At 35.4% G+C, this 51,367-nt stretch overlaps 3 protein-coding genes across 3 annotated transcripts; all 3 read left to right on the top strand.

Annotated features, from left to right (window-relative positions):
- Positions 1 to 21,143: 21,143 nt before the first annotated feature.
- On the top strand, positions 21,144 to 27,364 carry LOC141620964 (putative L-gulonolactone oxidase 1). Its single transcript, XM_074437700.1, has 5 exons — positions 21,144 to 21,411; positions 22,164 to 22,586; positions 25,795 to 26,050; positions 26,384 to 26,485; positions 26,628 to 27,364. Exons 1-5 carry the CDS (start codon positions 21,163 to 21,165, stop codon positions 27,362 to 27,364), a joined length of 1,767 nt encoding a protein of 588 aa, XP_074293801.1. The 5' UTR covers positions 21,144 to 21,162.
- A 9,643-nt stretch (positions 27,365 to 37,007) lies between these two features.
- Positions 37,008 to 43,602, top strand: LOC141620963 (putative L-gulonolactone oxidase 1). The gene is made up of 5 exons (XM_074437699.1): positions 37,008 to 37,256; positions 37,579 to 38,001; positions 40,753 to 41,008; positions 41,116 to 41,217; positions 42,838 to 43,602. Exons 1-5 carry the CDS (start codon positions 37,008 to 37,010, stop codon positions 43,530 to 43,532), a joined length of 1,725 nt encoding a protein of 574 aa, XP_074293800.1. The 3' UTR covers positions 43,533 to 43,602.
- A 1,421-nt stretch (positions 43,603 to 45,023) lies between these two features.
- Positions 45,024 to 48,851, top strand: LOC141622479 (putative L-gulonolactone oxidase 1). The gene is made up of 4 exons (XM_074438520.1): positions 45,024 to 45,424; positions 46,457 to 46,712; positions 47,350 to 47,451; positions 47,990 to 48,851. The coding sequence occupies exons 1-4, from the start codon at positions 45,122 to 45,124 to the stop codon at positions 48,682 to 48,684; spliced, it is 1,356 nt and encodes a 451-aa protein (XP_074294621.1). The 5' UTR covers positions 45,024 to 45,121; the 3' UTR covers positions 48,685 to 48,851.
- Positions 48,852 to 51,367: the final 2,516 nt, after the last annotated feature.

Here is a 51,367-nt window from a genome sequence, read left to right as displayed (position 1 = left end):
ACTCTCATTTGGGCCGGGTTATTGTTTGTAAGAATATGGAGAAAATAGTAGTTTTAATTGTTTATGAATCGCCCGTTTAGATGTGTCGTATTATTTTTATATTTGTTTTCGTTTATAAAGTTAATATGCGATTTACTTACATTTTGTTTTTAACTCAATGATCATATCCCCTATTAGTAGTGAAGTAGGTAATATTAGAGTATATTTTTTAATAATAATCGGTTTTCATTATTTGTAATAATAAAAAAAGGCTCGCACAAAAATAATTTAATCTAAAAGTCCTTTAAATAGTACACTTTTTTTTTGGTGCGTATCACTAACATTATAACGTACATTAGAACTTATTATAAGTACAACTCATTTATATAAATATCTTAAATCTCCACTATACAAGTCAAGCTCACAAATATCCCGCTTTAGCTCTCTAATGCCGTGCTTTAGCACGGGATCTCAACTAGTTTTTAGATAATATCTACATAGTTATTTTTATTGTTTATAGTTTATATGTCAAATGGAGAGATAGTGAAATACAAGATGGAACACGAAAATGGAACCGATAACCGGACTATGGTCTATGGGTCACGACTCACGAGAATACTGTATATAATTACGGGAAGACTTGACAAATTATTGATGCAAAAGCGTTGACTTGAGAGTATTGCGCTCCGTAATTATTGGATCTTATCTGCTTATGGATTATGATAAAAATGAGTAATACTGAAGCTAATTTGTAAAGAATCTTTTGTAAATTTAATACTTGTGTGATTAACTGGAGCACTATGCTCTTATTTTAGTGACATGAAGGCCTTGTTCCCTTCAAGCCACCAACTGCGGTATCTATCTCCAATGTATCACCGTCGTAAGCTAATAATACCCACTCTCTTTCTATAAATTAGGGAAACGATGAACAAGAAAAATCAAATTTTCAATAAGACCGAAATCAAATCACTATTCAGACCGATATATTTTGTAAATTGCGGAGCAAACTTTATAAGATGACATTTACTTTTCTACCCTTTCGTTTACTATCCAAATTCCAAACTGTTTTTAATTTTTTCTATTATTTGATTGTTTTAACTATAGTGGATTATTCTGTTTTGTCTGCCTTATCGAATTATGTCCTATCGGTATTCAAAATACCGGTAAGTGTGGCCAATAAGATTAACTCTTTATTGTCACATTTTTGGTGGGCTGGAACGAGATCTAGGTCTTCTATCCATTGGTGTAGTAAGAATTTTACTAGTTTGCCAAAGTCGGAAGGTGGTCTGGGTATACGGAATACTAAATGTATGAATCAGGCCTTATTGGGTAAATTGGCATGGAAAGTTCTTTACTCCAGAGATTCCTTGATAAGTCGTGTGTTTTATACGAAGCTGATACGTCACAACAATCTGGTTTTGCCGGAAGCTTTGAAAGCTTGCTCTTCTCAGTCATGGGGTTGTAAAAGTTTATTTTATGGACTGGAGCTAGTTCTGCCTGATGTAGGTTGGAAACCTGGAATTTGCTCCACGCTTAATATTTGGAGTACTAATTGGGTTAGTGGCTCGAGACCGGCTAATATTACTAGCTTGGGTTTCCCCCCGCCGAGTTCAATGTTGGGTATGACTGTTAAGGATCTTATGACCCCCTCCTTCCTCTGGAATATTGAGCTGATTAATGTTCTGTTTGACTCCGAGTGGGCCAATAAAATCTGTGCGATGCCTATCTGTGAGGCTACTCCTAATGATCGCATTTTTTGGAAGCATACGCCTTTAGGAATCTATTCAGTCAAAAGCGGGTATGCTTTGTGCCTCTCTTCTCACCTTAGTAAACATAACTCCCCAAAAGACGTAATTCGAATTAATCAAATTGTTAGGATTTTTTGTAAAAGGAAGTTATGGCAACTTCCTGGCCCTCAAGTATGGAAGATCCTTATTTGGCGCATTATTACGGATTCTCTTTCGGTTGGAGCTGAGTTTGCAAAACGTAATATTAATTTGGAGTGTGTGTGTCCTTGGTGTGGTGAATCCGGTTCTATCGAGACCTTAGAACATCTCTTCCGCGACTGTTTTTTGGTAAAGCGTTTGTGGGCTAGTTCGCAACTTGGTATTTCAACAGAATTCTCTACGACAGTTCGACTTAGAGATTGGATTATTAATTGGATCAACTACTTTCATTCGAAAGACAATTCGACCACTTCCATTATCCTTTTCCTCTCTTCTATTTGGAGTCTATGGCGTCTTCGGAATGAAGTCATTTTTTCGGGCAGGTCATTCTCGGTTGATTACTTCTTTAATGTTCAGGCAAACGCAGCTAGTGTGGCTATGAAGGCTGTATCATTCGTTTCCTCTAAAGCTTCCTTCATGGGGCTTAGTGTTTATGACCCAAAGGACACCTTAAGGAGTGATATTCGTAATCATTTTCCTTTCTTTTTGGTGGGGGAAAAAGGCACTTGCTCACCCTATAGAGATAAAGTGGACGCTAGTTGGGTGGACTCTCTTCGGACTGCTGTTGGATGGGTCGTCTACTCACCGGAGGGGGAGTGTGTTGGTTCTTTTGCTCGAAGTTTTAAAGCAGAATCCGCTATTCAAGCCGAAGCGTTTGGTATTAGAGAACTTCTACGATGGGCTGTGGGTCGAAATTACCTCCATTTTGATGTTTCGTCTGATTGTCTTCAGGCTCTTCTTCAACTGGCTCGGGTGGAGACACCTCACCATTTGACTAAGGGGATATTACAGGATATTGATTCCTTTCTTACGTCCTTTCACTGTATTTGCTTTAGTTTTTTACCTCGTCGTCTTAATAAGGTAGCCCATTACCTAGCTAAAGCTGAAATGGGTTTGTAAGGTTTTATATTTACAGCTGAAAAAAAAAAAAAAAAAAAAAAAAAAAAAAAAAAAAAACTATAGTGGATTAGTGGTATTTTAATTGCGTTCCACCCTGTGATGCCCTAGCAGCCTAGCATTATCCCCTTCCTAAGCCAGCTGATTTTTAATAAAGAGGGCTGATTTATATCGACGACGTTTTAGTAAATATCGACGACGTTTTTCATAAAAAAGACGATAACTACCCTTCCACTCATCCAACCCTTTCTCTCTCTAAAAAATTTCCTCTCAACTTCAACTAAATTAAAAAAAAAAAACAACAACAACAATTAACAACACGACGGATCTCGAATCACCGGTACTTAAACAATTTAATCGCTTCATTAGTTGGTTAATTTTTTTTTTTGCGCACCGTTAAATCCATTCGATAATTGATTTACATCACGTATTGACTTAGTAATAACAAACATTGCAATTTTTCTGCGTAAATCTGAAATTTGTACCCCTAAAATTGAACCATGGACCAAACTTTGAGATCTAACGTTCAGCCATGGACCAAACTTTGGAAACCAACGTTTGCCGTGGTCCAAACGTTGGCCGTGGTCCAAACGTTGGAATCCCACGTTTGGCACGGATTTTTTTTTTTTTTTTTTTTTTTTTTTTTGAAAAAAAAAAAAAAAAAAAAAAAAAAAAAAAAAAAAAAAAAATATCTCCATGGCCAAACGTGAGATTCCAACGTTTGGACCACGGCCAACCTTGGTTTCCCACGTTTGGACCACGGCCAACATTGGTTTCCCACGTTTGGACCATGGCAAACGTTGGTTTTCAACGTTTGGTTCATGGTCGATTGTTGAATCTCAACATTTAGTCCATGAGCTAGTTCATTTTTTTTTAAAAAAAAACGTGTTTAATACGTTTATTTGCCGATTTTTTAAATTTATTTAAATTTTCTAGTCGATGTGCGTTAATTTCTAACATCTTTTAATTGGTTTAATGCGATGAGAGAACGAAATGTAGTTGGTTTTTAGTAGAATTTGAGAGAAAATTTTTTAGAAAGAGAAAATAGTGTAATTATGCAAAGGGCATTATCGTCTTTTGAAATGAAAACGTCGACGATATTTAATAAAACGTCGACGATATTTACAAATCGGGTTAATAAAGGATGACAAACTTATAGATACACTAGATAAACCTAGAAAGAGTAGATAATTTAATAAAATAAACCATTTTAAAATCCCAAAACCGATTTATATTTGATTGCTGGTAATGAGAATGATATAATAATTATGACTTGGTACTTGAATTAAGTCAAATAACATCAAAATTACCAACCTAATAAAACGAAACTTGTATACATAAATTTGTTATGAACAAATAATCCATAAAGTTTTATTTTTTGTACAAAAAAAGTTACTCCCTCCGTCCCGGTCATTTGTTGTCCTTTTGTTTTGGCACAAAGACCAAGAAAAGAGGAGAGAATCAATTACTAAATGACATGTGGATCAAATTGAATATGTATGACCAAATTGTTCATCAAATGCATTCTCAAAATAGAAAAGACAACAAATGAGTGAGACACCCTAAAATGGAAAATGACAAGAAATGACCGGGACGGAGAGAGTATAACTTATACTCCCTCCATACCAATCGAAAGGTAACATTGACCAAAATGGCACTATTCATTGTCGTAGGGAATCTTCGATATTATTCTTAATCTATAAGACAAAATATAGTCATGTGAGATCTTGTTGGATTTATCGTCGTGAATGCTACAAGAATATCAATTTTTTATAATTTTTAATAATGTGTAACTAAAGATATTCACGTTGCAAAACGTGTCTCGGCAAGTGTGAAAAAGTCACTGTTACCTTTGGATTGGTATGGAGGGAGTACATGAAGAAAAATACGATTAAAATATCGTCTCAAAGATCACCCGAAGCCAAATATTAACTGTGGTGTAGAAATACTTGGATAATAAGGAAATACGAGTACTCACTAAGACAGAATTAACGTAATTTAAAGGAGCTCAATTTCTCTCCATTTCCTAAAAAGAAATGGAGAGACAAGTTCCTATTAATGGTCCGGATCGCATCTTGGTAATATTTAACGGTTCCCAATTTATACATAAAAGTAAAGGAAAAATGGGATTGAAAGGAGTAATTAATATTATTAAAATAGATTGTAAGAGGAAAGGAGAGAAAGAAAATGGAGAGATCGAACATTGAGAAACATAGGTATGGGAATTAGTGCTAATATTAGCGTGGGCATCTTCATTGACTGACAGTGAGTGTAGTATGAACGTGGTTATAACTTCTAAGAAACATTGAGATCCAGAGATTCTTTTTTTATATTTTTTTTATGTCGGATGAAAGGCGAGTATAATATACTCCATTACGCTAAGTCGCTAAAACCCATGACTATTATCACTTATCACTAAATTTCAGTCTTAACCATTACATTAAAAACCTCTTTGATACAGGTAGGATACTAGTAGGAACACTAGGAAGTGGACATTACAGAAGGGAAGGTTGTTGTCAGTGGTGGAGCGGGGGGCTAGTATGGGCCATCGCCCCTCCCAGCGGACAAGATTTTCGTAGTTTAGTTAAATTTTCCGAAATTTTTTCAAGTATACCTTATAAAATTATCCGTTCGCCTTTCTAAAAATTTTCGTCTCCCTAAATTCAAATTCTGGCTCTATTACTGACTGCGGTTTTTGGTCTTACCATGGCAAGGCAGATGGTATTCTTGCCGTAATCTGAAGTATGATTCCTTTAAAGCTTATTTCGTTATTAATAGATCGTTTGGCTCCCTCGAATTGCATGGGAAATGATGTCTCGGAAATCCTTGAACTTTGTGCGACGTTTGACTTCGTTTCATTAGCCTTGTTAAAGCCGAGTGTTAACTGTTAACTAAGAGCAAGTGCTATGGTGATTTTAGTCTCGACTTTGTCAATAAGAACTTTTAAAATAAAGTTCTCCCCATTGTGAATAGCATTGGGTTTGTCAACGGAAGAACTAGGTTTTTATTTAAGAACCAAGTTCTTTGATAATTTAGGAAAAAAAACGTTTGGTTTGCGCGTTGGTATGGGTTTGGAACCAGGAATCATATTCGGGTAGCAGGGGCGGATCTAGGGGGGCCCGGGTGGGCACGTGCCCACCATGAAAGTTCGAGAATATATATTTTTTATGTGCAGATGATTATCAGATAACTATGGTAGCACAGTTAGTAGAAGACTTGAGCTTATAGGGAGGTGTCCAGGGTTCGATTCCCCCATCTCCATAGTCTTAGTCTACTCATTGCAAGTCAAAAATATGTTTCCACCAAGATTCGAACCCAAGACCTTCAATGTAGGCATGACAATATTTGAACCACTAAACCACTAGGTGTTCAATGATTAATATACAAGTAAAATGTGTTTTATCTTAAATGAGGCATCCTATAAATTACATTTTGTAAAAGAGTAAATAATTAAGAATTTTTTGTGATGTATAAAGAAAATTTAGCTCATTACTTTTTTATATTTTATAGAAAAAATAAATTATAATATGTATAAAGTGCCTTATACGAAGTAAAATGGAAGACAATTTGTTAAAAAATAATTTTGTGCCCCCCTTGTCCAAAAATCCTGGAACCGCCCCTGCCGGGTAGTATGGGTTTGGAACTTGATTCCTCATACCTTATGTTTGTTTCAGTTTTGGGTGGAATAAGGATGAACTTCATCAAAGTTTAAAAAATCTAAAATATATCAATAAAAATAATTATTTTTTATATTGAAAAATCATGAAAATAAAGATTTGATAAAATAAATATAAAAAAAATTCATTTGAAATATTCCATATAATTTTTTTTTCATGGTTTTTGGTTTTATTATTTGATACCAATGGATATCAATCTCTACTCACCTCTCTCCTTAGTTATGAGAAACTCATACCTCATTGAGTTGAGGTATGGTTATGAAACCCCTATTTTGCCAAACAAACACCTAGTATGTGTTTGACTCATTCCAAAATCCAAACGCATACCTCATACATTTATGAGCTGAAACAAACACCCAATAGTTTAATGTAGATATAAGATAATTAGAATTGGGTCCCAATTAAGAACCAACAAAAAGTTTTTTCATTGTGTTCAAAAGTTCTTAAACTTTAGTAATTGAAAAAAAAAATGACTTGGCATAGGAAGAACTTTATTTAAAGTTCTTCCATTACATTTGCTCTAATGAGGCAACCTAGTGTATGACTAGTAAACTCGTTACGGTTTCGATACACAATAACACAATGCAATGAGGCTGCCTATAAATGTTGAGTCCTAATGTGATTGCAGATGTTGTTTCTGTAATACCACGGATTTATGATCTGTTGGGTACTCTGGCTTACTCTGTCGAGTAAATTAGTTTTGCGTTCTGGAGAATGTTCTGCCTGATGGATACTCGATCGAGTGAGGACAACTCGATCGAGTACCTCAGTTACTCGATCGAGTAAGTTGGTTTATAGCAACGCGTGAAAAGGTTATATAAACATTTTCGTCAATTTCTTTTACCATTTTACTTATTCTAAACCTTTTATAAGAGAAAACAAACAACGTAAGATCCTTCTCTCATATTGCTATCAAATCCAAGGGTTAGAGTCGTCAGATTTCAAAGTTATTCTTCTCTCATATTGCTATCTCACCGCCTTAAAACAAAACTACAATTACAGGAAATCATCGAAAACAAATGCTCTCAGGGTGGATTAGATAGGAGCCCAACAACTTTACCAGCATACATAATGTTGCTATTATCACGCTTTAATTCATACTTATCTTTTAATTACAGCCATCAGTTCGGGGTAGCAAAAGGTCATCTTTCTCATTTATTTTTCCGGGTTTGGGGTAGCGGTCGCTACTCCTTGCAACCGCCTAGATTCGCCCCTATGCATGGATAAGTACGTTTAGCAATTAAATAAGCTTATACCGTCTCACACACACAAAAAAAAATATAGATTTAATAGAAAAATAAATATGACGTTGTAAATAATACGGTTCATTACATATCTTCCAAGTCAGTATCTACATAATAACAATGTATCCCTCCAGTCAATTTATTTTCCTTTGGCTTTGGCAGAAAGACCAAGGAAAGTAGATAGGGCTGTAATACTATGGTTTTCTATATCTATGGGTACTCTATCGAGTGGGACTTACTCTGTCGAGTAAGTATGTTTTTTATACGAAACAATAGTCTGCCTAATGGGTACTCGATCGAGTACGTGTGACACTCGATCGAGTAAGTCACTTGCTCGATCGAGTAAGTGTTTTTACGGGTTATTTGCCGGATTTTGATAGCAACGCGAGAAGGTTATAAAAACATATTTCGTCATTTCTTTTTCACTCCTACGTCATTATAAGTTTCACAAAAGAGAAAACAAGGTTACGTAGCTCTCCTCTCTCACATTGCTATCAAATCCTAAGGGCTAGAGTCGTCGGATCGTTCAGTTCTTTACGCCGTTGAGACCGTCGCATTGTGGGTAAGATCCTAGTATAGTTTTTATATCGTTTCATTGATTTTAGTTGAAATCTTAATTGGGTAATTTGGGGGTTTTGGGGAGTATTGTTGATGTTAGATTGTGATTGTATGTATGTATGTTATAGGAGGAGGTTTCGTTGAGGAGAGATTTTGATTAGCTACTAAGATCGTCTGTGGTGTTTGCATTCCAGGTAGTGTCTCCCTACTCAGTATTGGTTACATAAGTGTTGTTGGTAATTGTTGTTGTTGTTGTTGTTGTTGTTGTTGTTGTTGTTGTTGTTGTTGTTGTTGTTGTTGTTGTATATCAGATTGGCATTGGATTCTGATTTGGTGATTGTTGGTGGTGTAATGTGATTATCGTTGTATAACTGTCTGTGATCTTCGGGGTGCGTCCCTGGCTGAGTGGAGTCACTTGCGGGAGTGGCTTCATGCCCTTGATTCGCCTTCTGTGGAACCCACCACAGTAAGAAGGGATGTGCACATTAATGAACATGGGTTTATCGCTCGATGGAGATGAGCGGGGTTTAGGTGGGAACGGCTGCGGTCCCCCACTGGCGGCGAGGAGTACTTGTTGCGATGGGTACTCTGGCAGGGCTATACACTTTAGTGTGTAGTCAGATATGTGGAGATAGGGTGGAGTTGTGGAGATTGAGATGTGTGGACGCGGGCCCACGGGGGCGAAATGCGAGGAAGCTTTTCTTGTGAATTTGTGGAGTCGCCACCAATTTATTGTGGAAAATTGGAAACCGTTCGAATACCTCGTGTCATGTCAAGACACAAAGTAGTGACATGAACATCAAGAACTCGTTACCCTTAGCATTCTATGTTTAGAATGACTCTCGTGGATGTCAATGAACACGGATGTTCACAGAGATCTGGAGTCACTAAAGAAATCCTGTTTCGGGCGACTACGTTTGGCGACTGAAATCAGTCGCTAAAAGGAAAATGGCGACTGAAATCAGTCGCCAGAGCACTGTAGCAACCCTTAGTCGCCAATTGGAAATCGGGCGACTGAAGTCAGTCGCTAAAATTGGCGACTGACAAAGTAGTCGCCAAATAGCCAAATTGGCGAATGCAAGTAGTCGCCAATTTGGCGACTGGTAGGCAAAGTAGTCGCCAATTTGACGACTGAAATCAGTTGCCATTCTTGATTTTCAGTCGCCAATTTGGCGACTACCTTGACTTTCAGTCGCCAAATTGGCGACTACTTTCAGTCGCCTTTGGCACTGGCAGGTCAGGAGCTTTTGTTTTGGGTACTCTGTTTTGGCGACTGAAATTAGTCGCCAAAATTACATTTCAGTCGCCAATTCCACTGTAATTTTGGTATGAAAATTCGGTTTTTCATACTACCCTATCCTTTTCATTGCTCGTACCTGCATTTCTATTACTACAGCACCAACTTGAGCAAACCAAACTCACAACACAACACAAATGGAACACCAATAACCAAATCTCATATATAAAATGAGAATAAACCAATAACCAAATCAGTCGCCAGGTCCAATTATTTGGTGGAATTTGGTAGTCGCCAAATTAGCGACAGCTAGTAGTCGCCCAAATTTTTTTTCAGTCGCCAATTTGGCGACTATTTTTTTCTGTCGCCATTTTTAGTCGCCCGAAACAGGATTTCTTGTAGTGAGTAAGGGGTGAGGGTACGTATTAGGAAGCTCTTTTGATCGACCACCTAATCCCGCCCGCCTCGATAGCGGCCTCTACTAATGATTAAGGAAGTTATTCATACTTGATATGTTGTCGATTTATATGCATGCAATGCAACATTCATTAGATTAATCCTAGCATGTGAATTTAGACTAAGTCGGTAATCACGTAATTTAACATGCAATTGAGTCGAAGTAGGAATTTAAGATCGATTACATGTGAGAGCATACAAGCAATATGATAATAGAGAATAAAATACAATAAAAATACAATAAGGAAAATTACAATAAATACATTGGATTAATTGATTTATGTCGAAAATACATTTAAAACGGATAATTTTAGAAAAGAAAGAATAAATAAATTAACAAACAGATTAGATGATAATACGATTAATAGTTAATTAAAACGTAAACTAATAAACCAGGTCAAAGCAGAAACGGGAATTCAGAAACAGAAATCAAACGGGAACAGGCGCAGTAGAGTTGCGTCCTTTGGAAGAGGCGCAGCAGTTGCTGCGTCTGTTCCTGGGTTGAGTTCTGGCTGTGAAGCCGGAACTGCATCTCGTTAATATTCGTAGGTAAATTTAATGCTTGATTATGAATAATTGACTCGGATGGAAGTGATTAACAGATTATTTATATGTGATTGAGGTCATAAAAACGATAAAACACGGATAAAATTAATTAGAACGAATTATTTACAAGATTAATAAGGTTAATTAAGCAAACTAAACAAATTAATTATTAAACAGGTTATTAATGATGAATTAATGATGGTGACGATAAACAACAGGTGCAAATATGTCAATGATGAATTCCAGAGACTCAATATGGATGAATCGAATCTCTAAAACCCGAATTGATTTTAATGACGAAAACCCGTAAATATGAATTATAAGGGATTTAAGTCGGGATGTTAAAAGATGATAAATTATTAGTGATTTATTTACATGTTAGAATTATCATATTCAGATTATTGTGTTAAAAGAAACATGAACAATTGAAGACGAAACAAAACAATAAGACGAACAAAAGACGAAAGAAGAAGAAAGGAAGCAGGAACTGCGGTAGCCTCAGGAAGAGGCGCAACAGGTGCTGCGTCCCTTCGAAGAGGCGCATCAGTTGCTGCGTCCTTTCTCGACGTTTGTCTCCTGATAATCCGAAAAAAGGGTTTGAAATAAGGTTTTACAAATCAGTTTTAAGCGTATTTTCGACATAAATCTTACATTAGTGATTACAAAAATAAAGAACAATAATTAAAAGAAGGATTTACACCCCCAGACTTACATGTTTGACGAAACGAGATTGACTAAGTTAACGTTTAGTGATGCTCGACTCGAATGTACAACGAAAGTGCCCTCTTAGAGGAATTAAACAGATTGATTAAGTTGATTGATTGTGGAGTTGGTCAAATTGGTCGGTCATGCAAAACGAGGCTGGTACTCAGAAAGATCCGAGCTTACGTGGTCGAAAGTTCAAGCACGTAGACGCCAAAAAGAAAGAGTGTGGTCTTAGAATGCAAAGGGAGAAGAGAAGGGCGGACACTCGCGTGAGAAATATAAGGACCGAAGGTCTCTATTTATACTAATCACACGACGGAAATTAGGGTTTCGGAGAAACTTTAGAAGTGAATCTCGAAAAGATACGAAAAATACGCAGATAAGGACTGAGGAAGAGGCGCAGCAAGCACTGGGTCTCTTGGAAGAGGCGCAACACCTGCTGCGTCTTTTCCTCAGTGGTTTCCTCCTGCGGAAGAAAGATTTCCGTGTTTCTATTATGGAATAGCGGATTAATCTTATTTTCTTAATATTTTATATGATACTTTCGGGATATATTTTACCAAAGATTAAAAGATTGGAAGAATATGGAATAGAAATATCCGGAACATTCCAGAACATTCTGACTCGACATTTTAAATGGTTATTAGAAAATGAAGACGATTTTTGACCCGGACTCCAAATGTACTCTAATTACTGTCCAAACGACCGTATCGGCGCGCAGATGACGACTATGAGGTAGACACAAGTGTTTGAGCGATCACTTGACGATAAACTTACGAACTGTCACAAATCGTTCCGTGTACCAAACATGCGGCCCAATCATCACCAGGTGGTTTGCGGGAGGTGCAGAAATGAGGTATCTACAAGATGTACTGTTTGTGTTGTTTATAATATGATTTCACTGCAGCTGTTATTTTTATGTAATTAGTACTGACCCCGTTTAAATGTTTTAAAAACTGTGGTGATCCATTCGGGGATGGTGAGCAGTCATTGAGCAGGTATGAGACGATGCGCATGGGTTAGCTGGGATGAGTCACCACGTTGCTGTTTTAGAAGTCTTCCGCTGTGTCGAACACTTTTTAGTTGTTTAGTAGTTGACAGTTTTGAGAACCTTTGTATTTGCTTTTAACAGTTTTGGAGTTGGTTGTATCACTTTAAACTTTTTTGCTATTTAAGTACGTTTCGTTATTGTCCATTTGATTATCATTGCCTCGGGTAACCGAGATGATAGCATTCTCATACCTTAAGTGGTCCTGGTAAGGCACTTGGAGTATACGAGTGTTACAAGGGCTAATTATTAAATGACAAATGGATCAAATTGAATGTGAATAATCAAATTGCTAATCAAGTCCATTCTTAAAATAGAAAGGACAACGATTAAATAAGACAATCAAAAGTGAAATAGGACAACAAATGACCGGGACAAATGCAATATATATATATATATATATATATATATATATATGAACAAATGAACATGTCTACGTTTTAAACTCACTAGTTTAATATGAAAGATGATAGGGAAAACACATTGCACAGAATCCAAAAGGTCCCGGTGGAATGCATCACAATCATAAGAACATGTCCAAGCAAGGTCAAAGTCACCTTAATCTTAATTAAGGCAATAAATTAGCATGACCTAAGGGGTGACCAACAAGCCAAGGCAAGAAGAGGTCAATTTGCATGTGACCTCTTTTGCTCACCTTGACCTCTTTGGTGACTCAATATGTGTCCACATCTTATTGGTAGGTCAATTAATTTATTTATAATTTACTAGTAAAAGTAGTAATTGAAAAGGTAAGAGAGAGGTTTTAGTAGGGTAGAAAATGTGGGAAATGATTGGAAAGTGAAAAATGATTGAGTTGGTGACCTTCTATTACATGTGAGTAGACCTGGTAAAAGCAACCCGATCCGATTGATCTGACCCGAAAAGGTTGACCCGAGACCTGGAATTGAACCGACTCGAACATGATCCGAGCTTTCTTGACCCATAACTGACCCGACCCGAAATTGACCAGATCCAAAACCACCCAACCTGAAAATGACCCGACAAAACATAACTCTAATTAAACCGAAAACACTTGAAATAACTTTTTTTTCTCTTACTCATTGACCCGACCCGAAATAACTCGACCCGCTTGACCCGGAACAAACTCGAAACAATCCCGAAATCCGAAATGACTCGACACGACCCTAATTAACCCGAAATCACTGAAAGAGCCGAACTGACTCGACCGGAACCGGCCCGACCCGAACCCGACCCGACCCGAACCCGACCCGATTGACCTGTTTGCCAGGTCTACATGGGAGGGGTAATAAGTGAGTCGAGATAATTAAAACGGGATTAACAGCTAAAATGTTGGTGACTCAGTTAGCTTGACCTTTCGCTTGGGAATGGTCTAATAACAAAAGTTCAGAAATTTCTATGTCACCCTCTACGGTTTCCTCTATCATCTTTCAAATTAAAGTATTTCATGAACGAATCAAGCATTTGAGTATAAAGTATAGACTGTCATTATGTAAGAGATAAACAAGACGCAGGCTTTCTCATCACAAGACATGTCAAATCTGGGGTACAATTAGCAGACTTAATGACCAAAGCGGCTCTTGGTGCTGATCAACACAAATTCTTAGCATCCAAGCTTGGTTTTTTTTTTTTTTTTTTTTTTTTTTTTTTGATTAGGTAAGAAAACTAGGTTGATCCTCTAAGGTAGGACCAACCTATCTCATCCTTTCGAATGAGGGAGGTAAGTTGAAGCCACCGGCTATCAAACCACCTCGAAAGAGTTGGACATGAATGTCCAACTGAAGCCATGAAGTCAGCAACCTTGTTGGTTTCACGAAAGCAATGTTTAATTATCACTTCATCGAAAAAATGAAGGTCTAATTTCACATCCTTGATAATACTAGAAATTTCCCACGGAATTTGCCAAGTACCTCGAATCGAGTTAATAACACATAAGTTATCACCCTCCACAATTAACTTTGAGATTCCTAAGTATTTAGTTGCTAAAATACCTTCTTTTAAAGCAAGTGCTTCCGCAACAAGGATACTATTGGATCCGCACTTTTTTTGCTCCCAACAAAACGACTTTACCATTGTGATCTCTTATAGAATATCCTAAAGCAGCTTTATTACCTTATATTCTCGATCCGTCAAAATTTAGCTTTAGGAAACCGTTTGTAGGTTTTTCCCACCAAATCTTTTCCTTACTAGAATTGTTTCTAGCTGACTCTTCTACCTCGGGATTGTTGAGATCCTTAAATCTAGTCACATTCCATGTCTTAGTGCTTTTATTACATAAAGTAATAAGTTTGTTGATACTTAAATTAACATTATTAAAGATAATATCATTTCTATGGAACCATGCATTCCACCAAATAAAAATAATCTTTATAAAGTCATCTTTTGGAATTAAATCCTTGAGATAATTAAGTTTCGTTAGAAAACTTTGACTTGTAATAGTATCATAATTTGACAAAAACTCGTTGAAACTAATAATGTTTAGGTCTTGGATGACAGACCCAATCAAGGGACATTCGTAAATAAAATGATTTTTGTTTGATTTTCATCCCACCCACATCAAGCTTGAAGGGGGGATATTGGACAAGTTAACATAACTGAACTTGGCCCAACAAACTACCAAAGCCCAGTCAGCTCAATTAGTTGGTAGTTGTAGCTTAAGTCAGTTTGTCGAATTTTTTTTCAAAGTAGGGTTATGGAGCAAACTATTTCTCGCTTTGGTGTCCATTTCAAACTAATTCTCGCCAATGGGTCCACGTCATCAATTTTTTTTTTCTCAGTTTTGATTAAAATCGCTATTTAGGAAAGCGATTTGCCCTTTTTGAAACAAAATCGCTCTCAAAAACCGCGATTTGGGTCTTGTAATTTTCAAGAGAACAAACAGAAGCTATGTAAACTTGAACGAAAGAAATCAGAGGCAAATCGCTATCTCAAATAGCGATTTGGGTTAAATCGCTATAGGGCAAAGCGAATTGAATGTGTGCAAATAGACACGGTACTGGAAGTTTTTTTCCAAATTTTTTTAACCCAAATCGCCTTCCACATTAGCGATTTCCCTCATGACTGCAAATAAACACAGCGATTTGGCTGAAAACTACATTAAATCGCTTTTTCAATTTGCGATTTCATGGTACATCTAAACATCCCACATACTAATTCCTGTAAAATTCGGCTGAACAACTATAAAATTTAGCTTCATTCCTCCTCCTACAAATGCAAGGCAACAAAGCTCAATATCCAAATGTCATAAAACGATTTCAACAACACAAAAAGCACAAAGTTTGCCATTGAAATACATTAAAAAAAAAGTCTATCACAACATCACAAGTGTTTAATTCTTAAATCCATAATAATATTCATACAAACACACTAGCCTCTATGGGAACGGCCTCTTTTTGCCTTTTTTTGTGAAGTAGATCCTTCCGGTTCTTCATCCTCTTGCACTTGGCTTACTCTTCCTCTCAAATGACGGAAATTATACCTGGGACCTTCATCTTCGTCTTCATTTTCTTCTTGTTCCTCCCGTTCTTCTTCCTCCTATTCATCTTCCTCCTCTTCTTCTTCCTCCTCTTCTTCTTCCTCTTGAGTCTCTTGGATAAGATGACCTTGTCTTGTTTTTTGAAGAGATTTAAGAGACATTTTTTGTATAGATTTTAACATTTGGAAATAACCTATTGGGATTTTATTCGGAAGTTGGTCTAGCATGGTGGAAGCCTTCTTATAGTTGATCACATGTCCTTGAGTCTGTCATAATATACACACACAAATTAATTACCTAATGAAATGAAAAATAATGAGCTTGTAAAATGAAGAAACAAAATAAAGGGTTAATTTACTTACTAGTAATGCATAGTCCGCCGCGGTAGGGTAGTAATCATGTAAGGCTTCATAGGTTCTTTCGGTTGCCGAACTAAGTGGGCTAATGATGCGACGGGTGTGATCACGATACCACTCCATGTAAGGGTCATTATAACCTATAACCCCATTGTATGGAGTACCGGCCGGCAACAAATGACGCTTGCGATTCGTCCACCATTCAATGCGGCGACGATGCATATAAGCATAGTTTTTCTCTTTCATTCGACGATTAATTTTATGCAAATGCGGATCCGTGTCTACTAGAGGTGGTACTTCCGGATGATAACCAAATTGGCGAACCACTCTATCCGGATAATGCCACTCAACAATTTCAAAGCAAATTAAAGGTGTTTTCACGATCCACTCATCGGTATCCTCGGTACATATGGCCGGAAGAAGAGCAAGGATACTAGGGGAATAGGGTTGCCACGTAAACATAGTCTCCGTCATGGTATCAAATGCATGTCTATACGTAACCAACCCTTGAAGATGGTCTGTAAACCTCCTGTCAACTTTTAACCATTTGCATCCTAAGGGGTCAACACCAACTACCATTTGAGACCCCAAAGGATATTCAACACCAACCTCTTCCGCAATGCGTGAACGGAGAATCTTAGGTCGACCAATGGAGATTCGCTCCCAAGACCACAATTGAAGAAGCATCAAACAACCTCCAATATTAAAGGCGGATTTTTTACTAGCCAAGCACAAGTTGCGGTAAAGACAAGCAAGAACACCACTACCCCAACTATAGTCATCCAATGTTGTTAGATCAAGCAAAAGTGGGAGAAAGACAAGTGAAACTTTGTTTCCAGTTTTATCAGGAAAAAGAGTAGTTCCAATCAAATACAATAAATATGCCCTAACAAACTGATGAATTGTCAACTCATTAGCATCATTTGGCTACACTTTGAAATTAGCAGCTAACCACTTTAATTTTAAGGTGGATCCTTTTATCCATTCGGAAGATGGTCTAAGCCCTAAATGATGTTCCACTAAATCACCCCAAGGTAAGTCTCCTCGACCCGTGATTGGCAAACCACCAACCTTAAGACCCAATAGCACATTCACACCAATTACAAGGGTTAGGTTTCGTTCCACATTTGTAAGTTATAGTGTGAGATCTTGACTCAATGGTTTTAGAAATTTTGTTTCTTTTGACATTGTATGAAATTACAACTTCGCGCAACACTTCTTTGTTTGCAAACTCTTGTCCTACATTAAACTCACCACCATTCACATAAGGGACATCCTTTGTTTTGTACCAACTATTTACATAATCTTCATCAATTGCATGAAGCTTAGTAAATTCGCTATTTGGAAGACCAAGTGAAATAAGGTCTACATCAATATCATCATCTTCACTAAACAACATAACATCCTCTTCTTGGACATTCCCTTCAATCTCATCCCCTTCAATATTACAATCTATACCCCCTTCATCAACATTATTAGTACCCAATGACACACTTGACCAATTGGGGTTCTCGACTTGGGTAATCATATTTGTAAATGAGAAAAGTGAAGATTGAAAGGAAGGTTGAGTAATTTCATTAGAGGGGGCAATAGGTACCAAATCTATGTACAAATCCATAGAGGCCGCTTTCGATTGACACACACTTGCCCACAAAGCTCTTAAACTTCGATCATTATTCAAACAACACAATTTATAACCTCTCACACTTGGAAATTTCATCCTAACATTTAGCTCAAATTTTGTGGGATCAACCTCTAATGCATCATGAATTTCACTCTTAAGCTCACTAAATTTTATTTTATTATTGACAATAATAAAGGTTTCACATCCCCCTTTGTAAGAAATACTCTCACCTTCTTCAACATCCCCATTCCACCAACAAGTTAAGGGATAATTATTTACCTCCATTGCTATGACCACACAAGTAAATTAAAAAAGATTAATAAACCAAAGTTACTAATTAACCAATTTCAAACTCTAATTATTAAACATACACAACCTATTACAAATTAGTAACTAAATCAACAATAAAGATTGCAAAAACAGAAATAATTAGTACCTTTAGATTAGATAAGATGAAGAGAACTTGCTTATTGATAATGTGTGTGAATTAAGATAGCAAATAAGCAAGATTTGGGAAGTAATTAGAATAGTCGAAATATAGGGTTTGCAATTTGGGGGTTTTTTTTTTACTGTGTCGAGTAAATGGGGGGAGTAAAAAGAAGACGATTTTTTTTTATATAGTCAATTTAAATCGCTAATTGGGCTGGCGATTTGATCAAATTTCACAACCAAATCGCTATTTGAGATAGCGATTTGCCTCTGATTTCTTTCATTCAAGTTTACATAGCTTCTGTTTGTTCTCTTGAAAATTACAAGACCCAAATCGAGGTTTTTGAAAGCGATTTTGTTTCAAAAAGGGCAAATCGCTTTCCTAAATAGCGATTTTAATCAAAACTGAGAAAAAAAAAATTGATGACGTGGACCCATTGGCGAGAATTAGTTTGAAATGGACACCAAAGCGAGAAATAGTTTGCTCCATAACCCTACTTTGAAAAAAAATTCCAGTTTGTCAGTTATTGTTAGAATATGAGGTGGTTATAAATACATGAACAACACACTCATTGTAATTAGATTACTTAGATTATATCATTCATATTATTTAATCAATCATCACTTTCCTCTCATCTTCTTTCTATTGTTCACTTTACAGAAGTTTAATATTCTACTCCCTCTGTTCTGGTCAATTATTATTCTTTAGTTTTGGTATAAAGATCAAGGAAATTGGAATGGGCCAATTGTTAAATGATAAGTGGAACAAATTAAATATGAATGATCAAATTGCCTATTAAGTTCATTCTTAAAATAGAAAGGATAACAATTGATTAAGACACCCCAAAATGGAAAATAATAACAAATAACCGAGACAGAGAGTACATAATTTTAATGTCAACAGATGGCTACTAACAGTGGCGATTATTATGGAGGGGGTGAAAGATGCACTAAAAATAAGTATGATTTTGTGTAAAAAGGAGACATATTATTAATATTGTTCTAATGGTTGTGTGTAGTTTTTTCTTGTTCAAGGTCACGTATTCAATACTTCAACTTAACATTTTTTAATCAATGTTTTTTTTACCATTTGTGTTAGGTATATTTTTCCCAATCACATAATAAGAAATTATTATGTTAAAAACAGATTGGTCATTATATAAACATAAATCTGCAACTTTCGTAATTTCGTTAATTTTTCGCACCCTCGTCCACTGAATCCTAGAATCGCCTCTATCTTCTAATTTAGCTGATAACGTTATAAACGGTGGTACTCATAATTAGGATTTAAACTCCGTTAACAACAAAATCGCCTTATAACTGTCTTTAATTAATCATACCAAAAAAAACATAATTTTCAATTGATAAGCCCCAACCATTAACTAAAAATGGAGAATGAGCCAATATGGCAAATCTACCTAGTATAAAAGTTAGGTTATTTCTAGCCTTCTCATTGGTTCAGGGTAAACAATTGCATTTTCTATAGGTGGGCCCTACCACAAACTTGCATTGGATTTATTTAATTTTTTCTCAATACAATTTTTTCTTTGTTGACAGATTAAAGTATCTCTTAAGGAAAAATATAAAACGTAAAAGAAGCTTAAAGACTAAAAAAACGTACATAGAGGCTAAAAAAAATGAAATGCTAATCTACACTTTATTATATTAAAATGTAGGTTATGTGAAATGTTGCGGGTTCAACATATGTACAATATCTTAATTAATATCTAATGTACGTAATTTATATTTCAAATTTAAAATGTTATATATGACTTGACAGAGAATGTAATCATTTTTCGTATACTTTTAGTTACAGCTAATGTTTTAAACATCATACTGTGCAAATTTACATGGGTTTAGATTATCATAATAACATAAAAATTAATTCATTTATCAAGCTATTCAACTCTCTATAATTTTATCCGCCTGTCTAAAATTTTCATAGTATAACCGTGCATTTTTTGCACGGGACTCAAACTAGTTGGCAATATAGACAACCCATCGATTACGATGTTCATACGACCGTCGGACGATTACAAGTTTACAACGTACACCCTGTTTTTATCATTATGCTCTCCATTATTCAAAAGTTACAAATATTTTCATTAATAAATTATTTATCAAACTTAACGTATTTGCATGAAATATTTGACTTCCGACCCATAATTGATTTTCCTACCTCATGTGATAGTGAGTCTTTTGTTTTTCTTGGTATTTTACTTATATTTTAAAACTAGCTATGACTTATGAGCTTACGAAAATAATTCTCTTGTCGAATCTGATACATTTTTTGGAAAGGAAATTAAAAATTATGATCATACACGTAGTGCGAGCTTATGATAATAATTGGATAATAATTATTGCATAATTAGTAAAGATTTAAGTCCTGTTCTTTTGGGTTGAACTGAACTGAAGTGAGTTGAATGATTACAAGTATTTTCATATTATCCGAGTATTCATAAAATTGAGACATTCAGTTATAAGTAATTTTTTTTTAAAGTTTTATCACTTTCGTACAAGTTCAGTTACTTAATTTAACTTATTAGGCACCATGTCATAATCGATATATCATTCTCGAGTTTACGTTCGGATATAAACCGGATCCATTATTTCGGAATTTATTGCATTAAGTTATTTACTCTTGCTAGGTCTACCTAATGTATATAAAAAATAAAAAACTTTCTAATACTCCCTCCGTCCCGGTCAATTGTTGTCCTTTTGTTTTGGCACAAAGACCAAGAAATGAGGAAAAGGCCAATAACTAAATGACAAGTGGAACAAATTGAATGAGAATGATCAAATTACTCATCAAGTTCATTCTTAAAATAGAAAGGACAACAAATGAGTGAGACACCCCAAAATGGAAAAGGACAACAAATGATCGGGACAGAGGGAGTACATGTTAGTCACCCTTTATAAATCAGCTGTCTTAGGGAAATGGGTATAGATTCCTTGAATTACAATTTGCTACAAAATATTGGTTGGATTCCTAGAAAACCTTACAAAATGTCGTCTCGGTTTTGGCTAAGTGTCATAACTACATATTTTGTATTATGGTGCCAACTAGTCTTTTGTTTCGTACCGGAAGATATTGTTAAATGTTCTAATGGAAATTCTGATTGTATCGTCACCAATGGCTATGGCTCATTCCCTGACCGGAGTTTGTGTCGGGCCGCCGACATTGTGTACCCTCTTAATCAAGATCAACTCATTTCTTACGTTAGGGATGCAACTGTGGCACAGAGAAAGATCAAGGTACTATTCAAAACACTAATTCATGGTTACTTTAGTTCAATTTAACCATATTTTGACCATATGCATGGAAATGAAATAAATAAATAAGGTATTGCAGATATATTAACAGAATTACCTGTAATCACATATTATTTACCTAATTTATTATGGAGTACTATGTGCAATTAAACCCTTTAATTAACTTATAAATGTAGCAAATAGGCCCCATAAATTTCTCTTGATGTGCAATTCGCCACATATATTATTTTTAATAATGAAATTAATGAAATTTACTAAAATAAATATATTTACTATTATTAAAAGTCAAAATTATTGATCAAATATTAATCCTAAAATTCCTAATTATTAGAAAACATGTTCAATTTTTTTTTTTTTTTTTTGGTGAAAAAATATTCATAATATGAGAATTTTTATTTTTTAGTCAAGTTACAATAAAAAGTTACATTTCCAAATTTTTTTTGATCTTAAATTGGGTTCACATTTTTTGTTGAATATGTAAATATTGTATTTAATTTTTAGTATATATATTTAAAATAATTTTTATAATAGAAAATAATGGTGTTAGTTAAAAAAAATGGTAGAAAAATTAACTTGGGCTGAATTGCACATTTTTAAAAACCTATGGGGATAATTTGCTATAAGTGAAACTTAGGGGGTTAAATTACACATAGTGTATAACCTATTATATATACTGCTGTTGTATGTTGTGTAACGATTATACATGAGAATAATCAAAATTTAATACTCCGTAGGTGGTAACTAAATACGGTCATAGCTTTCCCAAATTGGTATGCCCGGATGGTGAAGATGGGCTAGTAATAAGCACAAAAAATCTCAACAAAGTACTCAACTTCGACGTGGAACAACAAACAATGACGGTACAAAGCGGGATGGTACTAAAACAATTAATAGATGAGGCCGCAAAAGTGGGCCTAGCCCTACCTCACTCCCCTTATTGGGCCGGTGTTACCGTTGGTGGCATGATCTCAACAGCGTCCCATGGCAGCTCTTTACGCGGTCTTGGTAGTGCCGTGCATGATTATGTTGTTGGCCTTACAATTGTTAGCCCCGGTGGTCGCGACGATAATTTTGTTAAGGTTAGGAAGCTTGGTGTTGGTGATGAAGATCTTAAGGCTGCTAAGGTCTCCCTTGGTGTTCTTGGTGTCATTTCTAAGGTTGGATTTTTATTCTTTTTCATGCTCGTTAGTCATTTTTACATGAGAATAATCGATTTTTTTTATTATTTTTTATTTTGGCAATTGTGTAGTTAGTAGACGTGTCAAATTCTGACCCTACACGTAAACACGAGTCGGTCCGCTTTTTCAGGCTCAAGAATCGAAAATCTCAACGCGTAACTTGTTCGATCCGAACCCGTGATAACCTGTTAATTTAAGGTTGAAGCCCGACAAAACAAGTCGACCGGATGAGTCAAGGATAATCAAAAAATTTGTTAAAATATTAATACTAATAATCTATATTATATTTGATAATTAAAAAATTATTAGTTTTAATAGGAGTACTTTAAATTATAAACACAACTTAAAAAACAAATTTACATAACTTTTATAACCTTTAGTAAAATAACTAATAGAACAATTTAATTTCTATAATTGTTTTAAGTATAACTAATGTAAGTATATAATATGATTACAATACTATTTTTTAATCGTATTCTGACCTTAATTCGACTCGTGACTCGTATGACCTGACCTGTATATTTGACCCGACCTGTATAACTCGATCTGAAGTTAGATCCCTCGCCACCCGTTTTACAGATCTGGTATATAGACAGATACTCCTAGTCTTTTTAAATTATGGTTTCTGAGTTATTTGGACATAGTTAGTTGTTTACATTACGTCCGTTTGACCTATTATCTTAATTTATGGGAAGCATTTCGCGTCGCTAGTATTGGGGTACACATATAAGGACATTGTCAATGTCTTTTTAGTAAACATAAAAAGAAAAATACAAATTGTTAGGTAGAAATGTAGAATAATTTACCAAACACTAGTCTCACTATAATAAGTCCAATCTTAAAAAAAAAATTATTAATTAGTGAGTTTTAGATTTTATTTTGATAGCCAATATTTTATGATTGAAACTAAAATAAAATATCAATTCAAGTGGTGATTAAGTTTAAGGCTGCATAATAATTATGGGTATCGTCATCTTATATGAGACCAGCTTTGATTATTGGTCTCGTCTTAAAGTAAGACTATAATGTAAGAGAATTGTTGAAAGAATAATTAATATCTTATTCTTATATATATACGGAGTATAATTTTTCGTAAAAAAATATTAACTGAGCAACGATCGTCAACTAAGTTTTTACTTGGCTATCTTTCTTTTAAGACAACTTAAACTTGCAATATACACAATATTGCTTATTTCTCTTAAATAAATTAACTGCTTCTTTCGTCCCAATAAATTATTTCAATTTGCATTTTAGCCTAAAGACAAGATATGAAACAATTGTATGGGCCTGGGGGATTCAACCCCCTCGTCATCCAAAAAAAAGCAAATGTACATGCTAACACTACTACAAATTTAGGCAACTACAACGCCCCTTTAACAACGATTATTCACGAAAATCACAATAGACGTTGTAGAATGTATGGCGCGAATTTTACTAAAATAAATTACAACGGGTATGGTTATAAAAACCGTTGTTATTAGTTTTAACAACGGGTCACACATGCAAAACCGTTGTTAATAATTTGGCGCAAAATTGGCGCAAAGTTAGTGAAAAGTAATCACAACGGTTACTTTTGAAACCCGTTGTTAAAACATATTTGACAACGGGTATTTTTTACAACCGTTGTTAAAACATATTTCACAACGGTTGTTGTTTAATAACCGTTGTCAATACCTTCCATCTTTGTATAAACCACACAAATGTGTCTCTGCTGACCACAAAACACAACCCTTAATACACAAACACAAACACAAACACAGCAGCAGACAAACAAACACAAAACACACACTCTCTTTCTCTCTTTCTCACTTTCTCATCATCGCCGCTTCTTCTCGCCGTCTTTGTTGATTTCATCGTCTATTACGTTCGTATTTATCGGGTAAATCTCGCCATCCTTTGTTTTCATCGTCATTATTTTCTTTTTCTATTTATTTCTTTTGCATATATGTGTTTTTATCGACCATTATGTTATTTGTTTAAGTATTGTTCGCATAATTAGTTACTAAAACAATGAAGAAGCAAGATGAAGAAGTAAGATAAACATAATTAATATATATATATATATATTTATAAATACATAAATTAAAAAAAAAAAATTACATATGTAAAAATGCAATTCTTATATTTTCATGGAGGATCTTATTGTGCTCTATCGTATCCATCCTCTCTTCCTTGGCTATTTGGAGGTTCCGTTCGCCATTGCTATATCGTCATATAGCCGCAATCGCTCTTCGCTCCGTCAAGCCATCTTCTTTGGCGTGCTTGATGCGGTTCGAGCTTCCACAAGGTAGCTCCTGAAACTTTCCTCAATATGGAGGAACCGGCGGATGAAGTTGTTGTTGTTCTCGATCATGGTAAGAGTCTTTAGGATGAAATCATTCATTTTGTTAGAGTTTTTTGAGTTTGATTTGAAAGATTAAGTAGAGTTTGTTTTAATAGTTAGAGTTTGGAGATGAATATATGAGATAATAATGGAAATGTTAGTTGAGATATGCAATGTATTTATACTAAGCAATGTGTGTGGGTTGAGTTAATTGCTTTTTAATTAATAAATATGTTAGGAAGTTGTGCCATAATCATCATCATATATCTCTCAATAATGCTCCTTCAAATCCGTTTACTAACCCTTCTAATTCCATATTATCCGTTCATATGTACAAAGTGGATGTCGGTAATAATGCATGCATCGGAATTCTAACAGCCGTAATTATGCATGCATCTAGTAATATTTAATTTAATTTTTTTAATTTTTTAAGAACAAACAACAACGGTTATTTTATAACACCCCGTTGTCTTTAGTTATAACAACGGTTTTGTATATTAAAACCCGTTGTTATAACTTTCCCCCCAAAATTGTGTCACACTTTCCACAACGGGTTTTTATACATAAAACCGTTGTTAATAGTTTTAACAACGGTTTCCTTAAGTAAGCCAACCGTTGTTAAAACCTTCTACAACGGACGCATTAACAACGTCCGCTTTTTTATATAACAACGGTTTTTGACCGTTGTTATAGCCTGTATCTGTAGTAGTGTAAAAAACCTATAAAATTGTCTAAAACTCTCACAAAAAAATACATAAAAATTTGACTGAGACAGAAAAATCGTATATATAAACATGAAAAAAAGTCTTGTGATCTTAAATTAAAACGGTCTAAAACGTGATTTTGTTTTGTGGTTTTATGAAGGTGACGTTCAAATTACAACCAATATTCAAGAGAAACTTGACATTTACGACCAAAAGTGACAAAGATTTGGGAGATAAAGCGTTGACTTTTGGACATGAACATGAATTTGGAGACATGGTTTGGCTTCCAAGTCAACGCCAGGTTATATATAGAATTGATGATAGGGTTCCTGTTACTACTCCGGGTAACGGTGTATATGACTTTCTCCCATTTCGCTCTATTCCTCAACCTATCTTAGAGTCTGTTAGAGCTTCAGGTATATCCGTATATATGATATTTTTTTTTAAAAATTATATCTGTATGCAAAGTTGGGTTTACATTTTATATGACTGACGCGGATATAAATAGTCTGGGAATGTTTTTTTTTTTTTTTTTTTCATGTGACACAAAGTTAAACTATGCAGAATTGAATGTAATAGAATAATTGAACTGAACTGAGTTGAACAATTACCTGATTTTACCTTGACCTTGAACAATACTGAGTTAAACATGAGTTAAACTGAACTAAAATGGAAAAAACAGACTCGGTCTAAGATTTACTTGATTTGTACTCCGTAATAGAATTTTGATTCATAACACCATTATACAGAGGATTTATATGAGTCACATGGGTTGGCGACGTTAAGATGCATCAATTCGAAGACGGTCACAGCAGCATTCCTTGCCTCTGCGTTTGGACTCACAAATAATGGTGATCTACCACACCCTTTACTGATCATTTCCATCCTTTGTCTCGTTAATTTATTTGCCTTTTTTTTTTTTTTTTTTTTTGTGAGAAGTATTTTAATCAAAGGTAAACAAAATATCTGATTGACATATTTACGTGCATGCAGGTTTTATATTCACGGGTTATCCAGTTATAGGATACCAAAATAAGATGCAATCGGCGGGAGGATGTCTTGAACATCATCAACTAGGTTATTGCGCGTGGGACCCACGAATAGACGGAGAATTTTACTATAGTAATGGGTTTACTTTACCCTTAAGCAAGGTTAAAAGCTTCATTCAAGACATACAAAAACTAGTTAATATAAAACCAAACTCCTTATGTGGTGTAGAGATGTACTATGGCATCATTATGAGGTACGTCAAGAAATCACCGGCTTATCTCGGAAAGGACGAGGACGGGATAGATTTCGACATCACGTATTATCGATCTAGAGAGCATTTGAGCCCGAGGCTATACGATGATATACTTAGTGAAATCGAGCAAATGGCGATTTTTAAGTACAATGGGTTGCCACATTGGGGTAAGAATAGAAATGTAGCATTTCAAGGTGTGATTAATAAGTATAAAGATGGGAATAAATTTTTGGACGTAAAGGCGAAATATGATCCATTAGGGTTATTTTCGAGTGAATGGACCGATCAAATATTGGGTTTAAAAGGAGGAGTAACGATTAAAGAAGTCGGATGTGGTCGTGAAGGGTTGTGTATATGCAACAATGATACTGATTGTGGCCCGGGTTATAGTTGTGAAACCGGTCGCGTCTACACCATTGCTAAGGTTTGTAGAAAGAATAAGATTTGGAATGAGGTCAGTGCTGAGGAAAATTTATCATCGGAATAATACAACATATATTGTTGGGTATCACCAGGTGGCGCCAACTCATTTTCCAACTTTAAAAGCTTGTTTTTGGAAAGAAATTTTGCTTTGTTAGTTTGCAAATGAATTGAAAAAATTCAATTGTATGTATGTTGTAAACATCAAATTCGGGTAAAAATTAACCCCACGTGTATTATTCCTAAAATTATTTATTAGAATTTTGAGTCGTGAAAAATTGTCGTTTGTATTATTCGTATATGTGAGTTCGTATTCGTATTACATCAGACAAACATCTCTATTTATAGGTAAAGTGTCATAAATCATAATGATGATATATGGAAACTAGTGTAGCTACATACAATAATCCTACGCTTACGGAAATCTACCGCTTTCCTAATCACACAATATGTCTATCTTCGACAGACTTCTAATCTTCCTATTATATATCATTCCTAAGATCAAATTTGGAGAGAAGTGGAAATAAGTATAATTAAGCCATAATATCCTTTTATCCAATTACTAGGTTTAACGTAAAAGAAATGATTGGAAATAAGAAAATAACTAGTTGTGGGACCCGTGGAAATCACGGGTTTCTTTGTTTTTAGTTACTTGTTTGGGTTTGTCTTCTGATTGTCTTGTATTGAGTCGTTAGTGTGTTGCTATTTAAGTTGCTTGTATAGGTTGTTTTGTTATTTCTCTTTTTTTTTTTTTGACAGAAGGTTGAATAACTTACATTATTGTAAATAATACAGAGTAAGCTACTCGACTAGGTAGCACCAGACACTTAACAACCACATCTAGCACTACAAAGCCATACATCGAGATAACATAACATTTATATAAAAGAAAAGATGCGATATTAAGATAAGCAAGATAAACGGTGGAAGAATGGCACGGGACGACATCTTGGTCACGAACGCTGGTATCATCATCATTAACATAGAAGACCTCCAAATACCGTCGAAACATACTGACGCCGGATTGACGATAACAAGATGCACTTACGCTCTTGCGAAAAGACCGTAGAAAGAAAAGATGAGAGGCAAGACGAAGTCTGCCCTCGACGGAGATAAATCTCCTACACCTTAGAGATCGCACCCATTGATCGTAGGATAGACGGACCGAGAAATCCAACATGCAATGTGAGACACGAACCCTCACAGACAGAAGCACCTCAGCACCAACACCGTAACAGGGACTTGACTTACCACTAAAGAGACGACCAAGGCTCCTATAGGAGGAGGTTATTAGGAAATGCAAAAGAAACAAAAGGGAAAGGGACAACATTTGAAATGTTAGAAAACCGCCACATCCAGCCCACCCAACACCATAAACCAACCCGTACCCACACAATCCAACCGACACAACCAGACAAACTAACACACTTCACCCAACAAGAGACCAAACCAATCCGGGAACAGCAAACAAAAAAAACAAACAAACTCCAGCACTACCCACAACACCCAGAGACGAGAAGACAAAGAAAGACGGACCGAATCACTGACCAAAGATGCCACTCAGACGGACTCAACAAACACAACCCGATAGTCCAGAAAACACCACAGAAAAACAAAGGACACCAAAATCACCAAACGAATCCTCCCAGGACCACCGCCTTACATGCAAAAACCAACCAACAAGACGAAAGAGACAAACGGACAAAGGACCGATAAGTGGGGGAAATGGGGGGATCACCAATCGGTCCCAAACTGACCCGAAAGCAAAACTCAAAGACAGACACAACAAGGGCTAGAGACCGATTGGTGGGGGAAATGGGGGGATCACCAATCGGTTGCTAACCAACCCGATGAGCTATGCTCATAGACAAACACAACAAGATCGGAGGACATAACCTCTCCCTAGGATGCATGCAAGGTTTTCGGCGACAGGACAAGGAATCGGAGGGACACGAACTCAATGATACAGCGACAACCCGCTGCCCAACAAGCAGATGAAAACCGAACCAAAAGGGAACACAACAAGAGAAGAGCACCGACGATGGCATCACAGGGAGCGACGACAACAAAAGATAAAGGTGGATAGCCGGAAAGTTCATCGATCAAAACCACTAGCAAGAGAAAGGCCAAATCCCGGAAAGGAAACCTCAAAATTGGTTAAAAGTGTGTTAATTGAAGGGGAGTGAAGGTTCCCGGAGATGGGGTAAGACATAGCCACATCTCCGGCGGAAGGATTGAGGAGAAGGAAGGAAAGATGGGTGGGTGGCGGCTGTAGCGGAGCAAGATTTAGGTTTTGTGGGTTTTTTGGGGATTTTTAGGGAGAGAGGATTTTAGAGAGAGAGAAGGATTGTTGTAAGCACTTTGTTTTGTTATTTCTCTATTCCATTATAGTGCAATATATTTGTAGTTGTTGGTTTTGCATCACATAATTCCATTTCACACAACAGTAGATGTTCCCATCGGTTTTATATTCCCTTTGTCCGGGGCAAAGATGTTGGAGTAGTCGTTTGTGTAAATGCGAAGTGCGATAGTATTGGACTAATTTGGACTGACAAATTTAGTTTGATTTTGCTATGGTTGAGCAAAAACTTTGATATTGTGTATTTGTATGGGTACGATAGGGGCCACAGTTGAACGTCTATTGTTTCCCGTTTGTTGGAGATTGTTTAATGTATATATGATACGTCTTTTTAGAAGGTGGCCCATCTCTTTTTTGGGTAATATTGGAATAGTATCTACGATTTAATGCCGGTATTAATTAATTATTTTATTTGAAGTTTTATTGAAACTAAGTTATTTGAACTATTCTATTTTTTTGTTTTGTTAGACGATACCCTCAAAACACTACCGCATCTGAATATAGATCCCCAATTCCTCCTTGAACTCCCTATCCGATCTTGAAGTTGCGATCCGTAAATGTTCGTATTCCGTCACACAAACTGATCAAGACTCAAGAGTATTGTGTCATCCGTTCCCGTTTATGCTGTTTGCTCCGTTTTTTTTAATTCCGCCGTTCATCCTTTATTCTCCCCCGAAATCAATTAGGATTCTGAATAATTGGGGAAATTAGGGTTAGTTGTAAGCGTATCAAATTTTTCGGATCTTGTAGCTTTTGATTTGCCAATTTTGGGCGCATCAACAGCTGAAGAAACGTGAGGAACTCGCAGGTCCGACAACTGGGAAGGACATGTCGGGGTTGTCCACATAAACCCGATTAGTGACCGACTCGATTATGAAGAGCATGCATGATGTTAGTAAGGCGAAAATCAATAGTTAATAGCTACTAATCTTATTAATGATCTTGCTGATGTAGGTTTGAAAGACACTTTTAGTGTTGTTATATTTGATCCTTTTGGTTTTATTAATGGTTTATAAGTAGCTGCATTGCTCCTGTGTTGTTATCTGTTTCAGTCGTCTGCTATGCATTAGTCTTTTTACTTGAATCTCTGTTGTTGTTAAGCATGTGTTGCTTCTGTCGCCGGCTCGGCTTGTGGTTCCTTCTCACGACGGTCCAAGTTCTTTTTTACTTGAAATCGTACTTCCTAACAATGCAGGTCATTCATTATTTTAATAGTTAAATAAGATGGTCCAAGTACTATCCTTGAGAATCAAATACGACTCAACTGTTTCATAAATCAAACATTTTTTCACTGTAAAAGCAATGCTAAGAAAGTATGTTTCCTCGCAAATATAGAAAGAGAAAAGAAAAACCACACAACAAAATTGAGGCCATTGTTACAAGAACTTGAAACTGTACACCAACTGTCATTTTACCATTAAAATTTGGTTTCGGCACAACAAACCTAGGTTAGCATTCTAGACAATCATTTGATGGATCAACATCGGATACAGGAAATGAGAAAAGGAATAGGGAAGGAGCAAAAGTTCCACTTGTCAAACAGCTCTTGAATCGTACTACACAAAATGAGAGGCTACGTCATCAACAATCCAAATTTTGTCTCTTCCCTGCTCGCTACCCAATCTATCTCCATTTTCCATTTTCCATTTCCCATTTCAATGTCAAAAAGAACTTGTTCAACTAAGCCAATTCATCCAGAACAGATTAAAGAAATAAAGATAAGTGTCAAAAAGAAAGAACCCTAGTACAAGAATAAATGAAACTGAGCACATAAACAGCAAGTTAAAATCATTAGATACTTATATGCTGCTAATTACGTCCTTAAACTTTGCACACATATCACGAACTGCTCACTTACCTACCGCATGATTGTACTCTCTTCTTCAAGCTGAATAATTTCTCATCTAAGGGATTTGTTATTCTATTTCCAGACACAACCAAGGACTAAAGAATACACTTTTTTCAAGGATGGAGGATAGCATTGTTCAGATTGACCACTAAACACAAAGTAGACACTTTACAAATTAAATAATGAACATAAAACTGACCAAGGAAGAGCCCAACTCCAAAAGCACTGATAGTCTCATACCAAGTAATAAAGAAATTAAATGAACAGCTCATCATCTCCCTCTCATGCTTGACTTCCTTCTTAAATTCAATACTAACAAACAACAAAATTGAGGCCATTGTTAAAAGAATTTGAAACTGTACACCAACTGTCATTTTACCATTTAAATTTCAGTGCGGATCCTCTGTCCCATTTCATGTCCCATCTTGTGTCTCATTGCTTCTCCTATTGACACATAAGGCCTTTGATATATATTATTACCATTTTTATTTTTTTATGTGTGATGTGTCAAGATCTTAAGGTAGTGGGACACAAAATGGGACATAAAAATGGGACAGGTGATCTTAACTGTTTAAATTTGATTTCGGTACAACACACGTAGGTTATCATTCTAGACTATCATTTGATGGATCAACATCATCTAAACTAACAGAAATAGGGCATAGCAAAGGAAAGTAAAATAAATACTCAATGCAGACTGCAGATAAAAACCGAAAGTGGGATCACCAATTTAATTAGAAATTAAGGTGATAAACGGTTTCTACATTGATAGTTAATGATCATGATTTACCGTCATCAACAAATTTTGCTCGTTATTGTTTCCGTATACTCCTACTCTGATTGTGCGCAACTTTTGGTCTTCCTGTGTTTACTCAACATTGGACAACAATCTTTGTGTTAGAAAGTGAGAGGCTTCAGACGATAGAGAAAAACGAAAACTAAGTTTGATATCAAATTAATTTCCATCACACTAAGGGTATTAAGTAGTAAGGCATAGAATATATGAGAATAATAAGAGGGACTGATAATGAGAGTTGGGAACTATATTGGCTGCCAAATAATATACTAAATACGAGAAATACCGCAACAAAGACGATCAATGACGGGTTACTAATATATCAGCGTAGTACCACCTTTAGGAAAATATCAAGGAATGATAAAATGAAGCCATAGTTAAATTAGTAACAACCAAAACAGTCCAACAGACGGCTATATGGAATTGTACGAAGTGAATACCTCCGAGGAATAACTCAGCATTGAAGGCAGGGAAAAATTGAGACGTTGAAAGCGGGGTGAGAATATGACGACGGTTTAGGAAGACAAACAGTTTAGTGAACAAATTAAAGAGGAATATGAAAGGATGGAACTAATAGACCGGTACCTGACACCCGTGGACATTCCGTAGCCACCACGACCGTGAAGGACAATCGGGAATAACCTGTGGCATATCGGCCGGCGAGAAGGGGATTTTCGGCAAGGTACGTAGGCGCAGGCGGTTGATTGGCTCTTCCCCGTCACACAAAACGGTTTAATATGGGCAGTGGGTGGGCTGTTTCGGTGGAGGGGCAGCGTTAACCTTCGTCGGGCACCGGGTTGAGCTATTGGCAGGTGGTTTCCGGCCATACCAACGACGGGAGGGAGAGACATAGGTAATACAGGATTCATAGGATTGATAATTGGGGAGGGGTTTGATAGACTAATAATGAGAGAAGAGAGTAAAATATAAGGAGAAAGTTATCGTAAACTGACTCAATTATTTCCGATACATTACTAGCCTTTTTATAGGCTTACACATTAAACTAAATATCCTAAACTAGTGGGATGATGGAAGATGGTAGAGTTACACCAGGTGTATGAGGCCCTCATACACCACCAATAAAAATGCTCCACTTGTCCATTTTGAAAAATCTAAATTTATCCATTAATTAGCTTGATTCCTTCATTAATTACTCCCATATTAATTGTATCTCGGTAATCACATATATTTTATTAATTAAAAAAACTTCTCTCCTAATTTTTTATTTAACTCTTATTTAATACTAATACAGTAATACCTTTTATTATTTTCACTATTTATGTATACCTTCAATATTTCGTATATTTATGTATACCTTTAATATACTTACACACTCCTGTATAGGCTACGATTTATTATACGTACTGTATTAGTTTCTTTATACGGTATGATTATTCCTTATATGTATGTTTATGTATTTACAGAAATACATTATTTGCGTTAATTTTTTTTAATATATTTTTTTCAATTAATATTTTTTCATATAATACCTTTTCTTTTGTCTTATATTAAAAATTTTGTTCAAAATTTAATTTTTTTTGTTAAAATTTTTTATTTTATATTATTGATGGGGCATATTCTGCACCCGCTGACCGAGTCAACATATTGAGCAAGGTCAAAGATATCCACAGTAAGTCAACGACTTAGACAGCCTAACCGACGCCACCTGTCGGCCTGTCACTTGGGTCTCGGCCAGGCAACTAGCCAGTCGGGGCACATATCCGCGTACTCATATCCAAGACCCCTCGGCCGGCCTGCCATGGGTCCATCGGCCGAGGGTAGAACGGTCTTTCCACCTGATTAGCCACTTGGCCACTACGTGACAAAAGGTGAAAGCCTATAAATACTCCTCAACCCTCATTGAGGAAATGATCCACAATTTAACCTAAGAATCACTATTCATCTGGTAATATCTTCCTTATCTCTCTACAACACACTTAGCCAAGTAATAACAGCTTATCTCTCTAAGTTTACTGACTTGGGCGTCGGAGTTAGTACGCTCGGCCAAAGCCGAGCCCTCAGTTTGCTCATTGTTTCAGGAGAGGTTAAGGGAGGAAGTCAAGCAAAGACGTCATTCTACAAGCTACGAGTGGTAACAATACTTGCTCTGAAATTACACCCGGAACAATTATATCTAAATTTCGTTGTAATTTTTTCTTTTTTTGCTTAAAGTTTTGTTTTATACACTCTAGTTTAAAATTTTAATTAAATTGATTAATATTTTATTTGTTTAATTTATATTTGCTAATATCCATGACGGGAAATGAAAAGGGCCATATATATATATATATATATAGATATATATATATATATATATATATATATATATATATATATATATATATATATATATATATATATATAGGGTCGGGATCCGGTGAGAACCACTAGTATAATGAGAACCATGAGAACCACTATTGGATATAATAATAATACGGACGATCGTATCACAAACCAAACGTTTTATCTCTTCTCCTCTCTGCCTCCTATTCCATAACCGCACATCATCAAATTCTCCGTCGCCGACCACCGCATATCCCAGCATTCTCCGTCGCCGACCACCGCACATCACCGGATTCTCCATCGCCGACCGGTAGCGTTTCTCCTTCTTCACAGTCATCGAGCACCGCCGCACTACTCCTTCACCACCATTGACAAAGGTAAGTTTCCTGTTTAAATTTATTCAATTTTGTAATTTGAAGATATCATTTCCGTGTTATAACAATAGCATGATGATTTTATGTAAAATTTATATGATTGATTCGATTTTTACCCAAATTGAGGCAATTTTGAATTAGTTTGACTGGAATAGAAGTAAATTAGGGTTCATAAATAGTACAATCCGGAATTACTTTGACACTGCAATTTTTATTGCTATCGGTGTTCTGCTCTTAGTCAAATCAGGGCTAAAATTTTGAATTGGTATAATCGGTATAATAAGAGAAGGATTTCCATCAGTGTCTACCACCATATTGGAAGGAAAGACCGGACACACTCCTGAGAGGTTGTTGTTGTTGAGTAAAAGCAATGTTATGAATCCCAAATGAGGTAAAAAGTCTGGAATGCTCCCCGAAAATCTGTTGTATGATAGGTCCAAAATCTCAAGATAAGTTAGTTTGTCAAGTGATTTTGGGATTGGTCCTGTAAATAGGTTGTGACTGAGATTCAGAGAAAACTGTAATTTTGTGGGCACTGAAACAATGTCTCAAGCCTCCCTAATTCCTCCTCCTGCTTCTGTCCCAGATGTGTCACAATCTGTCGCTTTTAGACGGAGCTTATCTCGGTCTGATTCTATGGTCAGTAATGACCCTCCCAGGAACGTGAAGGTTCGTTAAGAAGATTTTTATATTACAGTGCTTTAATTGTTTTGATGTTTATGTAGCAAACTGTTATTGTTCGTGTTACAGGTGCACTTCCTTATTCCTGTTCATTTCCCCCGGCAACAACCAACTTTGATATTACAAAGCTCGCAGGTATAGCAGCTTAGTGATACCCACGACACACTATCCCATGATCTCAAATCATGGTTAGTCCTAACTAAGCTAACTAGTAGTTATCATAATAACTATTAACTACAAATTAGGAAGCACATAAACCACTAGCTAATAATTAGGAAACAACCTTAAACTTATTTTGGATCATAATAATCCAACAGGGTTAATGGGATTGATGTCTATTGATGAAGGTGGCAAAAGCAAGACATACGTGGCAATCTAAAATCAGAGGTGGCTTTTCTTAATCCTACATGGATTTGTCTATGTGGCCTTTATATTTCATTTTAAATTAGGCTTTTAATAGTATTTTATAGATTTTATGCCTAGCTCATAATTACGTGACTTATACATCTATCATATACGGAGTATGATTCAAATTTCACCAAGAGTCTTCAATTTGTAGCTCTATATTTATTACTCCAAATGATGAGCGCTACGCTTAATTTCGGTACCACCTTATTTAAAATAAAAGATAAAAAATTCAAAACTATTAAACATCAAATATTAAATGTAAATTACTACACTAAATTATCCATGGTCACGCAAGATGTGTCAAATGCATAGAATCAATTACGCGTTGCTAAAGCTTATTAAACATCAAATATTAAATGTACCATACATCGTTAGCTAAGTTCATACTCCATAGTTAGGCGGATTAAATAATGATAATTCTACTGCAAATAAATCGACTTCGTCAAAGTCATATTAAACAAAAATATGGAAATTATGAGTTTAATTCTGTTTACGTCAAGCTCAAATTAGCTCCATACAGTTGAGTTTATCTTCATTCAATTCATCATCATTCAATTCATTTCATTTATTTAAGAACCCCGCCCCTAGTTTAAGTTTTTGTAATAATAATGTAATGTTTGCACCTAACTTAGATATGCATATGTGCTTTGTATAAAGAACCTATTTTTATGGCTGCAAAAAAAAAAATCATTTCATTTATTTCAGCTATATAGCTAATAGCTTACGCCGAAAATGACAGAGTTAATCACATTTAAAAAATAATTTGAAAGTTACCTGTTTTTTTTTTAATTTGGTAAATTACGTGTTTGAATCAAATATTTGACTTTCCATCCATAATTAATTAGTTTTAAATGATTATATCGAACCCTTGTAATACTATATAAATTAAATCAGCTCTAAGGAATACGTACGATTAGTATTACAATACCCTTAAGCACATTGCATCAATAATAATAAATAATGTCTTCTGTTTTAAGGCTCTGTGTCATTACAACATACTTAATCTTTTGGTGCCAAGTAGTTTATTGTTTTGTTCCTGAAGAGCCTGTTAAATGTTCTAATGGTAATTCCGATTGCACCGTCACCAATGGCTATGGCTCCTTCCCTGACCGAAGTTTGTGTCGGGCGGCCGATATAGTGTACCCTGATAACGAAGATCAACTCATTTCTCACGTTAGAGACGCAACTATAGCTCAGAGGAAGATCAAGGTTTGTTAAAAACATTGATTGAAACTAAAAAAGTTAATGTTCGTTCCCTCGTTTTTTTTATTAATCGTTTTAGAAGATTTCACAAGAATTAAGAAATAGTAAGAGCAACCTTTTAAACCAATCATTTAATTTAAAATTGCGTTTGTTCTATAAATTATTGTTTTGAGAAATGTAGAAAACATGTAATGCATGGAAAACTGTAAAACGACAAATAAAATGAAAATTAATTTTGATCATTTCTAATAATGACCATATAAGGCCGTTAATTAAACTAATGAACGGTTTTATAAGAGACTAATTGAAATCTAATAATATTCCGTAGGTGGTGACCAGATACGGTCATAGCTTCCCGAAATTGGTATGCCCGGATGGTGAAGACGGGCTAGTAATAAGCACGAAGAACCTCAACAAAGTGGTCAACGTTGACTTGGCCCAACAAACAATAACGGTACAAACCGGTATGGTACTTAACCAATTTAAAGACGAGGCCGCAAAAGTGGGCCTGGCCTTACCTCATTCTCCTTATTGGGCCGGTGTAACCATTGGTGGCATGATCTCAACCGCTTCCCATGGTAGCTCTTTACGTGGCCTTGGTAGTGCCGTGCATGACTATGTTGTTGGCCTTACGATTGTTAGTCCCGGTGGCCGAGACGATGATTATGTTAAGGTCAGGAGGCTTGGTGTTCGAGATGAAGATCTTAACGCTGCTAAAGTCTCCCTTGGTGTTCTTGGGGTCATTTCTCAGGCACACATTTTTTTAATTTTCATTCATGTTGCTTGGTCATGTTTTTTACATTAAATATTCTTCACTTCTTTGTTTTGTTCAAGTTACAACTTACAAATGACATTAAATTAATTATTACGGAATAAATAATTGTATAATAAAAAAATTTTAGGAAGATGTAGGGATTTTTGGTATAGACCACACACACAATAATAAATATAAGAATCAGAAAAATAATAAGGACACAATATTTACGAGGTTCACCAAATTGGCTACATCCTCCCTATAGTCCGCACTAGGAATTTTATTGATCACTCAATATGAGGATAAAAATTACATAGCTATCCTCTTCTTTTATAGCTAATCACAAGCTATAACTTCAAGCCATAATAACTATGTATAACATCTTACATTTAGTTCAAGTGATTAATGAAGTAAGTTTCTTTGAGTTAGAGAATTCATTCTCATATGTTTCTCATGAAACATATCACTCCATAATGGAGGGAATAAATTCCTAACAATCTCCCACCTCCCGACAATTATGGAGGCAACACCAAAACTTACATTCTTCACCTAATGCAACCATGTTCCGCTCATGCCTCACGCAAGAGTCCAGCCAAGGTACTATCCAACCTCGACCCTTTAACATTCAAGTTTGTTCCCAGCGGCAACCATACTTGTCGGGTTTCACTCATCGTTTGTCCGGGCGTGCACTCCCACTTAAACGAATCACCCTTTCTCACCTTATTAGAACTTCTTGAATTTTCACACACATTTAAGCGTGTCAGTTTCACCTTGTGCGTTCTCGGACCACCTTCTTCCTTCAAGCCACCGATTTTACGTCCACGGTGCTTAATGTAAGGCCCACTATGCATAGTTTTCGGATCCCACAACAAGTCTCGTGAAACAACTTCATTCTTCATCCCTCCCGCAGTTACACTACACATGTCACTACACCCTACACTGGTGTACAAAGTTTCACTCTTAGTCCCACGAGCTACAACCATAGCTTCCTTGACTATTTTCCAGGAACTTTTCTCAAAGACAACCTTGTAGTCTGCTTCATTGAGCTTTCCAACAAATGTCAATTTTTTTTTTTTCAAGTTCGGGATGAACATGACATCCGTTAGCTCCCACCTACCCCTAATCGAGGTCCGGATTTTTACTTCACATCTTCCTATAATCAGCATCGCCTTACTATTTAGCAAGTAAGTAATACCACACCTTTCACCAACAAACTTATGAAAGGAATTTTTTTTTTATATGGAAAAGTGTGAAATGATATACCAGAGTCTATCATTCAAGACTCAATAGGATCTTCGACATTCACTGCCAAATGATCACCTTCATCCTCCACACCTAGTGCTTGTCTATCCAATTTTCCCCAACCTTCCTTTCCCATGGAATCCGGCTTAGAGCCTTCCAAAGGAAGATATAGATTCTTTGAATACAAATAATCTGCATTTTCCAGAAAGCAAAATCTTTCCCATCGAATTTATCGAACAAAATTTTCCCTCCTTCCATTATTGTGAATTTTAATGGATCACTCTTCCCTCACCCGCCCAACCGGACTCTGATACCAGTTTGTAGGGATTTTTGGTATAGACCACACACACAATAATAAATATAAGAATCAGAAAAATAATAAGGACACAATATTTACGAGGTTCACCAAATTGGCTACATCCTCCCTATAGTCCGCACTAGGAATTTTATTGATCACTCAATATGAGGATAAAAATTACTCCCTCCAATTCACTGTTTTCTTCCCTATTTCCTTAAACGGATTATTCATGTTTTCTTCCCCTTTCTTATTTTGGAAACTTTTTACTCTTATTTTATTCATTCATTTCTCCATTATCAAACCCCACCTAACTTTTACTCTTATTTTATTCATCCCTCTCTCCTATCATCATACCCCACATAACTCACAATTCCTTATTTAATTCCCAATTATTCATTCCTCTCTCCAATCTACAAACCCCACCATCTTTCTTTATTCATTCTTTAACTCCCTCCTTAATTCTTGTGCCCCAAAACAAAGGGAAGAAAACACTGAATTGGAGGGAGTACATAGCTATCCTCTTCTTTTATAGCTAATCACAAGCTATAACTTCAAGCCATAATAACTATGTATAACATCTTACATTTAGTTCAAGTGATTAATGAAGTAAGTTTCTTTGAGTTAGAGAATTCATTCTCATATGTTTCTCATGAAACATATCACTCCATAATGGAGGGAATAAATTCCTAACAGAAGAAAATAATTAAGTGAGTCACGTGTTATACGATAGAATAAATAATTAGCGACGATAAATATTGAAGGAATCAAATTAAGGCCTATGCATGCATGAAATTTCCTGTTCTGTAACATAGACGTGGTGTTTACGTAACACCACTAGCGGAGGGAGCTAGCAGGGGCGCTGGCCCCCACTGAACATTGAAAATTTTGAATTTTTTAATTATAAAGTTTTTGATTTTTTTCGAGGTTTACTTTATTGCATTCCCCAGTTTTCCGCGCTATAGGTGATTGCTTGTGGAATTGTGAGTCTTTTTTTTTTAATGTTAGGGTCCTTTGGTTCTAAGATCAGTTTAGAACTTAGAAGTATTTTTTTCTCGTTATGTGGGGTGGACTTGTCGGTATAATGCATGTTGGATGCTCATACTAATTAAGACTCAATGTCACACGGTAGCGCCTTATCATTGTCCATTTATTTAACAAAAAAATTTTTAAAAAAATTGCTAACTCATGCATGTAATCGTTGAATGAAGGTGACGTTCAAACTACCACCCTTATTTAAGAGAAACCTTACATTCACAAGAAAAAGCGACAATGACTTGATAAATAACGCGTTGTCATTTGGGTACGAGCATGAATTTGGAGACTTGGTTTGGTTTCCGACTCAAAGGCAAGTTCTATATAGGATAGATAACAGAGTTCCTACGACAACACCCGGTAATGGTGTCTATGACTTCATTGGTTATCGCTCTACTCCTCGACTTGCAATAGAAATGATTAGAGCTACAGGTTCCATCTCTTATTATTAAACTACTTAATTTCTTGTTAATAATTACGCCCTTTTTATAATGCAAATTTTAAACTGTATTGTGATTCAATTCACCATATTATTTCAGAGGTTTTACAAGAGACGTTCGGGTTGGAAACGTTAAGATGCACCAATGCTAAGATAACCACCACGGCTTTACGGGCAATTGCGTTTGGACTCACTAACAACGGTAATCTTCCACACTCCGATCCTTAACCATGTCTCGTCTATTTAATGGTGAAATGTAAAATCGCTCAATAAATTGGATATATTTGATTTTTTTTGTGAAGAAGCAGTCATTTATTTTAATACGATCATGTGAGTCATTTACTAATTCACCTCTGCAATCTTCATTTTGTGTCGTCAAGAAAACAAACACTTATGTTAGAATAAGGATAAGACTACGTACATCTTATTGTTACTTACCCTACAATTTGTAGAATCCCTTTATGTAGTAGGCCAATAAATTTGGCGTAAAATCTACTCAGTGAAACATCTAAGAGCATCTCCAACCATAAGGAAGAGACTATGCGAATAGTTGAGGAAGAGGAGTTGAGCAGCAAAATAGAGCTCCAATGATGAGGATAGAAACTCACACAGTTGAGGAAGAAAACGCTGCGCTCATTTCAGCGGAAGAAGACGAGTAACAAATGTGGGCCAAAATGAACGTGCAGGGTTGTTTTTTAATTGATTTTTGACCCAAAAAATGGGACCCACAGAAATTTGTTTCATTTTGCACAAATGAAAATACTTATCATTGATTTAATTACAGCCAAATTTGATTTTTGCCTAAAATTAAATTGTAATTAAGTTTTTTCCAAAAAAATAATTACACCATAATTTCTATTTTTTTTCCTCTACAAATAGGTAATAATATTTGATATATATTGACATACTTTTCCTTTTCTTCTTTCTATGATTTACTTTACTCTATTAGATATCGTTTTTCTAATGGACATTTAAGATTCGTAATTTGTGGGGTAATTGAATAACATTGATAAAAACGATTACATTGATAACTGACAACACATAAATAAAACTGACAAAAAATAAAGCTAACACGTAAATATTGTATTAATGTATCCTTGTAAAATAATGTTTTAAATTTTAAATTTTAATGTTTTAGAAATTGTCTTGGAAAATATTTTTTTTAAGAGAAAAAAACGTTTTAACCTTTTTTTCTATAATAAAACTGAAGTCGATTAATTATCGAGTTGAAAACCCGAACAAATTACGAAAATAGATTTTAATGTAAAAAAATGTGTGGGGTATATTAAAGTAAGAGAGATAAATGATGAAAGAGAGTGATGAGGAATAAGTGTACATTATTGTTGGAGAAATGTTTTGGTTGTAAATTGAAAAGTTGAGAAATAATGAGGTGGATGAGTGATAAGTGATAAGAGAGAGTGAGATGAGGAGGTGAGAAAATCATGGTTGGAGATGGTCTAAAGGTAGTACTCCCTTCGTCTTTTTATATATATATGCTGATTTTGTATTTCGTGGCGAGCCTTTGATTTTGATATTACATTTTGAATAATATATAAAGAGTGTTAGATTATGAAAAGGGAGATAACTGAAATATTGAATTAGGTGAATATTATTGATAAACTGATTACAATATACAGGTCACTATCTTGCGGAATAGTCCAGGAATATTCCTTGGTATAATATCCTAACTATAATATATTATCTAATGATAATATATTTTCCTAATAATAATATCTCTAATATAATATTCTCTAATAAAGAGAAATGAGTGTCACAAAATGTGAGAATGACTTATATAAAAAACGTACTTGCATGCACGCAGGTTATATATTCACGGGTTATCCGGTAATTGGATATCAAAACAAGATACAAGCATCGGGAGGATGTCTAAACGACAATCAATCGGGTTACTGCACTTCGGACCCGAGAATAAACGGACAATTCTCCTATAGTAATGGATTTACTTTACCCTTAAGCAAGGTCAAGAGCTTCATCCAAGACATACAAAAACTTGCTAATGCAAAACCAAAGTCCTTGTGTAGTTTAGAAATGTACAATGGCATCTTAATGCGGTACGTCACTGCATCATCGGCGTATCTTGGGAAGGACGAGGACGGGATTGACTTCGACATCTCGTACTATCGATCTAGAGAGTACTTGGGCCCGAGACTTGATGCGGACATAATTGATGAGATCGAGCAAATAGCGATTTTTAAGTACAATGCTTTGCCACATTGGGGTAAAAATAGAAATGTGGCTTTTGAGGGTGTGATGAGTAAGTATAAAGATGGTAAAAAGTTTTTGGACGTAAAGAAGAAGTATGATCCATTAGGGTTATTTTCGAATGAATGGACCGATCAAATATTGGGTTTGAAAGGGACGGTGACGATTAATGGAGTCGGGTGTGGCCGTGAAGGGTTATGTATATGCGCCGATGATATCGATTGTGGACCCGGTTATAGTTGTCAAGGAGGGTATGTCTACACCATAGCTAAGGTTTGTAGAAAGATGGATTAGGGTGAAATAAGGGTGAAATTTTAAGATTTTGAAATTGGAATAATGTAAAAAAAATATTTAGTTTGAGAGATTAATTGGGGATGTAAGCTTGTTCTTTATCAAAATAAATGTTGTTTTAGCAACTCTCTTATAGGACTGACTCAAAAGGAGAGAAACCCAAAAAAAACAATTATATTTATTTATATTTTAATTTTATTTTAAAGACTCGATATTTTATGATAAAAACTAATATATCTAAATATACAATTTATCAATATAAAATTTTAGGTTATCAAAATAAAATAATTTTTTACATGTTTATTAATTAATTTATCTGGCTTTTAGTTATTGGGCTAGTCTTACGGATAAAATAATCTTACACAGCAATTTGTAACGTTGTTTTTATTATAGTTACAAATGATTTGATAGTTAAAATGTAAAGCGCGTGATATCATTTTCATCAACAACGTTATTGGCTTATTGCTTAACGCTCCGTATGTATTAGTTCCAATAACTAATATCGATGTAAATTTGCTTCGAATACGGTATTTTTATACACCGAAAAAAGACTTGTACTATAGATGTGATATTTGTGAGAATGATACCTTTTACGGCCTTTTGACTAAAATCAATTGTGATATGAGTAGATCTGTACTCGGATCGGGCCGGCCAGGATTTCTAATCAGACCCGGCCCGAGTACAGGTCTAGATATGAGTCCGGAATGCTCCAACCGTTGACTGAATATTACGACTCTTCTGAACTATGAGGGGTCGATCAACAACCAATCAATTAGCACCTCCACAAACTTACTACTATTATTGTTTGTACCCAAAAAAGAAAATTATTATTGTGATGCCAGTCCATCAGATAGATGATTACAACACTTCATCCATTCGTTCATCAATTCATTCATTATTTATTAGTAGTAGAAGTCGTGGTCGGGAATTACTCGCGGAAAATATTATTTGAGAGTTACGTTATTTCTGTACAGACATACGTTTCTGATTAATAAATAAAGAAAGTAGTTATCGTGTTTGCATGTAATAATTGACTTAATTTTCATACATGATTAGTTATTTAATTTATAATATCTAACCCTTCTGATACTATATACTCCGTATATAAAATCAGCTGGCTATTGAAAACAATTACAACACCTTTCATCAAATGTCTTCTATTTTATGGCTTTGTGTAACATACGTAATTTTTTGGTGTCAATTAGTCCATTGTTTTGTTCCTGAAGAGCCTGTTAAATGCTCTAATGGTTATTCCAATTGTACCGTCACCAATGCCGTTGGCTCCTTCCCTGACCGAAGTTTATGTCGGGCAGCAGTCGTCGTGTACCCTGATAACGAAGATCAACTCGTTTCACACATTAGAGCCGCTACGATTACCAAGAGGAAAATCAAGGTTTGTTAAAAACACTAATAGACGTCAAACTAATAAAACTGTTTTACAGGAGACTAACTGAAATCTAATATTTTCGTAGGTGGTGACTAGATACGGTCATAGCTTCCCCAAATTGGTATGCCCGGATGGAGAAGACGGGTTAATAATAAGCACAAAGAACCTCAACAAAGTACTCAAGGTTAACCGGGCCAAACAAACAATGACGGTACAAAGCGGGATGCCACTGAAAAAATTCATAGATGAGGCCGCAAAAGTAGGCCTAGCCTTACCTCATTCCCCTTATTGGACCGGTGTTACCGTTGGTGGTATGATCTCAACTGCCTCCCATGGTAGCTCTTTACGCGGCCTTGGTAGTGCCGTGCATGACTATGTCATTGGGCTTACGATTATAAGTCCTGGTGGTTGCGACGATGATTATGTTAAAGTTAGGAAGCTTGGTGTTGGTGATGAAGATCTTAAGGCTGCTAAGGTCTCCCTTGGTGTTCTTGGTGTCATTTCTCAGGTAAACAATTTTTTTAAGCTTTCCCTTTATTTCTTTTCTCACTCAAAATTCAAATGGTAATTCTTTAATATTTTTTTAATTTTTTCATTTGCTTTTAGAAGATCAAATTATCCAAACTTTGACCTAAATATGTGTTTTGCAAATATTTTTTCGGCGGAAAAAAATAACATATCAATGCCGGAAAATGCAATTCAAAGTTTTCTCTTGGAAACCGCAATAAAGCTAATGAAAAGATACAAAAAAATGAAGGAAATACGGAGTATGACTTAATATTGGTTAATTATTCTCTATATATATATATGTAAATAATAAAATATTAACCATATCACCCGAATTATTTCTAAAATAACTTAATATAGGTATAGGTAAATAATAAAATAGTTTGAGAGGAAATATTTTGATGGGTAACTTACATATTCGGAGTAAAAATTTAGAATAGTCAAAAGTCAACGATCGAGAGATTGTTGTTGTTCTCGGGGTCCGTCCCTTCTGAAGTCGTATACGATTTCTTTTTCTTCCTGTAATCCTGTTGTTTGGTCATTTTTTAAGCATTAGTTGATATTCCATTTGTTTTCTTTAAAATTTCCGTCCTAAACGTAAGAAAGATTAAATAGTATATTTATGAATAAAACAAAAGTAAAGTAAGAGGATTTGACAAGATGGATACGTAAGAGCATCCGCAAAGGTGTAGAATTACCTCCCCATATGCACTTTTTCTATTCATATGGGGAACCTCACTAATGCACCAACCTCCCCATAATTTGAGGTTCCACCATTATTAGAGGAGGTTCCCAAAAAAATGTAAGGGTAAATTGTGTTCCTTTTGGGGAGGTTCCCAAATTTTTATATGTAAATGGGGAACCTCATTGTTGCATAAATGTAGTTATAGATTGGGGGAGGGTAGATGGAAAAATTAGTGGAAAGTGAGGTGGACGAATAAGAAAAAGAGAGATAAAATATGGGGAATCCCATTGTTGCGGATGCTCTAAGTACCACTACCGTAAGGGAGACTAACTTAGTGGTTTCATGAAGGTGACGTTCAAACTACAACCTTTATTCAAGAGAAACTTAACGTTCACGGCAAAGAGCGATAGCGACTTGGTAGATAAAGCGTTGACTTTTGGGTACGAGCATGAGTTTGGTAACATGATGTGGTTTCCAAGTCAAAGGCAGGTTGTATATAGGATTGATAACAGAGTTCCTACGACAACCCCGGGCAATGGCGTCTATGACTTCATCGGTTTTCGCTCCACTCCCCAATCCGCAATAGAATCGAGTAGAGCTACAGGTTTCATCTCTTTTTCCTGTTATTCATTAAACTAGCTACTTACTTGTTAATTACTCTCTCCCATTTCAAGTATTATGTTGATTGGGTTTTTCTACATGATATCCTTGTATTTTTTCGAATTCTACGTGGACAACGTGGTAACCCTCGCTTTTCAAAAGTATCAGTGATACCCCTAAACTTAATGAAACCATCATAAAATTCCCAAATACTCTAATTCGCCACTTTAAAATGTTTAGTTTATGCATTTTTAATTGATTTTTTGGCAATAATTTGTCATGTCATTAACATAAATATAGTTTACTCAATCGGAAACATATTTTCCTTACAAAATTTAGTTGTTTATAAACTTAATTAATTTTTAGTAGTTTGGGTATTTTATGAACATTTTACTTAGTTTAGGGGTACCATTGATGTTTTCAAAAACCAAGGGGTACCACGTAGAATTCGAAAAAACAAAGGGGTACCAGTGTACCACGTAGAAAAACCCTATTATGTTTTATTGCAATACCTACTCTTAAAAAATGAATAAAAAACGTAAACAACTAGTTGAATGAGAGAGTACATACATCCGATCCCCATCATAATGCACATTGTGAGATATATATTGATCCATTTTGCCGTAACTTATATTATTCAGATGTTTTACAAGAGTCGCTCGGGTTGGCAACGCAAAGATGCGAAAAGGCTAAGCAATACTTTACGGCTTTACTAGCCGGTGCATATGGACTCACTAACAACGGTAATGTTCCACACTCCTCATCTCTCAACTCGTTTATTAAATTTACGATATATAACTAGTATAGACCCCGTGAAATATATGCACGGCATTTATAGAGTTTCATTTATTTTTCATGTTTCTAGCTACTAATTGTATTTAGATTAGAGCGCTAAAAATTTAAATCGTAAAAGTAATAAAATGAGTATTTTTCTGAAAGTTTTTTTTTGTTTTTTTACTAAGAAATAAATTATGTTAATTTACAAATATTTAATAATAACATATTTTTTAGCCGTAATTTTTTTATCATAAAAAGTAAATGAATTTTTAACAAATATTTAGCAGCAACTTTTTATCGTAAAAAGTCAATGATTTTTTTTATCACAAAGTTCTTTAAAAAAACGGAATTTTTTTTATCATAAAAAAGATCGGAGATAAATTTATGCATAATCTGAAATATTGAATGTTATAAATATGTTTTAAGCGAGAAAAGTTTGAGTTGTTGTTCTACTTCGTTAATTGTAGTCTAACGTACCAAATTGACGTACATGCACGCATGCAGGTTATAATTTCACGGGTTATCCTGTAATCGGATACCAAAACAATATGCAAGCATCAGGAGGATGTCTGAACGACGATCAATTAGGTTATTGCAGTTGGGATCCAAGAATAAACGGACAATTTGCGTATCCTAATGGATTTACTTTACCCATGAGCAAGGTGCAGAGCTTCATCCTAGACATAAAAAAACTTGTTAATGCAAAACCGACGTCCTTGTGTGGCGTAGAAATATACCTTGGCATCTTAATGAGGTACGTCAAGGCATCATCGGCGTATCTTGGGAAGGACAAGGACGGGATTGACTTCGACATGACGTATTATCGTTCTCATGAGCCTTTCGCCCCGAGGCTTTACGATGACATATTAAGTGAGATCGAGCAAATAGCGATTTTTAAGTATAATGCTTTGCCACATTGGGGTAAGAATAGAAATGTAGCATTTGAAGGTGTGATTAATAAGTATAAAGATGGTAATAAGTTTTTGGACGTAAAGAAGAGGTATGATCCATTAGGGTTATTTTCGAATGAATGGACCGATCAAATATTGGGTTTAAAAGGGACGGTGACGATGAATGGAGTCGGGTGTGGCCGTGAAGGGTTATGTATATGTACCGATGATATTGATTGTGGCCCTGGTTATAGGTGTCAAGGAGGTCTTGTCTATACCATGGCTAAAGTCTGTAGAAAGATGGATTAAAAAACAAAACAATTTAATGGGTGAGATTAAAATGGGATAATTAAGCTTGTTATTGTTGAAAATAAATGTTGCTTTACTTAGTAGTTTACAAATGATTTGATGATATTCAAATGTAATCGCATAATTTCATTTCCAATCCAATCAATATTATTGTTGCTTGAAATTTATAATTCTAGTTTATATAATACTCCGTATACTAAATTGATTGGAAATATTCAAATGTTAATTAATGTTTTTAAATGAAAATAATTACAATAACGAGAGTGAAAATCCATCCGAACTAGAGCTGATCAAGTGCGGGCTGACCCGTTCGGCCCGCTAAAATAGCGGGCTTGGACAAGAAAAATCAAAAATTAAATGGGTAACGGACAAGAAAATTCGGCCCGCTAGAATAAATGGACGGGCTTGGACTAAACAAAATTGCTCATGGGCGGCCCGCTAGGCCCGCTATTATTAGTAACCTCATAAAAGTCCTCAAACCCTCAATCTCAGACGTTTTATGCCCATTTCATTTGCAATTTGTACACACTAAATTAATTAGGTAGCGCAAATGAATATTTATGCCTTACGTATAAGTGGGAGATTGTCAGTATTTACACTTATCGTATAAAGATTCTCTGAGATTGGACATGCTAACGGGATTGTCGTATAAAGATAGTACCTTTCAAGTATTTACACGGGAGTGTATGTAACCGCTAATAGGGCCGCACAAATAACGAGGCAAAAATGAACTTTTGATGTTTGTAGTAGAACATTGCCAAATTTGTGTTTTTTCCAAAGTTAGTAAACTTATCTTTTGAAAATTAGTATACTTTTTTAAGGGTAGACTTTTAAAGATAATTGTTAAGATTTAGGGGATGTAGCTATAACAAACTCGTGTTTTAATAAAAACACTAATTTTTGTATTTTATTTTAGTCAGGCCCACGGGCCGGCCCGCTCTCTTGAAGTGGGCGGGTACGGACAGTGGAAAATGGCCCGCTTAGCGGGCTCGGGTTATTAAATACGGCCCGTCGGACACTTTTTTAGCAGCTAGGCTCGGCCCATGTCCGGCCCAAGCCCGCTTTTGATCAGCTCTAATCCGAACCAACACTTTTTTGCAGGTGATGGTGCTTACCATCTTTCGCTGAAACTTATGAACGACTTTTAAGCAAAACTTACTGATAATTGTATTATGTTGCTTTGGTTCCCTTAATATCACTTTGGTTATATACATGTTTATGTGTGTAGTTTGAACATCAACGGATTGAAAACTGTATTATGAGTATGATTGGTCTCGATTCTCAAAAATGAGTTTTTGTTTATCAAGTTTAATTTTTCAAAAGTGTTTTTCAAAAGCAGAAGAAAAATTGCTGCTTCTATTTCTATGAGCAAAAATATGGATTTTTAGCTTTTGAGAATTTTTTGTTTAACTTTTAGAAAATGATGTGTTTTGCCAAAAAGTGTTTTTAAGTCCAAAAACACTTTTACAAGTTAGGCTAAACACACACTGGTACTATATTTTTGTTACTTAAAATTTTGATTTGAGCTTATTGTCATATTAATGATTCCACCACCATTTAGGTTTCCCTATTTCATGTAATTCCTTGTACTAGTTGTTTAATTGCACACGTGTGAGACCCTAGGATATCGACATAAGATCACTAAAATCAACTCACAAAACAGAAATATATATATATATATATATATATATCATTCATATGACAATATCCTAGCTAGAGTCTCACAGGCGCAATTAAACAACTAGTACAAGGAATTACATGAAATAGAAAACGTCAACACAACAAAAACAATTGCGAAAAGAAATAGAGAGAATCGTAACTCGTATCCAAAACACAAAAGAAATACTTCTAGGCACAAAAATAAAATACATAAATCCCACCGCCGTTACATCGTTTGGAACAGCAAAGGAGGTCGCAGTGATTGATGTCAACTATTAGACTACGACTCGGAAGGCATGGATTTGTTGCATCTTCGCTTACTACTAGTCCTGCTTCAATCAGTTTATATCAGTATACAATTAACAAATAAAATAACAAATTTTAAAATAAGACGGTTTACATTGTCTCACTTCAGACGGTGGTATTCGTCAAAAAATAAAACAGATAAAATGCAACTAGATAAAATGTGAACATTAAAATTAATAATACTTAGTATGGTATATAGGAAATTACTATGTTCATATTGTTAATGTTACATTGCTATAGTAGGTCGAAGACCGAAGCAAGAATTAAGTACTTATAAATACGTTTAACTATTGTGATTAGGCGTGGAAAATTATGAAATAAGCCGATACTCTCCTCGTCCCATTCATTGATTTACATTGTTGTGAAAATATCGATTCGATTCTCCTATTATGAGATTTTACGATCCAAAAAAGCTTGACCGATCCTGATTTTACGATTCTTTTCATGATTGTAGAATCTCACGATCTTATTTATTTTGAAAATTAGTTTTACTAATATCTTTGAAAAAGTATTAATAAATAAGTGTTTTGATATCCAAATATATGTTTTTACCCAATAAAACCCATATTTATTATTTATCATATAGGTTTGTAGGATTTTGCAATCTTACAATCCGATTCTACCAATTCAATTGTTCTTCCCACACCATCGATCCAAAACAGAATATTGATCCTAACATTATTTATTTACTTTTTTATTCTTTGTGATTGAAGGAGAA

The sequence above is a fragment of the Silene latifolia genome, chromosome X (genome assembly GCF_048544455.1).
Source record: "Silene latifolia isolate original U9 population chromosome X, ASM4854445v1, whole genome shotgun sequence".
Lineage (NCBI taxonomy): Eukaryota > Viridiplantae > Streptophyta > Magnoliopsida > Caryophyllales > Caryophyllaceae > Silene > Silene latifolia.
The sequence above is the reverse complement of the archived record's forward strand: the minus strand, read 5'-3'. Positions and strand labels throughout refer to the sequence as shown.

What these genes read in the sequence shown, in the direction of transcription:
- LOC141620964 (XM_074437700.1), top strand. Translation starts at nt 21,163, where the DNA reads ATGTCGTCTCGGTTTTGGCTAAGTGTCATAACTACATATTTTGTATTA. An exon ending in TGGCACAGAGAAAGATCAAG is followed by an intron (nt 21,412 to 22,163) that starts GTACTATTCAAA and finishes AATACTCCGTAG; the next exon opens with GTGGTAACTAAATACGGTCA. An exon ending in GTTTGGACTCACAAATAATG is followed by an intron (nt 26,486 to 26,627) that starts GTGATCTACCAC and finishes ACGTGCATGCAG; the next exon opens with GTTTTATATTCACGGGTTAT.
- LOC141620963 (XM_074437699.1), top strand. Translation starts at nt 37,008, where the DNA reads ATGTCTTCTGTTTTAAGGCTCTGTGTCATTACAACATACTTAATCTTT. An exon ending in TAGCTCAGAGGAAGATCAAG is followed by an intron (nt 37,257 to 37,578) that starts GTTTGTTAAAAA and finishes AATATTCCGTAG; the next exon opens with GTGGTGACCAGATACGGTCA. An exon ending in AGAAATGATTAGAGCTACAG is followed by an intron (nt 41,009 to 41,115) that starts GTTCCATCTCTT and finishes ATATTATTTCAG; the next exon opens with AGGTTTTACAAGAGACGTTC.
- LOC141622479 (XM_074438520.1), top strand. Translation starts at nt 45,122, where the DNA reads ATGACGGTACAAAGCGGGATGCCACTGAAAAAATTCATAGATGAGGCC. An exon ending in TTCTTGGTGTCATTTCTCAG is followed by an intron (nt 45,425 to 46,456) that starts GTAAACAATTTT and finishes GGTTTCATGAAG; the next exon opens with GTGACGTTCAAACTACAACC. An exon ending in ATATGGACTCACTAACAACG is followed by an intron (nt 47,452 to 47,989) that starts GTAATGTTCCAC and finishes GCACGCATGCAG; the next exon opens with GTTATAATTTCACGGGTTAT.